General features: G+C 36.8%; 4 protein-coding genes and 1 long non-coding RNA gene across 5 annotated transcripts; 2 read left to right on the plus strand and 3 right to left on the minus strand.

The window, feature by feature from the left end:
- The first annotated feature begins 13,303 nt into the window (after positions 1-13,303).
- On the plus strand, positions 13,304-24,881 carry LOC109215478 (protein arginine N-methyltransferase 2). Its single transcript, XM_019379551.1, has 3 exons — positions 13,304-13,664; positions 22,001-22,396; positions 24,383-24,881. The coding sequence occupies exons 1-3, from the start codon at positions 13,391-13,393 to the stop codon at positions 24,694-24,696; spliced, it is 984 nt and encodes a 327-aa protein (XP_019235096.1). The 5' UTR covers positions 13,304-13,390; the 3' UTR covers positions 24,697-24,881.
- A 118-nt stretch (positions 24,882-24,999) lies between these two features.
- Positions 25,000-27,967, minus strand: LOC109215477 (subtilisin-like protease SBT1.7). Its single transcript, XM_019379549.1, has one exon. The coding sequence runs from the start codon at positions 27,568-27,570 to the stop codon at positions 25,270-25,272; it is 2,301 nt and encodes a 766-aa protein (XP_019235094.1). The 5' UTR covers positions 27,571-27,967; the 3' UTR covers positions 25,000-25,269.
- Positions 27,968-32,849: 4,882 nt separating this feature from the next.
- On the minus strand, positions 32,850-33,990 carry LOC109215476. Its single transcript, XR_002066356.1, has 2 exons — positions 33,644-33,990; positions 32,850-32,946 (listed from the first exon to the last, which is right to left on the minus strand). It is a non-coding gene; the product is annotated as an uncharacterized LOC109215476 (long non-coding RNA).
- Positions 33,991-36,851: 2,861 nt separating this feature from the next.
- On the plus strand, positions 36,852-37,379 carry LOC109215475 (glycine-rich cell wall structural protein-like). The gene has a single exon (XM_019379548.1). It carries the CDS (start codon positions 36,852-36,854, stop codon positions 37,377-37,379), a length of 528 nt encoding a protein of 175 aa, XP_019235093.1.
- A 129-nt stretch (positions 37,380-37,508) lies between these two features.
- LOC109215479 (acyl-CoA-binding domain-containing protein 3-like) lies at positions 37,509-41,865 on the minus strand. Its single transcript, XM_019379552.1, has 5 exons — positions 41,037-41,865; positions 40,314-40,416; positions 40,115-40,206; positions 39,936-39,990; positions 37,509-37,764 (listed from the first exon to the last, which is right to left on the minus strand). Exons 1-5 carry the CDS (start codon positions 41,651-41,653, stop codon positions 37,753-37,755), a joined length of 879 nt encoding a protein of 292 aa, XP_019235097.1. The 5' UTR covers positions 41,654-41,865; the 3' UTR covers positions 37,509-37,752.
- Between the last annotated feature and the right edge of the window lie 27,857 nt (positions 41,866-69,722).

Consider the following 69,722-nt stretch of genomic DNA (forward strand, 5'->3'; position numbering starts at 1 on the left):
TGAAAGTATATATACCATTTGACAAAATATGAGGGCAAAATTGGGTATCAACAAGGGCTTTATTAGACCTATTGTCTCTCCCTGGGGTGCGCCCGTGTTGTTCGTGAAGAAGAAAGATGGATCGATGAGGGTGTGTATAGACTATCGACAGTTGAACAAAGTCACTATCAAGAACAAGTATCCGTTGCCGATGATTGATGACTTATTTGATAAGCTTCAGGGTGCCAAAGTGTTTTCGAAGATTGATTTGAGGTCTGGCTGCCATCAGTTGAAGATTAGGGCATCTGATGTCCCTAAGACGGCTTTTCAGACTCAGTATGGGCATTATGAGTTCCTAGTGATGTCATTTGGGTTGACAAATGCCTCGACGTCATTTATGGATATGATGAATGTGGTGTTTAAGCCCTACTTGGATTCTTTTGTGATTGTATTCATTGATGAATCTTGATTTACTCCCGCAATTGAGAGGAGCGTGAGCAACATCTCCGGATTGTACTTTAGACTTTGGGAGATAGCCGGTTATACGCCAAGTTTTCAAAGTGAGAGTTTTGGTTGAACTCAGTCGCCTTTTTGGGGCATGTTGTATCGACAGAGGGCATAAAAGTGGATCCTAAGAAGATTGAGGCAGTTCAGAACTGGCCTAGACCTACTTCAGCTATAGAGATCTGGAGTTTCTTGGGGTTGGCAGGTTATTATCGCCGGTTCGTGGATGGGTTTTTCTCCATAGCAGCCCCATTAACTAGATTGACCCAAAAGGGTGCCCCATTCAGATGGTCGGATGAGTGTGAGTTAAGCTGTCAGAAGCTCAAGACTGCTTTGACTACGGAGCCACTATTGGTGTTGCCCACAGGTTCAGGATCCTACACGGTGTATTGTGATGCATCTCGTATTGGGCTCGGTACAGTATTGATACAGGATGGCAGGGTGATCGCATACGCGTTGCGATAGTTGAAGGTTCACGAGAAGGATTACCATGTTTATGACTTAGAGTTGGCAGCCATTGTTCATGCACTGAAGATTTGGAGGCACTATCTTTATGGCGTGTCGTGAGGTATTCACAGATCATCAGAGTCTACAGTATTTGTTCAAGTAGAAGGATCTCAACTTGAGGTAGAGGAGGTGGTTGGATCTTTTGAAAGAGTATGATAATACCATTTTGTATTATCCTGGAAAGGCCAACGTGGTGGCCGATGCCTTGAGTAGAAAGGCAATGAGTATGGGTAGCCTTATGTTTATCCCAGTTGGTAAGAGACCGCTTGTAGCAGATATTCAGGCTTTGGCCAATCAGTTCGTGAGGTTAGATGTTTCAAAGCCCAGTCATGTGCTAGCTTGCATAGTTGCTCGGTCTTCCTTGTATGAGCGCATCAGAGAACGTCAGTATGATGATACCCATTTGCTTGTCCTTAAGGACACGGTGCAACACAGTGGTGCCAGGCAAGTTACTGTTGGAAATGATGGGGTTTTGCGGATGCAGGACCGTATTTGTGTACCCAATGTGGATGGGCTTCGTGAGCTGATTCTTGAAGAGGCTCGCACTTCCCGGTATTCTATTCATCTGGGTGCTGCCAAGATGTATCAGGACTTACGATAGCATTATTGGTGGAGGAGGATGAAGAAGGATATATTGCATATGTAGCTCGGTGTCTAAACTGTCAGCAAGTAAAGTACGAGCATCAGAGACCTGGTGGTTTGCTTTAGAAGTTAGAGATTCCTGAGTGGAAGTGGGGGCATATCACTATGAATTTTATTGTTGGACTCCCACCGACTCAGAAGAAGTTCGACCCGGTATGGGTCATTGTGGATAGGTTGACCAAGTAAGTACATTTCATTCCATTGGCAGTTACCTATTCTTTAGAGCGATTAGCTAAGATCTACATTCGCGATATTGTCTGTCTTCACGGTGTGCCCGTATCTATTATTTTTTATCAAGGTACACAATTCACCTCTCACTTCTGGAGGGCCGTACAACGTGGGTTGGGCATGGGGGTTGAGTTGAGCACATCATTTCATCCCTAGACGGACAAACAGTTCGAGCTCACTATTCAGATATTGGAGTATATGCTTCGCGCTTGTGTTATGGATTTCGGGGGTTCCTTGGATCAGTTCTTGCCGCTTGCGGAGTTTTCCTACAACAACAACTTCCAGTCAAGCATTTAGATGGCTCCCTATGAGGCATTATACGGGAGGGGTGTCGTTCGCCAGTTGGATGGTTCGAGCCGGGGGAGGCTCGATTGTTGGGTACAGATTTAGTACAATATGCCTTGGATAAGGTCAAGATTAATCAGAATAGACTTCGCACCGCTCAGTCTATGCAGAAGAGTTATGCCGATCATAGAGTTTGTGATGTTGCATTGATGGTTGGAGAGAGGGTATTGCTCCGGGTTTTGCCCATGAAGGGTGTGATGAGGTTCAAAAAGAAGGGCAAGTTGAGCCCTAGGTATATCGGACCTTTGATATTCTTGAGAGAGTAAGTGAGGTGGCCTACAACCTCGCGTTGCCACCTAGTTTATCAGCAGTCCATCCGGTGTTCCATGTTGTCCGTGCTCTGGAAGTATCACGGTGATCCGTCCCATGTCTTAAATTTCAGCTCAGTCCAATTGGACAAGGATTTGACTTATGAGGAGGAGCCGGTGGCTATTCTAGTCCTGCAGGTTCGTCAGTCGTGGTCTAAGAGTTATCCTTCAGTTTGAGTGCAGTGGAGAGGTCAGCTGATAAAGGCAGCTACGTGGAAGTCCGAGTCGGACAAGCGGAGTAGATATCCACACCTTTTCACCAGTCCATGTACTTTTCCATGTCCGTTCGAGGACAAACATTTGTTTTAGAGGTGGAGAATGTGATGACCCAATAGGTCATTTATGGTTTTACCCTTCATTTTTGTGTTCTGAGACCTCGTATAGCTCCGTTTAACATTCCTCGATTTGCATGTGCAGTCAGTGTCCTTTTTCTGGGGTTTTTATGAGAAAATTGATGAAAAAGTGAAATAGTGCCTTAAAACTCATTTGAGTTAATATTGGTCAACATTCTGAGCAAACAGACTTGGATAGGTACTTTGACGATCCCAGTGGGTCCGTATCGTGATTTGGGACTCGGACGTATGTCCGGAATCGAATTCGGAAGTCCCTAGCTTGAATTGATGCAATTTGTTGAAAACTAGAAATCTAAAGGTTTAAACAATACGTAAGTTTGACCACAGTTTGACTTTGTTGCTATCGGGTTCAGATTTTGGTTCCGGAACTTGGTAATCTATCCTTCTGAGGAGGAGTTTGGTTTCAAACCCCGGTTCGAACAGGAGGAGTACGCCATGCTAATGTGCCTTGGATGATCCATATTTCAAGGTCAGGCGCCAATGAGCACATTGAACTATCCATGTGGCTGAGAGCCCTCACAGCCCAGGAACAATAGGTTCATTTCAGTATTTATGACTTGTCTGCAAAATTTGGTGCGAAACGGATTTGATTTGACGTGATTCGGACGTTCGGTTGGAAATTGAAAGTTCTTTAGTTTCTTTGAAAATTCTATTTGTTTTGGTGTCCAATTCGTAGTTCTAGCTATTATTTTAGTGTTTTGATCATGCGAGCAAGTTCGTATGATATTTTTACACTTGTGTGCATGATTGGTTTGGAGCCTCGAGGGCTCGAGTGAGTTTCGAATAGGCTACGGAGTGATTTTAGACTTAGAAGAACAACCGATGCATTTTGTTTTTGGTGCAGGCCTCAGACCTCGCAATTGCGAGGTCAGTGTTTGCATTTGCGAAAGCCTAGGGCCTCTGTCAGGTTCGCATTTGCGAACAAGTAGTTCCTATTTTCAATGAAGTGCTGGGGGAAATGGTTCGCATTGGCGATCAAAGTGGTCGTAATTGCGGAAGTCCAAGTTCGCATTTGCGAACAAAACTGTCGCATTTGTGATGGTGGCAGAGAAGTGGAATCTTCGCATTTGTGAGGACTTTTTCGCATTTGCTACGACATCTGCGCCTGGACAAAAGAGGGGAAAATTGGAATTTAGCTCATTTCTTTCAAATTCTCAACCCTAAATACCCTAGAGGCGATTTTCCCAAGAGATCTTCTTCCAAAATTCAATGGTAAGTGACTTGAATCTACTTCTTCCGTTACCCGTTATATTTCATAAGTTTTCAACATTAGATCTAGGATTTTCATGGTAAAAATTATGGATATGGGTAGAATTAGTGTCACGACCCAAACTGGAGGATCATGACTAGCACCCGGGCCATGCTTGCCGAGCACCAACGTACATTTTATCTAACCTTTTTTATTATCTTTAAGGGCCGACGAGATCAACATAAATGGTAGACATGAATCATGAATAACCAACAATGACAGATAATGGCATGAACATATATAACATAGGCCGACAAGGCTGTCATGAAGCTATATATAAGGTACAAGCTGACAAGCTGCCATGAGAGACTATACAACAAAAATCAGTTGACAAGGCAATCCAAGCTATACATGAGTCGACACCTGTCTATGAACCTCTAAAGGAACATAAGTGCTGCAGCACTGCCAGAACAGGGCCCCGACATACCCATAATGTCCATAACAAAAATGCTTACCAAGACCACAGCAAGTCCAGAGAAGGGATCTCACCAATAACCGTTGAACTAGGTAGCCTGCTGTGGTGAGGGAGCTACGTTTACCTGTTTATCCGAACCTGCAGCACAACATGTAGCGTCCACAAATAAAAAGGACGTCAGTACGAATAAAGTACTGAGTATGTAAAGTAGGAAAGCATAAGTAAGAATAGTAATGTAAATAGAGAGAATATACAACCTGTAACATCTGGGTACCTCTGAGGGCTACTGACATGAAATGCATGATATACACACACACACACAAAATTTTAAAACATACGCCTCTGTGGGCATCATCATCATCATATCACACCCGGCCGTAATAGGCTCGGTAAAAACGTACCCGGCCATCATAAGGCTCGGTAGAATCGTACTCGGCCACGTGGAGCTTGGTAAAATCTAACTGATCACTGGTTGCACAATAGGTTCTATACCTGATCGACTATAGCGCGGTTCGGTAGAGTAAAATAGATATATATATATATATATATATATATATATATATATATATATATATATAATGTATGTTGGACTCATTGGAATCATATTCTAAACATTTTGGAGTGACGTAAGGTCGGCATCCTCCATACATGTTATTAGGACTAACTCTTCATCATGAATCCTATAAGAATCAGGAAGTACCAACAACATTGATAACATAAGAATAAGAGAAGCAACATCAACATCAATTGTTCCATAAGAAGGAACCAATGTAAGTACTGCTAGCTTCTAAGAGTGGAGTATCTTTGAAAGCTCGTTCATTACATTATGTACAACCGGAGTCGTGCAAAAGAAGGAAAGTGATAGCCTCACATACCTTTTATATACCGCCCAACCTCAAGCTATGCAAATGTCAGGACTCCTTAGTCTACAATAAGAGAAATGACACTATCGTTATCGTTTAAGCGTCGTAATTATTATGTGTCGACCGCAACCTATTTTACGATGAAATGGACAGAACAACCCCTATTTATATGAGTTCACACAAGTTAAAAAAATTACAAAACATCCCAAACAACATCAATAATAATCATATTGATCCTCCCAAAATAGTTCACCAACCAACAACATTACTAACAAGCCTTTCGATATATATCTCACAAGTTCTAGCTTCAACGACTTAGCCGTAACTTGGATAATCTTAAATACATGTAGGGTAAGAGGTTCCTTACCTTTAAACATAAAGAAAAACTCCAATTTAACCTTAATTGACCCCGAAATATCCCTAACATGTGCCACAAGAACAAGGAAGCGAAACTAGCAATCAATTAGGGTTTTTCGGCACTAGAATCACTTTAGAATACTTGAAATCACCTAGGGTTGATATTAAAAACTTAGGGAGTATTTTACAGAACATAAACCACTTAAAATAACCTTCCACACGAGCTGGAACAACACAAAAATCAGCAACAAAAAGAAGAACAAGAAACTTACTAGCGCCACGGGATTCCCGACACTTGATTTGTGTTGTTTGCCCTTTGTTTGTGTCTTGGTTCATGAGAGAACCTTGAGAGAGTATTTTTAGAGTTCTAAGGTCTGAATATACTGAAAAAGAATGACTTAAAACGGGGTTGAGGCGTCTTATATATATCCATATGTCTCAACCGCCTATGTGGGCCCCATAAAGAGCTGCTTGGCGCAATCTTGCGAAAACGAGAATATCTCTCTACTCCAAGATCATATCGACGAACAGTTTAATGAGTTGGAAACTAGACCCATAAATATTGGTGGGTAGATAACCCCGTAAATCCAAGTAACATGGGATAAAAGCTTAGTAACATTTGACCTATTGTTTAAGTAAAATTATGAACGTAAGTTGCGACACCTTTTGTCGACTTTTGTTTCATAATTCATTTGACTTCAAGACTTATGATACAGATATTATATGATTCAAATACCTTAAAACACTACCTCATATTAAGCACATGTAATTTTATCCGAACATACGGGTTACAACATCCTTGATTCGTTTAACTTATAATACTTGTTAACCAGTCTTATAAACCCTTGTATCGTTTAATACCAATAGGATTAACTTCTTATCATCTCAAAGATAATCTCTTCTCGGATTTACCTTGACTAACTTACAGCATGAACTAACGTACGCGAATATGGGTTGTAACAACTAGGGATTTTTGTAATTTTGGAATTTAGACTTCGAATTGAGGTCGGATTTCGAAACAAATTATATAACTGGGCTCAGGGGTGAATGCGTATTCATTTTGATTTTGACCTAGCGGGCCCGGGGGTTGACTTTTTCAATAATGATCTAAATTGAACCTCTTTCACTCATGGATAGTTTCTAAAGCTTATTTTGGATTGTTTGGACGATAGTTGGTTAGATTCGATTGGTTTGGAGGCGGATTTTAAAGGAAAGGCCCTGCTGGAGCCTTGATTTGATTGTGGAGCGAGGTTAGTGTCGTGGTTAACCTTGACTTAAGGGATTAGGACTTATTTGCCTATTTGCTACGTGATTAATATGTGGGTACAACGTATATGTGAGGTGACGAGCATTTATGCGTTATTTTGGGATAAAGCATGTGGGTGGAACTTGTTTCCTTGTGATTTGTTGCCTCTTTATTTATGATATCCATTCTTAGATTAGATTATTACTTATTTGGTCATTTCTTCCGTTATTATTGCTTTGTTGGTAATGGTTGAGTATTTTTGGAAGTTGAGATTTGTATCTTGGAATCATATTGGACGTAAAGCACATTCTCCTCACTATTTATCTCCCGAATATATATTGTCTTTACAACATGGTAAGCGAGAGTGTTAAAGCACGAAGGGTGATGCCGTGCCATTTTATTATCTCAATATTGATTGATACATAGTGAGGAAGAGAATTAAAGCACGAAGGGTGATGCCGTGCCATCTATATCATCTATTCATTGTTACATGATGAGATTGAGAGTAAAAGCACGAAGGGTGATGTCGTGCCATCTATATCAATTATTCATTGTTACATGGTCAAGTCGAGAGTAAAGCAAGAAGAGTGATGCTGTGCCGTTTCATTTTTACTTATGCCATTATTTCATGGATGAAAGTAAAACCATGAAGGGTGATGTCGTGCCATCTTCGTACCGTATGTTTATCTATCCTCATTCGTTTATAAATTATTTGGCTATCTTGTGTTGTCATACCTGTTGTAGTTATCGTACCTTTTCCCCCTTTCGCGTGTCACCTCCCAATTGTACATTGTTAAATCTCTATTTTGTTACTGCTGTACATATATACATGTTTGTACAGGTTTAATTACGTGAGTGTCCGGTCATAACCTCGTCACTACCTCGTCGAGGTTAGGCTCGACACTTATGGAGTAAATTGGATCGGTTGTACTCATATTACACTTCTGCATTTCTTGTGTGGATTTTGGTATTAGTACCAGTGGTGTGTGAGATTCGTGAACTTGGATCATTGCATACGGAGACTTGAGGTAGATCTACTGGTGTCCGCAGACCTTGGAGTCCCTTCCTCTTCCGTCTTTTACTGTTTATTTCATTCGAAACAATTGTATTTATTTTAGACTCTGTTTGTAACACTTCTAGTAGCTTGTGTATTCGTAACTCCGGATCCTTGGGAGTAGATCTTATTACATGAATTATGTTGGTGTTGTATTAGTTTGAATTCCTATCTCTCACTATTTATCATCACCTTGGTTTAAACTGTTAAAATTTGGCTAATTAACTATCTCACATCGGCTTGCCTAGCAAGTGGATGTTAGGCGCCATCACGATCCTGAGATTGGGATTCCCCGTCGTGACATGGACATAAGGATGTGGATTGTCGTGTAGCGAAGAAGGACAAGAAGAAGAGTCAAGCAAACATGGTTGTAAATAATGATAAAACAGAGGACTTATATGCCATGCTATCTGAATGCAGCTTGGTAGGAAATCACAAGGAGTGGTGGATTGATTGTGGAGCCACTCGCTATGTTTGTGCTAACAAAGAGTTATTTGCCTCTTATATTCCTGTAGGGCCCGACGAGACTATCTTTATGGGAAACTCCGCAACAACCAAAATTGAAGGAGTTGGGAAGATATCTTTGAAGATGACTTCAGGCAAAGTTGTGACTCTAAACAATGTTCTCCATGTTTTTGAAATTCGCAAGAATTTGGTCTCTGATGGACTTCTTATCAATAATGGATTTAAGTGTGTGTTTGTTTCTGAAAAAGTTGTAATAAGTAAGAATAATGTGTATGTAGGGAAAGGTTACCAAACTGAGGGCCTTTTCAAGTTGAATGTAATAGCTATTGATATCAATAAAGTTCAAGCTTCTTCTTACTTACTTGAGTCAAATAATTTATGGCATGCACGTTCAGGTCACGTCAACTTCAAAACTATACGAAAAATGGTTAACTTGGAAGTATTGCCTAAATTTGAATGCCATAATTTAAAATGTCAAATATATGTGGAATCTAAGTATGTTAAACATCCTTATAAGTCGGTTGAAAGGAATTCAAATCCTTTAGACTTAATTCACACAGATATTTGCGACATGAAGTCAATACTATTTCGCGGTGGAAAAAAGTATTTCATAACTTTTATGATGACAATACTAGCTATTGCTATATTTACTTACTTAATAGTAAAGATGAAGCAATTGAGGCATTCAAGCAATGCAAAAATGAATTTGAAACGCAACTAAACAAAAAGATCAAAATGATAAGAAGTGATAGGAGTGGCGAATATGAATCTCCTTTTGAAGAAATATGTTTGGAATATGGCATTATTCACCAAACAACTACCCCATAATCACCGCAATCTAATGGAATTGAGGAAAGAAAGAATAGAACGTTAAAGGAGATGATGAATAGCTTGTTGATAAGATCAGGTGTACCCCATAACTTGTGGGGGGAGGGGGGGGGGGGAAGCTATTCTTACAGCTAATCAAATACTCAATCGAGTTCCCCATAGCAAAACGCAATCCATTCCATATGAAAAATAAAAAGGTAGGAAACCTAACTTAAAATATTTTAAAGTAGTGGAGTGTTTGGCTAAAGTTCTAGTTCCTAAACCCAAAAGGGTGAAGATTGGACCGAAAATGGTTGATTGCGTTTTCATAGGATATGCAAGAAATAGTAAGGCATATCATTTTCTGGTTCATATATCAGAAAATTCCGACATTCATATTGATACGGTAATCAAATATAATAATGCTAAATTCTTTGAGAATATTTATCCGTATAAAAAGGAATATGAATCGTCAAGTGAAAAATCTAAGCGACCTCGAGAAGAAGCAAAGGAATGTACATTTATTGAGGAAAATCCAAGACGTAGTAAACGTCAAAGGACAACTACTTCCTTTGGACCAGACTTTCTGACATTTTTTAGGAAAATAAGCCTTAAACGTTTAAATAAGCAATGTCTTCCTCGGAAGCACAATATTGGAAAGAGGCAGTCAATAGTGAGATAGAATCCATATTAAGTAATCATACTTGGGAATTGGTTAATTTCCTCCAGGAAATAAACCTTTGGGTTCTAAGTGGATTTTCAAGATGAAAATGAAAGCTGATGGTACTATTGACAAATATAAGGCAAGATTAGTAGTCAAAGGGTTTAGACAACGATAAGGTCTTGATTATTTTGATACATACTCACCGGTAACGAGGATTACATCTACTCGGGTGTTAATAGCGTTAGCGCCGTGTATGGTCTTGAAATCCATCAAATGGATTTGAAGGCAACCTTTTTAAATGGAGATTTGGAGGAAGAAATTTATATGGAACAACTTGAAGGGTTCATGGTTCCCGAAAAAGAAAAGAAGGTGTGCTGACTTGTTAAGTCACTTTACGGATTGAAACCCAGACAATGGCATGGGAAATTTGAACAAACAATGTTGGCAAATGGATTTAAGATTAATGAGTGTGATAAATGTGTTTACATTTAAAAACACTCCAAATCACAAAGACATTGCATGTTTATATGTTGATGACATGTTAATAATGAGCAAAGACATTACGGATATAAATGCTACTAAGCGTATGCTTGCTAGCAAGTTTGATATGAAAGACTTAGGAGTTGCTGATTTAATTCTAGGAATTAAAATTCATAGGACTCCTCAAGGACTGACATTGTCTCAATCTCATTACGTTAAAATGGTACTTGAAATTCAAATATTTAGATTTCAAAGTCGCAAAGACCCCGATTGATGTGAATGTGGCTTTTAAAAAGAATCTAAGGTCAAAATAGATCTCAATTGGATTATGCTCGTGTGTTGGGAAGTTAATGTACATCATGAATTGTACACGTCCTGATATAACTTGTGCAGTAAGTAACTTGAGTCGTTACACAAGTAATCCAGACCAAACTCATTGGATGGCAATAAAATGAGTTTTGGGGTATTTATGGCATACCTAAGATTATGCTTTGCATTACAGTAAGTATCATGCTGTAATTGAAGGATATAGTGATGCAAATTGGATCATTAGAAATAAAGTTCACAAGTGGATATATTTTTACCATTCGTGGAGGAGCAGTCTCTTGGAAATCATCCAAACAAACATGCATTGCTCGCTCTACAATGGAGTTTGAATTTATAGCTTTAGATAAGGCTGGAAAAGAAGCTGAATGGTTCCGGAATTTCTTGAAAGATATTCAGTTCTGGCCCAAACCAGCGGCTCTTATATGAAAACATTGCGATAGTCAATGACAATAGGAAGGGCTAGAAGCGTTATGTATAACGGAAAATCTCGTCACATACGACGAAGAAATAATATCGTTAGACAACTACTCTCTAGTAGAATTATCACAATTGACTACGTAGAGTCAAAAGATAATGTGTCGGATCCACTTACAAAAGGCCTAAATATAGAGGCGGTTGATAAATCATCGAAGGGAATGGAACTATGGCCGAGGACAAGTCAATGTGGCGGTAACTCTATCTAGAAGACTGGAGATCCCAAGATCTAGGTTCAAGGAGATCAAACAAAGTTATTAGTGACGGTTCAACATTGTCAAATAAAATTTTGGTCTATTCTCGTGATGAGACAATGTTCAGTACTAAGGATAAAGCGTTAAGGCTTTTTAATGGTTTCTAAGTTTGATACGGAGGATATCAAATAGTGTATCTATGGGATAACATGTTATATAAGTGAAATGCACGCCGCTTCAAGGAGGATTTTGTGCGGCCAGTTCTCTACGCACTTATGAACCAAGCGGTGTTCATGGCTGAAACGAACACAACAATAAACCAAAAATGGTTAAAGGTTTGATTGTCTGACTTATGGCTGTCTAGGTATACACCAAAGTTCGACGGTTCAAAAATATCCAATTTACCAATTGATCGAGAATATCCGACATAAGTTCACTAGGAAAAGTTCAAACGGGAACCTACTTATCCATATGCGATTAATCCTTGCTTGTAAATCACACAGTTTTTCATGCATGCATATTTTTAGATAGCCGTTCTCCATTCATGTGGGGGATTGTTGGGGTTTTTATCAAATTAGATAAGAGGTGCGAATGAGAAATGGAGGAAAAAGATTTGGAGGGAAACAAAAAGTTTGAAGTTGTTTCCTTTACTAATACATTTTGTTCCTCGTCGAAAAAATAAAAGAAAATCTTTGTGCTTATATAGAGAAACACATCTTCCAGCTCTTAAAGAGTTAAGAAGAAGTGGTGCCTCGCGCTGCCGTCGTCGCTCGCTCGCTCTGCTTGGCTTTGGATTTGGGTTTGGTCAACTGATATGATTGATTGATAATTAGACCAAATTTTTTTTCGTTTTCCGTTATATAATTTCTTTTCTAATATTTTTTCGCGAAATTTTAATTTAAAATTCACGGTTCCCAACGGTCAATTTCGCGACCAACAGAATTTTAATTCTAGCGAACAGACGTCATTTCAAACGAACAGATATCTTGGCACCTGTTGAAATCCAAATCGTTGGCTATAAATACAGAGGAGTAGCTTCATTTTTCACTACCGAAAATGTGCAAACTCTCCCCTCATCTTCTGCATTCTGCATTACTATTTTCAAAACAAAAAAACGTAAGCATAAGTGTAGTTTACTGCCATTTGTTGAGTTTGTCAAAGTTTTGTAATTTTCATTGCCGGTAAGAATAGTTGTTCCGTTCTATCATGGGAGGAATTAATCCAATAACCTTAGGCAACAGTGAGGGGATTAAATTCCTTAAGGAAACACAGTTTTTTGTTGGGCTCGAAATTTTTTCTTCTTCTGTTTATGTTTCTGTTATTGTTTTTTTTGCATAACTTAATTATTTTTTGAATACAGATACTAACAGGGATAATTGAGTGGAATTGGATAAACAGGAGCTTAGATAAGACTATCTTTTCCTATCTAGTATCAATTGATCCTTCAACGTCTGCACCAATTAAATTAGAAGTTTACGAAAGATGAGAGTAGGCTCAAGGGGGATCAAAAGTCTGATTTTCGGTTCCCTAAAATTAGAAAGTTAATTAGACTTCAATTTATGCCTACAAAAGAAAAATCAACAAAAATAATCCATATGATCCTAAAGAAAAACTTGCCTATACATCTTTCTATCATACGCTTGTGAATTAAAGGGCGGTATCGAGTCAGAAGAATGTTGCAGATCTTCACTTCCCTTTTACGATTCAACAAACCCTTTCGGATAAGACTAACGGAACTCGGAAGCACAAACTTATTCATTTCAAACAAAGTTAAGGATTAAATATACTAATACATATAATTCAACGATCAAAATTAGAATTAACATATAATTCGAGGACCAAGAGTGCAATCTGCCCAAAAACCCTCACACTCCAAAGTCCAAACTAAAGAAAATCACCGCCAAATATTCTCAGAGTTTTTGCTCAGACATGGCGGACGAAGAAGCACTCTGTGAAGCAGCTGGGAATGGAAACATCAACAAAATCAAATCTCTAATTGAGTCCGGCGCCGATGTCACCTACTTCGACAAAGGCGGACTTACTCCGCTGATGCACGCCGCCAAGCATGGCCACGCCGAGGTGGTAAAAGCTCTTCTCGATGCTGGTGCCCCATGGAATGCGTTATCTCCTTCAAATGACTCTGCCGGTGACTTCGCCATGGACGCTGGTCATCAAGACGCCTTTGGCGTTCTTCTCAATTCCGGTGCTTACTTTTAATCCCTGTACTCTCTTTCTTATATAACACCATAATTTATAAGAAAATTTATGTATTATTCTAAGTGAGATGGAATTTGAAGTAGTAATATGTGTATTAGCAATACCTACACAAGACGACTTAAATCACTAAAATACTCTTGAAGTAACGGGACTAGTTTTGACATCACATTTCCTGCATAAAAAACCCTGTTTTGTTATCCAATGCATAATACTTCATGTATTCATGAACCAATATACCTGTTATTCTATCTTATGTAGCTGACAGCTTTAAACTTCCTATTTTTTAGGCATAGGTAAATTATGTAGTCCCTCCATCTAATTTTATGTGACGTTTTCTGACTAGGCACTAGTTTGAGATGTAGATTGATGTCTATATTATATTAGTGGTAGTGAAAGAATATATCTGAGTAATGGTTGCAAAATTTAGTCTGATAAAAAATGTTATCAGTGGGGTGGTGTCGAACATATTGGAACATCACAAAATGGAAAGAGTGTCAGATTTTTAGGGACGGAAGGAATAGTTAGTAGTAAAGAATTGACACAAAAACTAACTTATAGAAGTAAATAACTTATTATGTCAAATCAGCTCAAGGTCGAGCATCCATGGCGGTTTACAAGCGAGAGAAAGGGGAATATTCTAGAACAGTAGAGAGAGGAAAAATAGAGAAAGTGAAATCTGAAAATGATCACTAGAATCAGAATTATGACAAGTACTGTAGCATACATATATACATCAAAATGAATTTCTAATCTATGTCTAATCTAACCACTTTACAGATATAGCCACTATACAATTTACATAATTAACCACTAATAATCTCAATACCCCCCCTCAAGTTGGTGGTGTGGAAAACACTGCCAACTTGTGTAGAGCAGCTGAATGTCGAACTCCTGTCAGTGCCTTTGTTAGAACATCAGCTAGTTGATTTGTTGTTCCCACATGATGTAATGAGATCAGCCCTTCCTGTAGCTTATGTCGTACAAAGTGACAGTCAACTTCTATACGTTTAGTTCTCTCATGAAATACAGGGTTCCTGGCTATGTGCATAGCTGATTGGCTGTCACAAAACACAGCAATTGGCTTGGGAGATGGTACTGAAAGTTCTTCAAACAATCGACTAAGCCATACCAATTCTCCCACTACCTTTCTTAAGGCTCTATACTCTGCTTCTGCTGAGGAGAGGGAGANAATTTTTTTCAATGTAGATTTTTTCCCCGTAAAGTCTAATTCTAATATAGAGACATGGCAATAGATATAAATATAAGTCTTTTTTTTTTCTTTCAGAAAAATATTACGTACTACGTCTTTAGATTTAGTGTTAAATTTTAATTTGGACTCCAAAATGACTTAGCCATTGTTTTGAACTAAAAAAAATATAAATAAATCACAAATAAATATACACATATTAACCAAACCAAACCTAAAATCATCCGTCGTAATAAGTATTATATCAATTTTTAGAACTTCAATGACTACTGCATTTTCACTTCGGTTGCTATATAATAATATTGCATATAGAGAATTGATTAAATATCAACGCGCAAAGCACGTACATAGAGACTAGTACTTACTATATTAAAAGCACGAAGACCCTTAGCGAAATGTTGTTCGCCTTTTTTACCTTTTAAAAATAGAATTAATATTGGACAAAATTGTAATTTAGGTTACCTTCCTACTATTTAAGATTTTAAAATTAATTCTCATTAATATACTTGGCCTAATATTTAGGACCTTCCTTAAATTGAAATTTCTCTTTGTTAGGCAGTATAATAAAACCTTTAAATATAAGATGTTCATAAACAAAAAAACTAATGATTTTTTATTAGATGCGTTTTTTCTTTTGTTACTTATGTTAAGAACTCTAGGAATGTTTTCTTTTTTACCTTTTCTTATCTTGTAAGAAATTTTACGAATACTTTTTTTTTTTAATTTAGATTAGAAAACAATACCAAACATAGAATTAAAAATAGATTACATTACGCTCCTCTAATTCCATGCCATCGAAGGTAAACTTTATTTAAAACAAGTCACTAAACATAGAATAAAAAGTAAGTACAATTCTTTGTTTAGTTAGTTAAATATCATTAACCTTCTTCATATTGAGAGATTTAGGTTTTTGTTTAATCTTTATTTTACATCTTTATATCTCATAGACATAACTTAATAATATTTATGCAATTTTAAGAAAATATAAACTCATTGCACACGCGCAACGCGCGTAACCTTAGACTAGTATATTATAAATTTGAGATCGTTGTAGGAACTTATAAACTTTAAATTCTGAATTCGCCTCTGATCCTAGGCAGTGGTGCACACATGATTTTGTGCAAGTGACATCAATCTATTCTCTCAACTCAACTTGTATGTATGTTTTTGGTTTTGGGGTTTTAGAGATTATAAAGCTTTATTTCTTGTTCCAAATTAATGTATACTTTGTGTTATTTTCAAGTGATATTTGTCTATTTTATATATACATATTATTTTTTTAAAAGAAAATATAGAGTGATGTATGTGCGAGCGCACGCATGTGTGCTTTCATGCCTCTGTGTGAGTTTTTTCAACGGAGCTTGTCGATGACATCTTTTGTGTGGCAAACTTTGCAGGCCAACTTAATTGTTCCAACTTCCAAATGAAATTGGAACTTAATAGTTGAAACTAAGGGTGGCAAATAGGCGGGTTGGATTGAATTTGGGCGGGTAAAGATGGGTTAGGTCAATAAATGGGTCATCGCCCAATCCAGTCTAAAGTATACTTGTGATAAGATGGGCTTGGTCAAGATGGGCTAAACAATAGGTCATAGCCCAACCCGCCCAACTTGACCCATATTTTAGAACCATGCTCATCTTGTATAAACAAAGTCTTTTACCTTTTATACACCTACTAGTAAACTTGTTCGCGCGATTATCAAAGACAATAGTTTAGAAAAAATATTTTTATATTTTCAATCGCGATAGAAAAATTAATACTTAACTTGTATGTGTATATGAAATTAATTTATATATAGTTGAAATCACAAATATGATTTTTCTCTTAGAATAAGAGATTAGATGAACCTCATTTTATCAGTTTTTTTTAAATAAAGGAAAAGGAAAAAGAGATAGTTGGAAAACTTTTCACACACATGTATATATACACACATAAATTACGTGTCTTGTGTGTATGGATGATTCTCTTAGTCAAATTATATATTAGAGATACATGTTTATAAGCACCTGATAGTTTTGTTTATTAGATAGTAAAACTTTTTAAATTATAGAATTTTCTTCTAGTCAAATAAATGAAACGATACAATAAAAAGAAAATATCATGAAAAATTAAAAAGTAAGGAAACTACAAACAGAAAGAGAGAAAAAAACAAATAAATAAATGGCAACGCAAGTTGCTCTCTCTATCCATATCATTTCTTATTTCTTTTCTACCAAAGTAGTATTATTTTTTCTTGTATGATCTTTTTCATTATTCTTCTTTTCTTGCATTTTCAATTGTTTTTCCTTTCAATTCTTCGTGCCTTAAAATAGCTCAATTTTCAAATCACATTACTTCCCCTCTCCACAAATTTTAATACCATCTCTGCCGTACCTTTCTCTCTTCGTGTGCGAATTCTGATGCTTCTTCTTCATCTTTCAGAAAGATTTTGATTTCCTGCATACTTTGTTCGTTGTTACATGTAATATTTTATTTATAATTTTATATCTGCCTTGTAAGTGCCGGTTCTTTCCACATTCCCTATTCCAAGCACAAACCGAAAATATGATTATGCCAAGTTATTATATGTTGAAAAGTTTTAATTCTGAGATCATTAAGCTATTTGAGTAAATTAGATTACCGTGGATCGTGAGAAACTCCCGACAGTACCAAGCTCGTGTTAGTTCCTTGGAATGCTTCTTTCACAAAAATAAACGGGATAAAACACAATAAAAAAATATTCCCATAGTTTAAGTAATCATACCTTGATTAACACTAAGGTTGATGGTGTTGATATATTGTAAAAGTCGAAAACGTTTCTATTGGAGCATGAGTGTTCCTTGAAATTAATTTTTGCAGCCAGCGAACTATACGCCTCACTATTGAAACTCAATGCAGTAATACAAGCACAAGCTGTTCGGCCACAATAAAATAATTAAATGAAACATATTTTTATGCTGGACATATCAAATCAATGATTTATGAAAAAAAAAGGTAAAAGAAGAAAAATTTGAGAAATAATCCATGACTTTGTGATCAAAATCTTCATCATATTTTGCTCTTCTTGTGGACTTGATTGGATCACTGGTAGAAAGTAAAAATAGTCGGAGTATGCAAATATGCAATTTAATGGGACACATTAATTATTTGGAGGTTATAGAGTTAAAAAGTCACAACCCTAATGATGAGGTGTGAGTTATAGATGTTGACTTTTTAAAATTAGAGAAATGTTTTACATTCCTAATTAATTGCAATGATTGATTTGAATTGAATAAATTAGAACGGTTAAATTGAATTGAATGGAAAGTTGTGACTTTTGGATTTCTAATCAAAAGAACTAAATTGAATAGAACAGAAAAATGAAAGACAGGCCAAAAAAAAAGAGAAAAAAGATAAATGGCAATCCTAATCTTATAGAGGTGCCACATCATCTTTACTATTCCCAACTTTAGATATATATATATATAGATGTATAAAAGGTAAATAAATACTATTAGTATTTTGAGAATCAAAATATAACAAATTAGTATTTAAAATGTGTAAGTTAAAAAATATTTTGCAGGTGGAGGGGGGGGGGGGTTGGGGTGGGTGGGTGGTGCAAAAATGAAAAAATTAAAATTGAAAATACAGNCATCACAAGCTTTACCAATCTCCAGAGGCCTCTTCATTGAAGGGGCCTGCAGAACACATAGTTATTAGTGAAAGCTACTAGGCTTCTAGGATTTACATTAGTTAGACCATGAATGGAAATAAGATTGTATCTGAAAGAAGGTACAAACATTACTTTATGTAAAGTGATGTCAGGCACAAGGGCTACACTACCAATCTCAGTTACTTTTACTTTGTATCCATTTGGTAAAACAACTAGGAGAGGATAGGGTAATGTTATGATATTAGTCAGTAGGTTTTTGTTGAAAGTCATATGGTTTGATGCCCCTGAATCTAGGATCCAAGATTCACTCTTGTTTTTGAGACACTGACATGACAATTTACCAAAATCTATTGAGGAAGTGCAGACTATTATACCTGCGAAGTTTACAGCTCCATTGATAGAATTGCTGGTATTTGCATTGTCTCCTCCATTGCTGGCTTGAAAATGCTGAAGCAAATTCAGAATTTGTCCATAGTGCTCCTTTGACAGGCTGATAGTTTGGTCTGTGTTTAAGTCACATTGTGCTTCTCCTTTGTTAGATGGATTTTTGAAGAGTGATCACCATGTACATTAGCTACTATTCTTTTCCCTTTGCTGAAGTTCTGATTGCGATTGAAACTCTGAAAATTCTGGTTGAACTGTTGATTTGGATTGTAATTTTAATTGCGAGACTGTCCAAAACTCTCAGGATAGCCATGTAATTTGAAGCATTTGTCTTTGGTATGCCCTGGCTTCTTACAATAGTCACACATAGGTCTCCCCCTTCCTTGCCCAGTATGATTGTTGTTGTTCGATGAGTAGTTGGTTCTATAACCATTAGGTCTGGAGTTAGTAACATTCATGGAGGTAGATTCAACAAACAGCTGAGTATGTGGTTTGATTTCCCTCTGCTTTTCATCTTGTATTAGGAGAGAAAACACTTGAGCAAGATTAGGGAGTGGGTTCATCATGAGGATGCTACCTCGGATTATAGTGTAGGTTTCATTTAGGCCCATGAGAAACTGTATTAGACGTCTATCCTGTTCAGCCTTGTAAAAATTTTCCTTTGCTCCACAGATACAAGTACATGTACATTGTGATTTTTTGCTCAAAGTGCTCAACTCTTCCCAAAGTTTCTTCAATTTTGTATAATAACTAGTGATATCGAGAGTCCCTTGAGATGTATCATTTATTTCCTTCTGTATTTGATATAATCTGGCTCCATTCGTCTGCTCATACCTATCTTCCAATTCAATCCATAGCTCCATGGCATCATTTGCGTATTCGACGCTGTCTGCTATTTCTTTGGACAGTGAATTAAGTATCCACGAAGTTACCATATCATCACAACATTCCCACTGACAAAATGTAGGTGATTGAGGATCTGGACGCTTGCATTCAGCGTTGATGAACCCTAATTTGTTCTTCACTGATAGTCCTCGCAATACACTGCGTCTCCATGAGCGATAGCCAATTCCACTGAATGCGACAGAGACAAGCATAGCTCCGGGGTTATCCGATGGATGCAGATACAAAGGATCACCGGGATCAATTCCGGAATTTCCTGGAACTGGGACATGCACAGCGGTGCCAGTCAGATTGTTCGAATCGTCTGAATCGCCGATAGCCATTAGTGATTAAGGCTAGATATGTGATTTTCGTACCTTTAAAAGTGAAATCCCCCTATTTCCGATGTGAAATTAGGGCAAAAATTGAAAAACTTTCGGTAAGCAATCAAATTGGAACAAAACTCAGAGATAACAAATATGAAGATGAGAAGAAGCGACAGAGATGTGGTAGATCGAAGCGGTAGGCTCTGACACCATGTCAAATCAGCTCAAGGTCGAGCATCCATGGCGGTTTACAAGTGAGAGAAAGGGGAATATTCTAGAACAGTAGAGAGAGGAAAAATAGAGAAAGTGAAATCTGAAAATGATGACTAGAATCAGAATTATGACAAATACTGTAGCATACATATATACATCAAAATGAATTTCTAATCTATGTCTAATCTAACCACTTTACAAATATAGCCACTATACAATTTACATAATTAACCACTAATAATCTCAATAATATTGTTTACAATCAAAAATATAATTGATTATATTGCTATTGTTGCTTTCTTTAATAAGTACTAGTTGTATATTATTATCATTAATGTTTGTCTATGTTCCCCAATACGTCTGAGAGTCAACCTGATATTATCAGATAGAAATCTATTGAAAAGTACGTTTGAAGCCATTACTTGAAGCAATATCATTCTTGTTATCATCAATATCATCGATATCTTCCCAAAGTTTCTTCAATTTTGTATAATAACTAGTGATATCGAGAGTCCCTTGAGATGTATCATTTATTTCCTTCTGTATTTGATATAATCTGGCTCCATTCGTCTGCTCATACCTATCTTCCAATTCAATCCATAGCTCCATGGCATCATTTGCGTATTCGACGCTGTCTGCCATTTCTTTGGACAGTGAATTAAGTATCCACGAAGTTACCATATCATCACAACGTTCCCACTGACGAAATGTAGGTGATTGAGGATCTGGACGCTTGCATTCAGCGTTGATGAACCCTAATTTGTTCTTCACTGATAGTCCTCGCAATACACTGCGTCTCCATGAGCGATAGCCAATTTCACTGAATGCGACAGAGACAAGCATAGCTCCGGGGTTATCCGATGGATGCAGATACAAAGGATCACCGGGATCAATTCCGGAATTTCCTGGAACTGGGACATGCACAGCGGTGCCAGTCAGATTGTTCGAATCGTCTGAATCGCCGATAGCCATTAGTGATTAAGGCTAGATATGTGATTTTCGTACCTTTAAAAGTGAAATCCCCCTATTTCCGATGTGAAATTAGGGCAAAAATTGAAAAACTTTCGGTAAGCAATCAAATTGGAACAAAACTCAGAGATAACAAATATGAAGATGAGAAGAAGCGATAGAGATGTGGTAGATCGAAGCGGTAGGCTCTGACACCATGTCAAATCAGCTCAAGGTCGAGCATCCATGGCGGTTTACAAGTGAGAGAAAGGGGAATATTCTAGAACAGTAGAGAGAGGAAAAATAGAGAAAGTGAAATCTGAAAATGATCACTAGAATCAGAATTATGACAAGTACTGTAGCATACATATATACATCAAAATGAATTTCTAATCTATGTCTAATCTAACCACTTTACAAATATAGCCACTATACAATTTACATAATTAACCACTAATAATCTCAATAATATTGTTTACAATCAAAAATATAATTGATTATATTGCTATTGTTGCTTTCTTTAATAAGTACTAGTTGTATATTATTATCATTAATGTTTGTCTATGTTCCCCAATACGTCTGAGAGTCAACCTGATATTATCAGATAGAAATCTATTGAAAAGTACGTTTGAAGCCATTACTTGTTTTAATATCGTGTGTAGTTCAACTAAAATTCTGAAGCTGCTTAGCTTAATATTACTGATCAAACATGTTTACTCTTCATTATATAGCAATCCAGGCAGAGTTAATCCTTGGAACAATCGCAAGGAAAGAAAATGCAAAGGGGAACTCAGATGGGGACTATTTAGAAGATAGAGTTAGTTTCAGTGAAGATAAGATTATGGACGCTGATAGCAAGGCTGTTATGATGGCTTGGGAGAAGCCATTGATGGAAGCTCACGCGAAGGCTGTCTGCTCAAATGGTGGCCACATACTGAACATTGGATTTGGGATGGGCCTCGTAGATACTGCCATACAGCAATATGCGCCTTTGTCGCACACTATCATTGAAGCTCATCCAGAGGTCTATGATCGTATGATACGCGCTGGGTGGGGTGAGAAGGAGAATGTGAAAATCATATTTGGTCGGTGGCAAGATGTCATTTCAGTACTTGAATCTTATGATGGTAAACTCCTACTTCTAGCCTTCCCAGCTTCAAAAGAAGAAAGAAACTGTTTACTCAACATATGCTAATAATATACTTGCTTTGATTTTACTGCTGTGTTAGCTGTGTTGCTTGTGTTAGCTGTGTTGCTTGTGTTGTGAATTTGTTCCTTATAGATTTTCAGTTATTTAAATAACTAAATCACTTTCTCTTATCATACCTATAAGCTACAAAGGGAACATGAGGATATCCTACTTCAATGTTTCACTGCACTTAGTTTAGCGTGGAAAACTCGAAAACCTTGAAGCAAACATCCCATCAATGTAACAACAACAACAATAAACCCAGTGTAATCCCACAAGTAGGTCGGGAAGGGCAGGTGTGTACGCAACCTTACACTACCTTGTGAAGGTAGAGATGCAATTTCCTATAGATACTCGGCTCAAGCAAAGCAGAGTCATACAGTTTTTAAAGGAAATACAATAGTGGAAAAGCCATGAAAGAAGCAATATCATTCTTGTTATCATCACACCCCCCCCCCACCCCCGCGCGCGCGCGCGCGGTTTTACTACTAAGTATCCCATATTGATAGTTTGTGCATCATTCTTGTTATCATGAATACTTGATACATGTTCTTCAGGCTATGTATGCACTTGCAAAAATTTTATTATTGGGGGTATGAACTTAGAGACACAGTTCTACATAAAATCAATTTCCTCTGTAAAAAACTTTGTAGGAGGTTGGGAGGCTGTCCTCTTAAATGTTTATCTTCATGGGGGAGTAATGTTCTTTCGAGCTAATAACTGTTGATTTGATATGTTGATTCTTGTCGTTCCAATGATGTTAATGCCTCCCAACCAACAATATACTATAGACGGTAAAATCTATTATCAATCAGGGAAGGAAGGGGGCATTGGCAGCAAAAGTAATCTAGATCGTAATAATAAAACGAAAGCACATAGTAAACAAAGAGAGACGGAGGGCGATGGTTTTTATTGATAGTGCCTGTCCACAATGTTACAGGGCTTCGTTGAAGCAGAAAGGTACAAAGTATTCTATCTAGTAAGAAAATTAAAGGTTGCAGCAGTAGAAGTTGTAAAATGAGCAGTGTGATTGTTTCGTGACTAAGAGGGTGTTTGGATTGGCTTATTTTAAGTGTTTATTGTCTTTTAAGCACTTTTCTAGTTTTTTTGGTGTTTGGCAATGATAAAAAGTGCTTAAAAGCACTTACTTTTAGGCATGAGAAGTGCAAAAATAAGCCAGAAGCCAAAAGTTAGGTATTACCGACTTGTGGCTTTTGGCTTTTAGCTTATAAACTACTTTTTAAAAGTCAATCCAAACACCCTCTAAGCTGATAGTAGTATTTTTGGATGTTCGATTGTGGAAGGTCTGACTACCCATTTGTAGAACGGGAGATTTGGTTATCTCAGAGTCCAAGTACCGTTGGAGTCTCTAAAGACAAAGATCTGAGCTAGTTGGGTAAGACCGTGGCCAAATATCTCAGGGTTGGTTGAGGAATCCAGTGGACTCTCAGCCTTATTCCTTTGGGCTTGAGCGGAGACAGTAACGTCATTGAGCTGTGGGCCAGGCATGTGGAGGTCGTGATTCATGGCCAAAGATCCACGTATTGAAGTTCCTGAGCATAGCACTTTGATGTGATTGGGGTCGTGTAATCAATCATGGAATTCTGTCATACAATGAAATAGATTCGGTGGCTCTTATCATATAGGAGTTGGTTCAGGACTGTCTAGCTAAGTACGTAGCTGGCACGATTTATTTTTGATCACTACACATATAATGCTCTATAACTTGCAAAAACAATAACACAACTAATAGAAGAGATGCCGGCAAAAAAGTTATAGATCTCCGACGTTGCAAACTTGATCATGTGAGTTAATTATTCAAGATCAGATCTCTTTTGCTAGGTTAAAGTTCAGCTTCTATCTGTTGCCTTCTTTTTCTCAGCTTTGTGATTTTATCTTAATGTGAGTCTGCTTTGTTCTGCAGGCATATTTTTTGATACTTATGGGGAATATTACGAAGATATGCAGGAATTTCATCAACATCTTCCTAGATTGTTGAAGCCTGGTGGTATCTATTCATTTTTTAATGGTCTATGTGGAGGTAACCCTTTCTTTCATATCGTCTACTGCCAGATAGTCTCCTTAGAGCTTGAGAGTTTGGGATATTCTACGCAGCTGATACCATTACCAGTGAAGGATTGTTTAAGTGAAACAGTTTGGGAGGGTGTTAAACAGAAGTACTGGCAGTTAGATACATATTACCTCCCTGTTTGTCAGTCTATGAGCGAATCAGAATGATATTCTCTTCTAGCAGCACTGATAATGTGGTGTCAGATGAATGTCTCCTACGCTTCATTTCTTTGCTTGTTGTGTATGCATTTTGTATCGAATTTAATAGTGGTAGTAACTTTCATTTGCCGTTTATTCTTTTAATGGTATCCTTTTCTCAATTTAGCTTCGTACGAGAAAAAAAAATTATGTTACCTTCTTGATTATGTTTGTCGGATGGCATGTTTCTTAAAATTTTTTAGGCCATGAATGTGCCGTTACTCCGAGGGGATTATTTAGGTGCAAATTGAGTCACAAGATATAGTCAATGACTGAGATTAGACCGAAAGCCAATTGTATTTATCCATATTGCGTGGCGTGGTACATAATAATCAGGCAAGTAAAGCACCAGTCTTTTGCTGGACAAATTAACCAACATTTTCCTTGTCTAGATGCTGGAATTGCCTACGCCTCTTAATTATAGGTCAGGGCTGTTTGTTTAGTTGGTGCAATATTGGAGGAGTAGCTGCTGCACACTAGTAATTATTTTATAGGAATATTTGCACTTGTACATTTGCAGTGAATGACTTAGAATTAGCATAATCATGTCCAACTGAAAGCAATTGGGCTAGCAACAACATGTTGTCCATCTGACCATTCCAGTCGAGCAAAGCTAGTTGTGCCTGATGGCTTGGAACTAGCAGTGAATGTCACAGTGTAGGTTTTCTTTTCGTTCATTCGACTGAAAGTAAGTGTTTGTGGTTCAACCAGAATCTTCACTTCCTGCATTTCAGAAGAGACTGAGGCCTTGTATGTAGCTGGATTTCCCACGTTTGTTAGAGTCCTCGTATATCTGGTCACTGTGGGTGCACTACTATTTGCATGTTCGCCCCAGGCCGTTTCCAAAGGAATGGCAAAAGATGGGTAATTAAGGTCAGCAACTCTATATTCCTTATTGTTTTCACAGGAAATGTCTCGCTTCGCGATGACCTTGATCATTCTTGGACTGTAGTCCAGGGCACAAAGGAAGTTTATATAGTCATCGACCGTGAGATCATACACTAAACCAGGATTCAGAGCTGCTGTTGGATTCACATGTCCAGCGCCATGATCAAATGGTGTAGATGACATTCCTGTTGCAACATCCTCTATCATTTTTCCGTTCTTGTATGTGCTGTAACCTGTAGTCATCAGTGCTGACCTTATAGCTGCTGGACTCCATTCTGGACGGGCGGCTTTGAGTAGTGCTGCAAGCCCACTTACATGGGGACATGACATGGAAGTTCCAGAGATGATGTTGAAACCCACATTCCTGGTGTCTTCTGGCAAACCTGTTGGTCCAACTTTTCCTGTCCAACCAGCGAGAATATTGACACCTGGTGCTATCAAATCAGGTTTAAGTATCTCCGGTGTGATTGGGTTTGGCCCTCTGGAACTAAAAGCTGCGACGACCGGTGATGGTTGAACACCCAACTTGGTACCTCCAAATGCAATTGTGGTAGTTGGATTTCTGTCAGAAGCAATGTACCTTTTGATCAAGTCACCAGCAGTTTGACCAACTGCAGCTGTTGGTATGAGATGTGCATCAGCAACCAACTCATCTCCGTAAGAGTCTGTGTTTGCCAAAATCATCCCTATTCCACCAGCATCTTTGACAACCAAACCCTTCTGTGCCCTTGCATTCATCCCTCGGTCACATACCACAATTTTCCCAGCAACTTTTTCTGGAATCAGACTACCACTTGTGCATAAATTGCCATTTGATGCTTGGCTGGCATTTGCAGCATACACCAGTGGCATCACAGAACTAGGTAATACCTTTCCACTGTAAAGTGATACTCCATTGTATTTTTCCCCATTTCCAATGCTAATATATGCTGGGAATTCACGGTCCATGGTCCCTGCACCTACAGTAGTTATCCATGGTGCAACGTTGGAGAGGGATCCAGAGCCTGGCCCGCCATTCCCAGCCGAGCACGAGACGAAGATTCCTTGAGAAGCTGCAGAAAATGCTCCAATTGCTACTATATCCCTGTAATAATCAGAAATTGTGCCACCAAGGGACAGTGAGAGTACATTTACACCATCTATGACGGCCTGGTCCATCCCTGCTAGTATGTCGCTGCTAAAACATCCTCCAGACCAACATACTTTATATGCAGCCACTCTTGCGTGTGAAGCCATCCCACGTGCTGTACCAGCAGCATAACCAAAGAGGCTAGCTCCAGTTACAACCGAGCCAGCTGCTGTAGTTGCAGTGTGTGTCCCATGGCCATCATCGTCCCTTGGTGACTTGGATTCTGTGGTCTCATCAATTGCCCCAAAAGCTGCTTCATAACCTTGTGAGAAAAACCTTGCACCAATGAGTTTCCGGTTACAGCTTGATGCTTTGAAGTTCTTGCCAATTTGGCACTCACCCTTCCAGCTCGTAGGGACTGGACCTAGTCCAGTGTCATCAAAACTTTTTGATTCAGGCCAAACACCAGTGTCCAGCACACCAATAATGACCTCACTCCTTGTTTCAGCTTGAAGAAAGAATGATTTACTTTCACGTCCTTCAAGTCCCAGAAATGTAGGGGATCGAGTGGTATGAAGCTCGTATCTCATTTCCTCATGGACCGAGAGAATTCCAGGTTGCTGTTCAAGTGATTTGGCTTCATCAGCTGTTAGCTGTGTTGAGTAGCCATGGATGACATTGTTGTAGGTGTAAAGCATGTTGGCGCCTTTGGATACTGACTTCAAAGATGAGTCATACCACAGAGTATGATCATCAAAATCAGCAGGCATGTTGGACTTGTCCATGTGAATTATGTAAGTCTTTTTCTGGTTCTGGCCTGCATGAACAAACACATGAAACAACACTAGGACTAGTGTTGAAAGAACCATGACCCCGGGTCTTGCCATCTTTTCGCGGTTCGTAGTGTCAGGTAACCAGAAGAGGGAAGTTCTCTACTGAAAGGGAAGAGTTTCTTTCCTTTGGTAGAGAAGGGTTGGGTGCTAACTGGCTATTATATGAATGCTGATAATGGTTCATTGAGGGGAAATCATGGGGGCTTATTTATAGAGTAGCCAAGGAGTGTTCGAATACAATTCCTTGGCGTCAAGATTTTTATGTTGATCTATGACCCACTTAGTTGAAATATTTGAATCATGTCAGAGATTCAACTATTTAATTTCCCAATCAAATGATGCAGCCTTTAGGAGAATCTTTTTTCTATCAATTTGGGGTGAGTGGTGACAATATTGTTTTGTACTGTCTGATGCAGATCAAGTGGAAGGTAAGATTGTACGCTGTCTATCAACTCGTGTGTGTAGCTTTTTACCTTTATACTAACAGAGCAACATGGGCCTCCCAATATATAGTATAGTTCCTCTGTTACATAGAAAATTATTACTGAAAGGTTATAGAGAAAAAAACAACGGCCTAAAGTAAAGCAGTATTTCAAGTGTTCTCAGAATTGAAAGGTGCAGTTTTAAAGCAGGACTTGTACGAAGATGTTGCCATCTCTATTTACGGTCAGACTTCTCTATAACAGTTATTCACTGTAAAAGTCAAGTTTTTTATGGAACCAGTTTTTATACTATGTTATAATATATGTTTTCTATAATGGCACTATGTTATAATAACCAAAAAATCTTGGAACAAATGAGGCTGTAATAGGAATGCAGTATGAGAGAGAGGTGTTCTTGATTAGGATAAGAAACCTGTGAACTACATGCTTTGAATGGAGAAATTTTTCTTAGCAATGCTGAAATTAAGGCAGTTTTTTTGAACAGTTTATTTGGAATATTTTTGAAGTTGTAAGTGAATTTATTTCCTTCTTATGGCGAGCTATTGTTTAAATATTTCACCCGAAATTAAGAGAAAAGAGTCGTCCTTCCAACGATATCAATAAAACTGCAACTTTTTTTTTTACAAGAGAGAATATTAGCATGACCCCTGAGCAAGGAAGATAGTACTAAACATAACCCTCAGCAAGGATAATGCGCGTAAATTGAAAAATATTCCAATTTGAAATAAGAAAGATAAATTGAAAGTGTTATGGCCTTGCATTGCTAGTAAGACGACCAATTCAATTCTACAACTGATATTGCTATACCGGTAGATGCTCAAGGAGATGTTCTTTGTAGTAAACCTCAAGATCAAAGTAGCTTTTGTTCAACAACAACAACGACTCGGTGAAATTTTACTAGTGGGGTCTGGAAAGGGTAGTCTATACGCAGACCTGACCCCTACTCCGAACGAGTAGAAATTCTATTTTCGATAGACTCTCGACTTAAAAAGACGAATAAAGTAGTTTTTGTTAGTTTCTAGAATATGATAATTATGTGCGTGTGGATTTGTACACAAAAACAATTGAGTATACGCAGCATATATAAGATCTTTACACATCATTTTCCATATGAGTGGTTTTTTTAAATATATCTTTTTCTCTTTTTGGGATCAAATATAGGAATGGACCGAACGGTAAGTCTATGAAATTGTTGTTCGAGTTGATTTAAAAGAAGGCTTGCGTTATTTAAATTTCTAATTGTGATTTTTTAGAAGAAAGAAGAGAAGGAATTAGGTCATTTCGAAAGAGAAACGAAAAGTGAAATGGATAATATATGTTATAATGCTACTTCACAAAATCCCAATTAATTAAGAAAAAAGACGTAAATATTGGCTGTCACATTAAATTAAAAATTCAGTTGGGAATTTGGGATAAGAAGATCGGATGGTCCAAGCTAGATTTTGTCTAGTGGCGATTTATAGACAACATAATCATTTTCGTACCATAAGGCCAATGACATAATATACCATATTCCACTAAATAAAACTATCATAATTAATTATTATCAGTATCCTGCAGCTTTTTTGCTCAAAGATTTGCTCTATTTATACTTGTTTTCGCATATACATATAGGATCTGAGTTGAGGAAGTGAATTCTGTCGAACTTGCGAGCCCATACTACTAAAATTACTAGAAGAAAAACCAAATTTAACCTTCTTTTCCTAAGCTAAATTATGTAATGTACTTGGGATGTTGGATGAAATTACTAATTTAAGTCGGCGTTTGGACATAAGAATTGTAAAATTCCGAGAAAAAGTGAATTTTTTTAAAAGTGAAAATGGTATTTGAAAATTATAGTTGTGTTTACAACATGAATATAATTTTGGGTTGTTTTTGAATTTTTATGAGTGATCCGACTGAAAATTTTGAAAAATAGACTTTCGAAGTTTTTCAAATTTTCGAAAAGTACCAAAATTCATCTTCAAGTGAAAATTAAAAATTTTATGACTAAACACTGATTTCGAAAAAAAATTAAAAAAAATTTCATGGCCAAACGGGAAAGTCACTAATAATCGAAATAGTTTAGGCGCCTAAAAGAAAAAGCACTAAGATTTTGAGCTAATTTCTGCAATTATTGGTTCATGGAATCCTGCGATCACCTTAATAGTAATTCGGCGCACAAATTGACTCTAAATTCCATGCTATTCTTAGTGAAAGTGAGTTGACAGGAAAACCACTTAATTTTAGTTTATATCTTTATGGCAATTAGCTGGAATGGGCCTACCACTAATAATTGCTGCTGTTATGACAAAATATATTTATTAGTATTTCTTTTTATAGTGTTTTCAAGATGACTAATGGACTATTAATGGCCATTTGTTTTATAATTAGCTAGATGATTGATTGGTCTTTTGACCAAACAGCCAATGGGGATTTTGTCTCATGTTTTACAAAAGTAAAATCTGTCAAATAATTGTAGATTGATTTTGTCCCCGTTCGGCCATAGATTTTGCCAAGTTTTTTCCATTTTTTTTTTAAAAAATATGTTTGTTTATAAATTTTATCCATGTTTTGGCAAATTTGAAAATAAAATTCAAATCTCAAAACTAGCTCTAAACCTGTTTTTGGCCAAAAGTATTTTTGTTTGTTTTTTTAACAATTTTAAAAATTACCCCAAATTATATTTTATGAAAAAACTCACCATCTATTATGAACCAACTAATCCACCAACTAATTACTATCATTTTCTTTTGACTGATGGACCTTGTAATATTATTGTAATTTGACGAACTATAATGGCTAGTAATTGTGTTATTATTAAAATATCAAGTTATGATTTTAGGATAATGTATTACGTAGTTCATTATAAAAATGATAATTTTGTGCCAAACTTACCTATGTTTAGGACTATGGTTTGTGATAATGATAATGAGGGGCATCGATAAAGGTTCTGCATATACAGGATTAACAAGTTTATTTGTTTGGTATTGTTGGGTATTTTTGATAGTTTTTAGAACTTATGTGTATAAGGCACATTTCATATTTTTTTCAAAAGAAAAAAGTGAAATATGGTTTGAAAAATTATATCCAAACAAATTTTCATCTTCAAACTAAACTTTATCCAAATAAAGTTTTTTTAAACAAATTTAAAAATCTATGGCCAAACTCTAATTTAGTATATGCAGTTTCTTCGTGTGGTTTCGAGTGGAAATCATCATCTTGTATGTTCGTTTTGGAGTAATTCTATCAACTTGGTTCATTGAACTTATGGTTAGTGTTGCGGCTATAATAACTAATGAGGAGTCAGTTTATCTGCATGGGAATTATATTATATTATATATATGCTGACAGAGTGATTTTAATTTAACCTGTTACTAGCAAGTTATCTACTTTATATTTTGGATTATCAAATTATGTTTGTTATAAACGGAACGGTTATGATAACTTAACTAGTAAATTAATCCGCGCTTCGCGCGATTTTCTGGAAGGACACAAATGACATTACAAAAATAATTTTTTTTGTGTGAATTTTGTTGAAAAAATGAAGAATCATGAGAAATGGTGAATTACATTCTTATTTGTATAAATCAGGCTACTAATACCAGAATTACATTCTTATTTATATAAATCAGGCTACTAATAGCATACCGATAATAATTTAGCCAAGTAGAACAATGAAAGAAAAGGCACAAATATATTTGCTTCTAAAGCTTGTTGAATGAGAATTTACTATATAATTCGAATAAAACTATTTCATGTCACACTATATCACCATTCAGTACTTCAAAGTTACCATCAAATGCGCTTGACAGTGACGTCTCTTCGGAAGTCTTAAGTTTACATTGAGTCCTTGAATATAACAACAACGAAAAAAGTAAAAAATTTATTGATTGAAAAGAAAATAAAAAAAAAGGGTTAGTTACCCCAAAAATGGTTATCACGTATTAGGGGAAAATCAAAAGTTTAGTGAGCGGAAAGAAAAGTAGAGTTTCTAGTAATATTACATCTCATTTAATAGTGAATTTATTTTGAATATTTTCCTCATAATTTGTTCTAAGAAATGTTCTCAAGTAAAAGGGATTAGGTTTCAATTAATATTTACTTTAGTTCTTCTAGGACAATAGAAGGCAAAGTTAATTATTTTCCACTAGTTTTAGAACTGCATTAACCATTTCTAGTAACTTTATAAATAGTATAATAATATTTTTATTATATTACATTGTAGCAGATATATTTGGTTAAATTTTCTCAAATAGTAATTCCGATGTATAAATTAATTTATATGCTTTTGAGTAAATGAATTTTTAATGGACATCTTGTTATTTGATTTTCTTCTTTTTATTTGAAATCCAATTTTTATACATACAATATAAGATGTATAAAAGAAAAACGAAACTAATCGAAGTAGAAAAACGAATTAATCAAAGTAGGAAAAAAATATAAGAACAAACAATGCCAACTTTTCGTGTTTAAAGACAGAATTGAACTAAAAAAATTCATGTTGTACTTTCAAATTTCTTTTTTTTATTTGAAATCTAATTTTTATAAGCGTAATATAAGATGTGATTTCGTTATCTCAAGTTTTCAATTTTTTAAAGGAAAACAAAATTCAAAGTAAAAAAGAATAAAAGAACAAACAATGCCAAGTTTCTATGTTAAGACTGAATCAAATTAAAAAAAAAAGTTCATGTTGTAGTTTTTAATTTCACCTTTGTGCTATTCTTTATTTCCATTTTTTCAGCTCCCCACCCCCTAGTTGTTATACACTCCTCATACGCCTTAATCACGTTTTGGATCCTTCCAGACCAATCTTTCATCAATTTGCCACCTCTTGGCAAAGTAGGCTGATGGGCAAGCCCCCTCCTGTAGCAATGGTGTGGGGCGTCAGAGGCTCTTCTTCAACCCCAGGATGTGATGAGTCGACATCGAGGTGCCAAACGACTCCGTCGATAAGAGCTCTTGGGAGTCATGTGAAAAACACGATCGCCTGCCAGTGGAAGGTTTTCTGCGTTCAGTCAATCAAAAAGTTAAAATTTTACCACTTTATTATGATAATAACTAAACTTTTTCTGCCTTGTAGCTAGTACTAATAGAAGTGTATGATAAATATATTTTAAATTCTTCACATTCTATTCATTCATCATAATATTACTGCATGAACCCGCCAAGGTATTACTATAAACTATGCATTACTCGAATTTATTTTGTAGAGACAAAAACTTCGTTTACTAACTGAAAAATCAAGCAAGAAAAGAGATGGGAAAGGGAGAAAACTAATAAACTACTTAATATTCTTTTCTATTTCTTGTGGAATTAGACTTGTATGTGAAGCGTGTTTTTATTTTCTCACAAGCAAATTCAGCATAACCAAAACTCCGCTCAAAAATCCCAAATTTCAAAAACAGCTACTAACAATATACTTCAAAAATCAAAAATAATCCAAAATGCCAACAAAATTAACCTTCAAAGACAACCAAACATAAAATTTAAGCAATGAAATTACAATAAGTATAACACCAGAGACTAACATGCTAAGCACAATAAATATTTCAATTTTCAACAATTCGAGGAGAAAAAGGCCTCAAACACAAAGGGCAATACTTCCAACTAACATCAATGAAAATAGAAAAAGAAAAATGTTAAAAGCAAAAAAAAAAAAAAAGGTAAAATGAGGGGAGAAGGCAAAAAGCTGATGGCAGCACCAAAAAATAATCTTTGAGATGCATCTTCAAGCCTTTGGCTTTTTCTCCGCCATAGTTTTATCATCGGAGGGTTTCCCAACACTGGTTTCTTCTCAGTCTTATGCCTGCCCTTAGGGCTTTGGATTTTATAAAGCCAAATAAAAAAATATTCTAAGAAAATGGATACAGGGATTTGAGGAAAAGAAATAAATGCAGTAATAATGAGGGGGAGAAAACGGAAGAGAAGTAAGGAAAAGATGAATTTGAAGAAAGGGAGTAAATAGAGTAATAATGAGCATAAAGAAAACGGAAGAAAGAGAGATGAAATAGATTTGATGAATAGCAATAAAAGGAGTAAGAATGACAAAGAGATTTTTTGCATTTTTTTTGACAGAAAATAAGAAAAAAGTTCAAAATCTGAGAAAAAGATAAGCTATCATATTGGTTAAAGAAGTATGCCACGTTACCTTTTCTATTCCCCAACTTTATATTTATATATAGATTTGATGGTGTAAGAGAATATTATGTATTGTTAGTACACAAAACTTAGCTCATCATTTTATGAAAAAGTTACACGAGACAACAAACATATAGACTATATTTACCATTCGTAACTATAATTTCAGATAATTATTATTTGTAGTTATATTTATAACAAATCCACCTGTAGTACTGAAACAAGAGATCAATTGTTTTCAACTGAAATATGAGAGCAACTAGCTCTCGTAGCTTTAAAACATTTTATTTTTCTGTATTTTTGTATTTCGGCTTGGTTATATTCGTTGCGCAGATGAATACAGTTGAAACATACTGTATTCGTTGCTTGTCTGAATATAAGTGATACAAGAGGGTAAGAATTAAACAGTAGCTACGAATGATAATTAGGAAAACTATAATTAGGTATGGTAATTTGGCTCGAAACGGTAGTACTTTATGAAAATTCCTCCAATTTTATAAAGTTTCAGTCTTGTAACGTTATTAGTAAATTTTTCTCTTTTTTTTTTTTAAACTTCTAAAGATGGCCGACCATTTTTAGAAATTATGAGAATTAAGTTGCTTTACAATAAATCGTGATACTAATTGCCAGCAATAATGAGATTGATAACAATTGGTGAACTGCTGAGCCCAGCTTCAATTCGTTGGATTATTATAACCATATGCTATATATATTACATATATCATTTTCATGTTGTAATCACTCTCGTTTTCAACTTTAACAGTGACAACTGCCAAACAAAAATATGTTTCTGAATCTGATTGGTCATACGTTTGGAATTTGATTAATCTACTCTCAGCCTCAAGTGCATATAACTTTGTTTACCTCAAAAATACGAATAACAATTAAATTTAATTTGTGGTTTTAAAGATATGCCATTTAGTTCAATACCAATATAGTTAAGGAATATGAAGTAGAAATGAAAAAGATAAGTGAATCAAACCAATGTTACTTGACAGTAATGACCTCGAGATGGGCTAAGAGCAATAAAGTAAGAAAAGTAAAGCAAGACAACAAAGCTAAAGGACAATGCAGATGAACAATAAACAAAAAGTAGAGAGTATATTCTTTTTTCAGTGATTGTGTATTACAAATGATTGGGGCCCCCCTTTATATAATAGGGGAATCCTAAATATGGAATATTTCTATTTACAGTAGGGAATATTCCTGATACAGCTGTCTAACCGCCTAGTACGGAATCGTAGTATCATATTCCGGGATTTGCGCCATGATTTTGGGGACGTGGCAGGAAACTAGCTCATTCTGTTACAAATCCATAACGGTACTATTTCGGGGTCGAGCACACTTGGCCTCGGTATTCCTCGAACTCCTATCCGGGCATTGCACTCTGTCTTCGAGCTCGAGTCTGGTCCGCCGGGCTCGAACTCGACTTTGCCCGGACTCGGGCTTAAGACGGACCCTCGAGTTTATAAATCGGAGGCATATGATTTTGACCGTATATAAACTTTAAAAGCTTTAAAATAGTAGTACACTTTTTTCTCGCTGATCGAGCAAAAAACAAACCTATGTAAATAGTTCAGTCTGATAAAAGCCTATTATCTTGGACTTGATCGTGCCCTTTGGGTCGGTCAGGCTCATGTGACATTCGACGTCAATGACGAATGCTGCCCCCCCCAAACCCAAACCACACACACAAAAAAACCCAAAAGGTTGTACATTTTATGTAGAATTTATGGGGTTTAAGCACTGTTAATAAGTATTTTCACTTGAATTAATAGGCTGAGTCGCTGAGACATCAAAATGGTCCACGTAATTAAATGGAATGTGGTTGAGTTTGGTAGGGAAGTTCATTGGTCATTTCTTTGTCCAATTTGTAGGTCATAATTAATTGCTGAAAAAGCGTGTTGTGAACATCTTATGATGTGAGCTGAGCACTACATGCTGGGTCTCAAATTTCTTTCTGTCAACTATCTCAACTAACATAGAAATCCAGTATTAATACGTACTTTGGAATATCTTCCGTGTACACATTGTGATTAGCTCAACTCAGAGATAGTACTATACACATTCTTTTTTTGACTTTTAAATGCAACAATTCGATGTTTACTAAGGTGATGTAATAGATAAAAAGTAGGGACCTACCCAAAACAGTGTATGTTCAACAGTTCTTGGTAAGTCAATATGTTGACTTATGGGCTAGCTCATTGAGCCAACTTTTTTGAAGCCTAGAGTGATGATCATCAGAGGCAGATTCAAGATTTTAAACCGATTGAGTTCGAAATGCTATGTACTCACCGGCCACCGCTCCTTTGCAATATTTGATATGATGTTAATATAAGTATTTACTTTTTGAATGATTTTTAACTTGATACAGGGGAAGGAGCTGATAGAGATTCATGTTTCCCCCACTTTCTTCCACGTAAAATTTGCAGTCTTGAACTGCATCATGCAATTATCAATGATCATAAATCATGCAAATTGGCTTGATTACCTATTCTCCATCATACTCAAATGCTTGCACAGATTTCTCATACTTATCTGCATATTTATATCTTAGTGAAGAGAGCAGCCACCAACAAAAGCCAACAATATCTACTTTCTTTTCTATCCTCACCCTAAGTTCTTTGCATAACTAATGCACTGTATTCTTTATGTTTTTCTATTTCTCCAAAAGGCCTTTTTAATATAGCTTCCTCATACTTCAATTTTTTCTTGTTAAGTGACCTTATTCACAATCAAAATTGTTGTGCAAATAAACATAAGAGAAGCAATATGGGAGAGGGCAAAGTCTTCGTATGGAGTCTCAGTTTCTTGAGTTTGCTATGTGTTGGGCTTTATGGGTGTGTTCAGGTTGAATCAATCCGAGAAGGGAAGTTTTTAACTTCTCAGACTAATAGAATGGATAAGGCTGCCAATGTAGTACTTACAACAGGTGGTTATGGGAAAGGTATTGGAGGTGGCATTGGTGGAGGCGGAGGTGGTAGGGGAGGGTTAGGATATGGTTTTGGAGGCAATAATGGGGGCGGATGTGGAGGTGTTGGTGAAGGGATAGGAGGAGGTGGTGGTTTAGGCTATGGCGCTGGTGGTGGAAATGGTAACTGTGGGATGGGTGGAGGATCAGGCAATGGCCAAGGTAGTCCTTATGGTGGAGGTAGCGGTAATGAAGGTGGATTTGGCGGTGGTTTTGGTGGCGGAAATGGTAATGGTGGTGGCTTTGGTGGAGGAAATGGTGGCGGATATCCAGGTTATGGTGGTGGCGGGCAGTCTAAGTTTCCGCTAGTGGCTGCAGGTAGGAACTAATGTAGTAGTATGCTAGTGTTAATTAACTACATTAGAGATTTCTTAAGTAAAAATAAGGACAATGTTGTACAACTAGTTTACCTTTTAAGCTATGTAAGCAGCAAAGCAGGTCCAGAACCAAAAAGGGTATAATAATAAAAACCAAAGAGATTCTTATTTACTTCATATAATAAAAAGCCACTGAAACAAAGAGATCATTGTTTATCTAAATACAGTGTCATTTTTATTCAGTGGAAATAGCTATTTACATATGCAATGTAGATGCATAATCCAATAAGGAAACATTAGGGAGCGAACCAAGTTGTGTTATGAACTGCAAAGACCTCAAAATCTTGAAGCAGTAATTGCAGTACACCTGCTGTTTGAGTTCTTCTCATTCTTTATCCTGAAAGGAACATATGACAACAGCTATAAAGCAGTTTTAACTGCTGCAACTAGCTACCAATTTCTTCAAACAGAACATATTCTACATGCCTAATAATATCGAAAGACGACATCTGAGTTACTAAAGAACTAACTTTTAAAAGCATTAGGATACATACAAAATAACATTAGCTCACATATTTTATAATTGTGAAAAGAACCGATGTCCAATCTTAGAGAAAGAGCAGATCGATATATATCTTCTGCACGAAACAAAGCTTTTAATTTCTTTTAATAAAGTCTGCATGCATCATAGTCCCCACGACATTTACACCCCCGACACTTCCTTGATCAGATTTTGAAGCCACCTTTAAAACTTTGAGAACATTAGCATCATTGTCCTATCACTAGCCGTCGCAGCTATCAGTTGTGTTAAGTATTAACCACATTCTCCCGTTCATCAGCTTCACATTTAAGATTTAACTCGAGCATTCAGGGGAAGTCCTATATACACCAGTTTGGATCAAAGTTCTATCCCTACCCTTTGTATAGGCATTATCTTGCAAAGCATATATGTCTGTTTCAGAGGAAAACTGAATTTTGCTGGACAAAAATTTTGTTCTCATACTTTAGAGCTACTTAGTTTTCTAATGAACTTATCTTTCGAATCATGGTGGATAGTAAATTGGCTTTCTAGATTCTGGTCTTTCTCTCTATTTCCCTTTTTCCCAAATCTATTACCACTTTTCCGTTACAGACTGATTTTGATGGAGATTATGAAACACTAAAAATTGAAAAAAAAAATGGTATAAAAGATGGAAGTCGCGAAAATATTCATCCAGAAAGATAACGAGAGACATTGCGATCACATAGTCAAGCATTCTCCTTCCTCAGCCAACCAAGATACAAAAGCAAAAACAGGATTTCATGTTTTCTCTCAGGTACTTGTATGAGTTTCTTATCAGCAATTCAAGATATAAACGGATGGATTTTTGATCTGACAGTAAAGATGAATAATTTACATAGTCGGTTCCTACAGTTACCAGTAATTTAACAGATGAAGCCATTATAGATGAAAAGGAGCCAATTTATAAAGTTATTTAATTTTCAAACAACTCCATGTACCGGGCCTGAATGAAAATGAAAAATGAAGCAACTCTTTTGAGCTGTCATATATTCCAAAAAGCTTCGAATATCAGGCCAGAGTTGAAGATGGACAACATTCAAGTGTAAATAACCACTCAAGGAGAGGAAGCATAGACCATGGTTGAAAATGGATACCAGTCTACTGTACACTGGCTTAAGCACTGATTTAACGGCGCGAAGTGATACGATTTGTGAGATAAGGCATATTGTTGCAAGAATCCAACAACAGTCTACACTAATGTAATTTTTCGTGATGAGCTTAAGACAACACAGCCTCAAGTAGACAGAATGTTCTGGATTGATATTCTTTGAGATGCAATTAAAGCCCCAAACATTGAATAAAGTATGACTGATTAAAGTTCCTCATAAACAAGAGGACAAATCTCAAAAACTTGGACTAGGTTTCTCTGTAACATCCCAGACTTTAGACAGAGTCCCACATCGACAAAAACACAAGAGGGATGCTGGGTATATAAGTTAACAAGCCTTAGACTCTAGTGACGCGTTTTAAACCCGTAAGGGCCTAGGCCAGAGCGGACAATATCACTAGCAGGCTGGGCTATTACATTGTCCTAACAGGATATTTGAGTGAAGACTGCAAATTGGAAGTCTGCAGCCTTCTAGCATTTGAAAATTCAATAATAAAGGCTAACAAGGCAATTTAACTTTTAACTACTGAAAGAAAACTGTGAGAAGGACAAGAAGAAACTTCACAGAATCCGGCATTTAACAACAGCAAATATTTTTTAAACCCAGACTAGTCAGTATCCTAGAAGTGACAATTTACATAGTAAAACTTGCAATAATCCAAGAAAAGTTTGGTCATGTAGAGTGATTTTTCTTTTTTAAATATTTTCACTAGTTTTTTAAGTTTAAATATTCAATCTACAGCAGGGTTGAGGGCCAAGTTTCAACAGCATGGAACATAGCTCCTTTGGATTCCTTAAACAAGTGAACACCACAGCTAGAAAGCTTCAGAATTTAATCGCTTTAACAAATTATGCAGCACTACAGAATAAAAATGAGTTATAAAAGAATATCAATCACCTTTTCACCTCCAGCAAAATCAACTCCCTCTGCAGCATGGTTCATTTCCTGTGTCCTGTAAATACATGCAAAAGCTAGTGAAGAAGGCAAGATGAGCAAAAATAATCAAGAGTCGACAGAAACAAAATGAACTATTGAAAATCACGGAGGACATAATGAGGAAAGGGTTTTAGAACTACCTTTCATCTTTGCTTATATCATTAAAAGAATCTTGAGCGGAATCTTGATCTCCAGGCACTTTAGTTTCCGAAGACCCTACTTCACTAGCCTCCTGCATAGCAAACCATTAGGAGTGAGCATTTCACTTCTGCAGTGACAGTTCATGAAAATCTATGAGTAATATATCCAAAAGAAAGAACTTAAGGGAAAATTTACAACCTTATTATGATGCGTCCATCCGGGAACATGGTCTGACAAAAGCTTAATATACTGCTCCATAGCCACCTCCGGATTCATGCTTCCCGTTCTTTGCCATGCATTCCTTGCACAATGGAATTATTGTCCTCCATCACTTACAGATAGCAGCTTTCATTCCTGTTGTATAACTAGCTATCAAACTACACCCTGAAAGTAGTTTGAAGGTCTGTCCTTTACTTCTTATTCTATTTACTCTAGGTATCTTATTCTAACACAATTTTCTTATGATATAACCGTGTTACTTATCATCCTCAGTTTCCTGCCTCCTTCCTCTAAATCTCACTATGAAATTCAGGCTATACAAATCTACTAGTTTTAAGTCAAACTATCTTAGACACAAGAGATTCATTAAAAAAAAGCAAAGAAGAAATGCTACTATGCAAGGGAAAAACTACATTAGGTAATAGATTCAAGGAATCGAATTGTGATTGATTACACTTTCTGTCTATAGAACTATATGTGAGTTGATGATTTATCATCCCCATTTTTAGCAGCATTCCTTTGGTTCTATTCATCCAATGATCTCTAAAGTCGAAACCTCACTCGACCAATGCAAGCACTTGCTACACAAACTTTACTTTTTTCATTCAAGCAAATCAACAAACAATTGAAAAACTTATGCAACTGAACTAGAGTTCCAACAATTTGCTAAAGCTCATATTGTTCAGAGTAAAAGATCAATACCATTTGGCGCGAGCAAAGACTTTCAATGCCATTGGTTGAGGCTCATAACAAGGTCCTTCCATTGCAATTTTCTGAAGTCCAAACAACTGCATCATCAATTCACTCCCTAAATTCTCCTTCCCTTTTCCCATATCCACAAAGTTTACAGCTTTAACAAATTCTTCCTCTAATTCACTTCTCTCAATTCCCTCCCAATCATCATCACCATCTCTCTTCTCATTTTCAATCACTCCAACATTTTCAACAATCTTTTCTCCCTTAAATTCATCACTTTTCTTTAAAATATCCTCATTTTTTTCCTCAACAAACACTTCCTCTGAATCTACTTTCTTTTCTCCACCATTTTCAGACTGATCAACTACACCTCCAACTTTACATGCCATTAATTCAATATGATCAACATTTTTAACAACTTCTTTTTCAACAAATTTGACTCTTTTCTTGCTTTTTCTACTCTTGACAACCAACCCTTTTGTAATCTTGGCTTCTTCAACAACAGTTTTCTCTTTGTCAATCTTTTCATTGTTTAACACTGCAAGTGAAATAAATTTCACAATTATGCAAGAAAATACAAGAGCTGCCATAGCAGTTACAAAGAATTCTTGAAAAAGATCCATTTTTTTTCTTTCCCAAATGATCAAAGATTGTTGAGATAATAATAAGAAGAAGAGTTCAACTTAGAAATGAATTTTGAAAGGATATGAATGGTTAGGAAAATGTGGGAAAGAATTAATGATGTGGAATATTACTATGCTTAAGTAATTTTCATACTATAATATGGGGAAGTTATTAATCAGAAACGGATATTTGAAACTTAGAGTAAAGTATATTCGGTTTTTCTGTTTCTATGATTAGAATTAATTAGGAGTATTACTTTTTTGTTTCTTATCTAAAAATTGCGTACACTAATTTTTTTGGTGGGTCCCAAAACATTGGCATCTTTATTTGGGGATTGGTTATGTTGAGAAAAAGCGTTAAGGTAGGGCCCATCCTACACGTTTGTTCATGTGTTTCCGCCTATCTTATCGTCTCCTCCCATTTCTGACGTGCCCTCTTCAAGTCAAACTTTTATCCTTTTTTTTTTGAATAATATTTTTTGGTATTTAATTGGAGAGGTCCAAAATATTTTTTTTGAAGAATGTTTAATATGAAATGATACAAATTTCATCACATGTATATTGAAAATTTGATCAAATTTTTTAGTGTTTTAAAGATTTCTCATAATGCCTAATATTAGTCGGAGCAAATAATTTGGAGTATGAATTAATGTACCAAAAGGGAAACGTTTTCAATCTATAAGCGATGGAAGAAACTTCAAATATATTTCTGTAATAGAATAATAAAAGTAGAAGAATAATACTGCAGAGAAAGAGAGAGTAATTCTTATTGAATTTTGGGATGATTTACAATGGGCTAAGATCCCTCTATTTATAGGGGAGAAATGACTTTGCCACAAAGTAAAACTCTCAAAAAAAAAAAAATTCACTATAATTACGATTTTATTTATAACACTACCCCTTGAATGTCTACTCAATAAGTAATGTGCCTCGTTAAAACCTTAACTAAAATAAAATCCAATGGAAAAAAAATCTAGTAAAGGAAAAAGAGTACACATATCTAACAATACGCCTTTTGGTTGCCTCATTAAAAACCTTGCAAGGAAAACCCAGTGGGACAAAATCTTATAAGGAAAAAAGAATACAACACGTATTAAACTCTCCCTAATGAGAGCATCAATTCACATCCTTGAGCCTTTGCATCCCAATCTTGTGCACTAGCTTCTTGAAGGTTGATGTCGGTAGAGATTTTGTGAACAAATCAGCCATATTATCACTTGAACGAATTTATTGCACATTGATATCAGCATTCTTTTGAAGATGATGTGTGCAAAATAACTTTGGTGAAATGTGCTTTGTCCTATCTCCTTTTATGAATCCTCTCTTCAATTGGGCTATGCATGCTGCATTGTCTTCATACAAAATCGTGGGTAATTTGTCACATTTCAAACCACATTTGTCTCGAATAAGATGTATTATAGACCTCAACCACACACATTCTCGATTTGCTTCATGAATAGCAATTATCTCAGCATGATTAGATGAAGTAGCCACAATTGATTGCTTAGTCGATCGCCAAGATATGGCAGTGCCTCCACATGTAAACATATAGCCTGTTTGAGATCGAGCCTTGTGTGGGTCATATAAATAACCAACATCGGCATAACCAACAAGATCGGAACTACAATTATTGCCGTAAAATAAGCCCGTATCGGTAGTCCCTTTTAGATACCGGAATATGTGTTTGATTCCATTCCAATGTCTCCTCGTGGGAGCAGAGCTATATCTTGCTAAGACATTAACTAAAAAAGTTATGTCAGGCCTTGTAGTATTAGCAAGATACATTAGTGCACCAATTGCACTAAGATATGGTACTTCAGGACCAAGTAGCTCTTCATTCTCTTCTTGAGGTCGGAATGGATCCTTATTCACATCAAGTGATCGAACAACCATCGGATTACTTAATGGATGTGCTCCATCCATGTAAAACTGTTTCAATACCTTTTCTATGTAGGTAGATTGATGAACAAAAATTCCGTTCGCCATATGTTCAATTTGCAAACCGAGACATAATTTTGTCTTTCCGAGATCTTTCATCTCGAATTCTTTCTTTAAATAATCAATTGCCTTTTGGAGTTCTATAGGAGTTCCAATAAGGTTTATGTCATTAACATATACGGCAAGTACAACAAATTCCGATGTTGTTTTCTTTATAAAAACACATGGACAAATGGCATCATTTATATAACCTTCCATTAATAAATACTCACTAAGACGATTATACCACATACGTCCTGATTTCTTTAGACCATACAAAGATCTTTGCAATTTGATTGAAAACATTTTCCGAGACTTTGAATTATGTACGTTAGGCATTTTAAATCCACCGGGAATTTTCATGTATATCTCATAATCAAGTGAGCCATAAAGGTAGGCAGTAACCACATCCATTAAATGCATGTCAAGCTTTTCATGAACAATAAAACTAATGAGATAACAGAACGTTATAGCATCCTAACGGGTGAATATGTCTCTTCATAATCGACACCAGGCTTTTGTGAAAATCCTTGTGCAACAAGGTGTGCCTTATATCTTTGTACCTTATTTTTCTCATTCCTCTTGTGTATAAAGATCCATTTATAGCCAACAGGCTTAACACCATTAGGTGTTTGGACTACAGGCACAAAAGCTTCACATTTTGCAAGTGAATTCAACTCTGATTGGATTGTTTCTTGCCATTTTGGCCAATCACGTCTTTGTCTACATTCTCCAACGGATTGAGGTTCAAGATCCTCACTATCTTGCATAATGCTAGATGCAACATTATATGCAAAGACATAATCCACCGCTATATCCAATCAATTCAAATTTGTCTCAATATCGATTGGATTTATTGATAGTTCCTATCTTTCTTGAGTCTCAGGCTCAGTGATTTCCTCATGAATCTCAGGATTGGTTAAATCGTGGATTTCTTCATGAGACTCTTTCGTAGTGTCATCTTGATCATTTATTTTCTTTTTTCTAGGATTTCGATCCTTAGAACCTAATGGTCTGCCACGTTTTAGGCCTGCTTTTGACTCATTAGCTATGACACTAGGAGATTGTCCAATAGGGACATAAATACGGATTGGAACATTCTCTGCAGGGATATGTGATTTTGTTATCCTTTTCAGATCCGTAAATTCATCTGGCATTTGATTTGCTATTTTTTGCAAATGAATAATCTTTTGCACCTCTTTTTCACAAATAGAGGCACGTGGATCAAGATGAGACAATGATGGATTTTTCCACAAAATTTTCCGTTTGGTTTCACCATTTTCTTCACCTAATTTTGGGATACGTGTCTCATCGAATCGATAGTCTGCAAATCGTGCAGTGAACAAATCCCCCGTTAATGTTTCGAGGTAGCGAATAATTGAGGGCGATTCAAACCCAATATATATTCCTAACCTTCTTAGGGGACCCATTTATGTGCGATATGGCGGTGCTACAGGCACATATACTGCGCATCCAAAAATTCTTTAAATGGGATATATTAGGTTCATGACCCAAAACTAATTGTAACGGGGAATATTTATGATAATTTGTCGGTCTGAGACGAACTAGCATTGCTGCATGCAAAATGGCATGACCCCAAACAGAAGTGGGCAGCCTCGTTTTCATGAGTAACGGTCTTGCTATCAATTGCAGACGTTTAATTAAAGACTCTGCAAGGCCATTTTGAGTGTGAACATGAGCTACAGGATGTTCCACTTTTATCACAATTGATAAGCAATAATCATTAAATGCTTGGGATGAAAACTCAGCAGCATTATCAAGTCTAATAGACCTAATTAGATTATCGGGCAATTGCGCCTGTAATCGAATTATTTGTGCCATTAATTTTGCAAACGCGAGTTTGCGAGATGATAATATGCACACATGATACCATCTAGATGATGCATCTATTAAGACCATAAAATATCTAAACGACCCACTAGGTGGGTGGATAGGTCCACAAACGTCCCTTTGTATACGTTCCAAAAATGCAGGGGACTCAATTCCAACCTTTGTTGATGATGGTCTAATAATTAACTTGCCTTGATAACAATAAGTGCAAGGAAATTCATTATTTAAAAGAATCTTTAAATTCTTTAATGGATGCCCATTTGAGTTTTCTATAATCCGTCTCATAATAATTGATCCAGGGTGTCCCAATCGATTATGCCAAAGTACAAAAGTATTGAAATCGGTTACCTTTTGGTTTACAATAGAATGTGCCTCAATTGCACTAATTCTTGTCCAATACAGGCCACAAGATAAAGATAGGAATTTCTTAATTACCCTTTTCTGGCTAGAGACATTCTTGGTAATGATGAGATAATTATTCTCATCTATTGTCTCAATATGATATCCATTTCGGCGGATATCTTTAAAACTCAACAAGTTCCTCTTGGACTTGGAGGAGAACATTTCATTCTCTATGATAGGTATTGTTCCCTTAGGCAGAGTTGTAGTAGCTCTTCCAGAGCCTTCAATTAATTTACTACTACCAGAAATTGTAGTAACATCTGCCTTACACATACTTAAATGAGAAATATTTCTTTTCTTTGAATATTGTATATGTCGTACATGAATCAACTACACAAATATTTTTACAATTGAACTTTGATCCAAATTTTCTTTGAGAGATATCCATATTTTCTTCACATGGTTTGACATACAAACGAAATATACAAATAAACATTAATATTTTCAGAGAAAAAGGAGAAGAAACAAAGTTAAGTCTATAATTGCTCGCGAATGAACAAAAGAAATATACATGCATGACATGCGATCAATGTATGATCTTAGATTCATAAATCAGAGCTTAAATAAAATGGTAATCCTAACGTAAGGAGCAATTTATGATTTCTCTGTATCACACAAAGGTAATGGTATTCTCATTCTTCTAATGTAGAATAACAATTATTTACAGAAAATACAAAAAGAAGGTTTCAGTACTATATATTCCAGTAACAAAGGCATATTGAAAGTCGTTCCCCGCTCTAATGTTCAGGAAAAAAATCAATCTCACTTAGTTCAACTCCAGTAACTATATTTTATTTTCATATCACAAAGTTACTTTAATAAAGAATACGTTAATCTTTGAAAACTAAGAAAACTAAAACATTGTTTAAAACGAATACTAGAACTATATTTAATCAAAACGAACAAACACTATTTCATCAAACAACTAATACTAATTGATACTAATGACTACCACTCATGTAAAGAACTATAATTACATGATGTTTATTCACTAGCTACTACGAATAGAAAAAATAAAAATCAAACTACTCAATCATTTTTAACCACATATCCATCACCAATCAAGTGATCTATTTTTCCATCAGGGTGCTCAAAGAAGTCTGCCACATCTAAGTGGGTGATGTCAAATTCATTGTCATAGACAAAGTTAGCTTCAGGGCCTTTATTCTTTAGAGATGCTTGATAAAGGTCAACCAAATATCTTGGTACACAACAAATATTTGCCCAATGCCTTTTTTCATCGCAACGATAACATTCAGTTTCTGAACCATTTGCCTTTGGCTTCTCATCTTTCCCTTTCCACTTTTGGTGGTTATTTTTCGTTGGGGGTGATTAACACCAGGAGAATTTCTTCCTTGTCTACGGCCACGGCCACGACCACGACCACGACCGCGGATAGGGCCACGACCTTTTCCACGCTTAGCATAATGGGAATACACCTCATCCACTTCAGGCAATGGTGTAGACCCAGTGGGTCGATTTTTGTGATTTCTCATGAGCAAGTCGTTGTTTCGTTTAGCCACAAGGAGAAGAGAAATCAACTCAGAGTACTTCTTGAAACCTTTCTCTCTGTACTGCTGTTGCAGGATCATATTGGAGGCATGAAACGTTGTAAATATTTTTTCAAGCATATCATAGTCAGTGATAGTATCTCCACAGAGTTTCAATTTAGAAGTAATTCTGAACATCGCAGAATTATATTCAGAAACAGACTTAAAGTCATGGAGCCTCAGATGAGCCCAATCATATCGTGCTTGTGGAAGAGTGACCAACTTTAAGTTGTCATATCTTTCCTTTAAGCCATTCCACAAAACAAGTGGATCTTTGACTGTGAGATATTCTATTTTAACCCTTCATCAAGGTGATGGCGCAAGAAAATCAAGGTCTTAGCACAGTATTGGGTGGATGCTTTATTTTTGTCTTTAATGGCGTCTCCAAGACCCATTGCATCTAAAAGGATTTCAGCATCCAACACCCATGTCATATAGTTCTTGACCGAAATATCAAGGGCAACTGATCACGCCCAACTCTAGTCCTAAAAAGGATAAGCGGTGCTGCAAATATAATCCGGTCTAAAAGTCTGGAGTCGAATCCCACAGAGAACTAAGGTTTCGCTGTAATTGTTCAATATCGCAAAGAAGACAAGTTTGAACAATTTCTAAATTATAATATTAAGATTTTTATATCTAACTAATTAACCAACAAATACTATAAAACGGTAAAATTATCAACTAACGAGACAAAGGTTTGGAGACTAAATTAAGGAGGTCTAGAGTTATGATTTCCCCAATTGTTGATTTCATTAGTTGTATGTTTCTTATAGATTTGACTTAGTTGCCTCTATCAATCATGAACTCTCCAGCTATCATAAATCTCTCTCAAGCAATTATGATAATTTACTAGACGCACTCTCTCAAGCTACGCTAGCTAGATTCACATTACAGTTCACTTAGATTGCACCCGAGGTATCGTTATCTCTAATCCAACCTCTAAACCCTCGGTTATGACTCTCGCCTATACTCCGGGAGTGATGTTGTTCAAACAACTACCTAAATATGCACTCTCTCTCAAGAAGATACATAATAAATAGGAACGGCTAATTGAGGATCCTTTCAATTAACCAAAATCAAAACGTAGTTGAACAAATAGAGATTAACAACTAACTCAAAACTATATTAATATAACAACCAATTCATCCCCAAAAGGTTCCATCAAAACCCTAGAAAACGAATTAGCTTTTCATAAAAGTATGTGAAAACACAATACTCCAATTCATAACTAACAATAAAATACGAAGAAGAAGGGGAAAAACTCGTAGTTGAATCTTCCTCCTTGCTCCTAGCATGTTCTTGCCTCCAAGGGTGTTGTCTAACCCTAAAGTAGTGTCTCCCCTTCAAAGTGGTGTTTTAGGATGTATTTATATGACCTAGGGTTGATGAGGTGCGGAATTCTTCAATCCAACTTCGGATGGGAGAGCTGGAATCCGCGTCTGCCTTCGCGTCTAGACGCGGACTTTGACGCGGATCCAGCTTTTGAAATTCTTCCATTTCGCGAAGCGCTCCGTGCCTTTGCTTCGCTTCGCTATTTTGTGCCTTAACTTTTCTCCTTTTTCACGTCCGACTTCGTGCCACGCACGAGAATAGACGAGCTCCCACTCCTTTAATTTCTTCTTTTTGTGTCGAATTGTCATCTTTTGATCATTTATCATCCAAACTCGTTCCTACACATAACAAACACATAATGAGTATATTTCACTTTGAAAATCATGTAATCTCCCGCGACACACACAAGAATTAATATGCAAATATACTCAAAAATATGCACTTTTCATCATTTATCAGCAACGAACTTTCTTTTCATAATATCAGTCATAATTAAAAGAGGAGAAAAGTTAAACCTTAGTCTTCTCAAAGAGCTTCTTGATACGATAGAGTCTCGTGCTGATAATGTGTAATAAAACAATAAAAGTAGAAGAACAATATTGCAGAGAAAGAGAGAGTAATTCTTATTGAATTTTGGGATGATTTACAATGGGGTAAGACCCCTCTATTTATAGGGGAAAAATGACTTAGCCACAAAGTAAAACTCTCTAAAAAAAATAGACATTCACTCTAATTACAATTCTATTCATAACAATTCCAAACTTTTCACTCTCATCGGCCGGCTAATGGAAATAGACTGCGATTATATCTCTATCTTTAAGAAACATTTTTTTGTTGAAATTTTTTTTTTGCGGTCAAAAGCTAAAATTGACTTCATTTTGAAAAATATTTTCTTTCATAAGCACAATTTAAAATTTTCATTTATTTTTCTTTTCAAATTAAAGCACGGAATATAAATCTATTTCGTTAGTTTCTACATTTATAAGTTACACAAGTTTTTCTCTCTCTGATGGAGTAATATTTTCCCAAGTATGGATTCTGTTTCGCCTCAGTTCTGCTTATCATTGCCAAGTTACGTTTTTATTAAGGGTTTAAGCAGATCTTGATAAGGTATAAAGTGTTGCTCATAAAAGTATGATTTACTTTCGGAAAAAACTATTTTTTAGATCAAATGTATTTACTTGAATGTTTAGGTAAGTAACTTTCAATAATAGCAGAATATTGAAGAAGCGCATATTAAAATGAATCTTTTATGTGAGCTTAATGGGTTATTTGTAGAAAAAGAATGGCACTACTTTTATCGTATTGGCATAATATTTAAGTAAACACTTTCAGGATTAAGGCAACAAATTGAAACCATAAAATTTTATTTAACCAAATACGCTAAATTAACAACTGCTGCAAGAGCTAGAAGGGGAGCTCGTTTTCTCACGGCGCATGATAGCTTAATGTGCCACATCCATAGGGAAGAGATTCAAAATTCTTGGATGAAGGCAGTAATGGCACAGGAATCGAATGCGTATCGTCTCGCGCAACAAAAGAAGAAGGGATACTAATAAAATGAAGAGAAGCAGAGCAGTGAAGAGTAATTAGCAAAGCAGTTAGTGTGATTAGTCATTAGCACTAACTGTAATTAATTAGCAGTTACACATTTGTTAAAGATTGTTAAGAGCTAGTTAATGGCTCACGTGAAGTGCACGTGTGTGAGCTGTGAGGAGTGTGTATATAAGCTGTGTATAAGCTCGTTTTTACATAGTTGAATAAAAAGCCTCTTCTCTTCTTCTCCCCACACGATTTCTTCCTCACTAAGAAATGTGCAGCAATTCTGATTACATGGCTCAATTTCACATGGTATTAGAGCGGGTAGATTGAAGACAATACATGCACTGAAAAGGATCGAGATTTGCAGAAGAACACAAAGCACAATTTGTGTGATTTCCTAGCGAGTTGTAGAGGATCGCGAAGCTCTATTTTCAGTAAAAATGGCAGGAAATGAGGTTACTTCACTCGATCACAATCATCCTTTATATCTTCAACCTGGAGATGCACCTGGACTTACCCTAATTCAGCTGAAGTTCACAGGACCAGACAATTATGCTTTGTGAAGTAGAGCGATAAAATTAGCTCTTTGAGGCAAAGGAAAACTAGGTTTTGTGGATGGAACCTGTGTTAAAAGCATGTATAGAGGAGAGTTAGCAGAGCAATGGGAGAAGTGCAATGCTATTGTTCTGTCATCGATAGGAAACACTATTGCGACAGAATTGATGGCCAGTATTGTGTATGCATCTAATGCTAAGAAGGTATGTAGTGAATGGGAAGAGAGATTTGATAGATCGAATTTAACTAGAATATTTCATTTGTGGACTGAAATTGCTACTCTAAGGAAAGGGACTGAATCTGTTACTTCGTATTACTCTAAAATGGAGGATTGTTGGGATGAATTAGATGTCTTAGCTCCACTCCCTTCCTATGATTGTGAGGAATCCCTGCCTTATGTAGTTCATTTGAGATCACAGAGATTACTGCAGTTCCTTATGGGACTTAATGAATCCTACAGTAATCTAAGAAGTAATCTACTGGCAAGGAGACCTATAGTGTCTGTAAATGAAGCATATGCAACTGTATCTCAGGAAGAGAGCCAAAGATTGCTAGGTGTAGTAGATGTTAACAAGGAGCCATTGAAAATGCTAGCAGGAAGAACTTACCAAGGTTTAAGCCTAAGAAACCTGGTATAATCTGTGAGCATTGCGGTTATAAAGGACATTTGAAGGAAAATTGCTACAAAATTGTTGGTTACCCACAGGATTTTACGAGCAAAAAGAAGGGATCGCAAACCAGTGGATTCAGACCTTTTGCCACTTCTGCAATTGTAAGAGAAAACATGAAGTCATCAGAGGCACATGGACACTTCTTCATTGAACAACAATACAAGCAGATACTGGATATGCTAAACAAGCCAACATCTAGTGACAATGCTGATAACATAACAGGTAACATCGCAAGTATGACCTCACTATTATCCAATAACTTTACTTGTGAATGGATAATAGATGCATGGGCATCTCACCACATTACACCATATAAAGAGTTGCTGCCCACCTTTAGAACATTAAGAGATTAAAATAACAGTAGAGTACAGGTTCCCACAGGTGGTAGAGCAGAAATCACAAGTATAGGAGATGCAGTGATTTTGGGAAGCTACAAGCTTGAGAATGTACTGCATGTGCCAGATTTTAAGTTTAATCTGCTTTCAGTGTCCAAGATAACCAAACAAATTTGTTGTGTGGCTTTGTTCTTTCCTGATTTTTGTGTGTTCCAGGGAATCTTCAATGGGAAGGTTATGGGAATTGGTAAAGAAAAGGAAGGATCGTACATACTACAAGAAGCAATAAAACCTGCAATGGGAGCAGCATTGCATAAGGATGATGATTGTGGGAGGTTGTGGCATTGGAGACTTGGGCATCCTTCTATTGGAGCAATGCAACATATTGCAGATGTCAAAAATAAAATAGATGTTGAACTGTTAAGCTGCTGTGAAATTTTCCCTTTGGCAAAGAGAAGTAGACTAAAGTTTCCTGTTAGTGACAGTAGATCAAATTGTGTTTTTCAATTGATGCATCTAGATGTATGGGGTCCTTATAGAAGACCTACATATGATAAAAGGCAGTATTTTGTTACCATAGTAGATGATTACTGTAGATACACTTGGATATGTCTGATTCGATCTAAATGTGAAGTGGTTGTAGTATTGAAGAACTTCTTTGCCTTAATAAAGAATCGGTTTGATAAAACTGTTAAGATCCTTAAATCAGATAATGGTAGTGAGTTCTTTAACTCAAAGTGTAATGAACTATTGTCCTCTTATGGTATGATTCACCAAAGCAGCTGTCCATACACTCCACAACAAAATGGAGTTGCGGAGAGAAAGCACAGACATATACTAGAGGTAGCTAGAGCTTTGGCATTTCAGAGTTCAGTACCTTTAAAATTTTGGGGAGATTGTGTTAGGACTGTTGTATATCTGATCAACAGATTACCATCCAAGGTGTTGCAAGGAAAAACACCATTTGAGCTAGTGCATGGCAAGCTGCTACAACTATCTCATCTAAGAGTTTTTGGATGTCTTTGCTATGCTAGCAGGTTGCCTAGAGGTGATAAATTCACATCAAGGGCTAGGAAGACAATCTTTGTGGGCTATTCAGAAACACAAAAAGGTTACAAGTTATATGATCTTGAAGATCATCAAGTGTTCATTAGCAGGGATGTTCAGTTTAAGGAATCCCTATTTCCTTTTAAAACTGAAACTGCAGAAGATTTAAGTGACCTTTTCTTATTTAAAGACACTACAAATGCATGTGTCATTCAGCTACCTATAGGAGATGCGCATGATCAACATCCACAAAGTGTAGAACCACCACTAGAACCTGTAGAATCACTTCCTGGATCAGAAGACACTGCACCTGCAGTGGACAGTTCACCAGTTGATTTACTTAATCCTCCTAGAGCAGCATTGGACACAGATGATGGAATAGATCACCAGCAAGAACTTGAAGCTCCTGTGACCCCTGGATCAGATCAAGCTGAGACACAACCAATGGAGTTAACAACTGAAGCAGCTCAACAACATGAAGAACATGGTCCTGCTCATGGAAGGCCAAGCAGAACAATCAGACCACCAATTTGGCTTAGTGATTACATCACTACTGGAAAATCAAAGGCACATTGCTCCTATCCTATATCCAACTATGTGAACTATACTCATCTTAATCCCAACTATCAAGCTTATTTGGGATCTTTCTCTATATCAACCGAGCCTAAATCATTCAAGGAAGCTTCTCAAGATCACAATTGGATTCTAGCTATGCAACAGGAGAATGATGCACTGGAAGGAAACAAAACTTGGGAGTTAGTTCCATTACTTGATGGAAAGAAGACTATAGGCTCAAAGTGGATCTATAAGATTAAGTACAAAGCAAATGGTGAGATAGACAAGTACAAGGCATGCCTAGTAGCAAAGGGGTATACACAAAGAGAGGGATTATATTATCATGAAACCTTCTCTCCCGTTGCTAAAATGGTCACAGTCAGAACAATCATCAGCGTGGCAGCTTCAAAGAACTGGTGCTTATACCAAATGGATGTCAATAATGCCTTTCTTCAGGGTGATTTATATGAAGAAGTCTATATGGATTTGCCTCAAGGCTTTCACATGCAGGGGGAGTATAGGGTGTGCAAGCTCTTGAAATCTTTGTATGGTCTCAAACAAGCATCGAGATAATGGAATATCAAGCTTACTTCTGTTTTGGTGCAAGCAGGATACTGTCAAAGCCCCCATGATCACTCATTATTCACTAGAAGGAAAGAAGACAATATAGTGATATTTTAATCTATGTTGATGATCTTCTTATTACTGGGAACAGTAAGCACCTCATTTAAGAAGCGAAATAGAATCTGCACAACAATTTCAAAGTCAAGGATCTTGGAGAACTCAAGTATTTCTTAGGAATTAAACTATTGAGATCAAAACAAGGCATACTTCTCAATCAGAGAAAGTATGCTTTAGAACTGATCTCAGATGTGGGACTTAGTGGTGCGAAACCAGCTTTAACACCAATTGAAGCAAACACAAGACTCACAACTGTTGAGTTTGACAGATTGACTGGAACAGCTAATGATCCTATGCTTGAAGATATGTCAAGTAATCAAAAATTGGTTGGTAAGCTGATTTATCTTACTATCACACACCCAGACATTTGCTTCCCTGTTCAGGTCCTTAGCCAATTCATGCAGCAGCCCAAGAGATCACACTGGGAAGCAACCTTGAGGGTGGTGAGATACATTAAAGGTAGCCCTGGTTTAGGGATCTTTCTCAGTCAAAAGCCAGCCACTCAATTGACTGCCTATTGCGACTCTGATTGGGCAGCTTGCCCCAATACTAGACGATCAGTCACAGGGTATGTCATTAAGCTGGGTGATTCTCTAATCTCATGGAAGACGAAGAAGCAACACACAGTTAGTCGAAGCTCAGCTGAAGCTGAATATCGAAGTATGACATCTAGTGTGGCAGAGATTGTTTGGCTGGTTGGGTTACCGCAAGACTTAGGTGTGACCATCTTTAAACCAATTCAACTTCACTGTGACAGCAAAGCAACCATCTAGATTGCAGCAAATCCGACTTTTCATGAGCGTACCAAGCATATAGATATTGATTGTCATTTCGTTCGAGAAAAAGTGAAGGAAGGGCTCATTGAGACCAACTACATTGCCACATAGTCTCAACTTGCAGATCTTCTCACAAAAGGATCGGGAGTTAGTCAACATCATCTTCTTCTGTCCAAGCTAGGAGTGCTCGATGTCTTTCGTCCTCCAGTTTGAGGGGGAGTAATGAAATGAAGAGAAGCAGAGCAGTGCAGAGTAATTAGCAAAGCAGTTAGTGTGATTAGTCATTAGCACTAACTGTAATTAGTTAGCAGTTACAAGTTTGTTAAAGATTGTTAATAGTTAGTTAATGGCTCACGTGAAGTGCACGTATGTGAGCCGTGAGGAGTGTGTATATAAGCTATGTATCACCTCATTTTTACATAGTTGAATAAAAAGCCTCTTCTCTTCTTCTCCCCACACGATTTCTTCCTCACTAAGAAATGTGCAACAAAAGGCACTACCAACTGAAATTGATGAAATAGTAGAAACTAACATTGATGAAATAGTAGAAACTCCACCACAATTGGACTGGAAGGAGATGATACAAGCATCGAGTAGCAAAGGCAGGATGTCGTGGGCTGATGAAGTAGAAGCAGAAGCTAAAAAGGAAACAAGGGCATCGATTTGAGAAAATTTTGACATCTCGAAGGTATCTAGTGCTGGTTTCAAACAGGAATTTGTTTCACCAACAGTAATTGGTGAATCACCTGTTTGTGAAATTGCCATAGAAGACAATAGTTCTGAATTAGAGTATTGGAAGAATGCTATTGTTTGTTATGTGCTGGGGGCTCATCCTCCCTTCTCTGTTCTGAATGGGTACATACAATGATTATGCGGAAAACTTGGAATTAATAAGGTATCAATGATTAGGAATAGAATTGTTTTAGTGCGATTTGATTCTGTGAATGGGAAGAATGAAACAATACAAGGGGGATTTACCATTTTGATAATAAGCCCTTCATTGTGAAGGGTTGGAATCTGGATATGGAATTCACAAGGAAGGAACTCTACACTGTTCCAATTTGGGTAAAACTACCAGGTTTGGACTTTAAGTATTGGAGTCCAAAAGGACTTAGTAAGATCAGTAGTTTGATTGGAAAACCATTAATGATAGACCAAAATACCGAGAAGAAGGTAGATATTGAATTTTGCAAGGTTACTGATTGAAGTTGAGGTATAGGGGTGTCACTGGATATTCAAAAACCGACCAAACCGTACCGCACCGAACCGATTTTTAGGTTTCTTTTTAAGAAACGGTAGGTTTTTATATAAATCTATAACCGCACCGATAATTAGGGTAGGTTTTTTATTTTATAAAAATAAACCGAAAATACCGAACCGTACCGAATAAATTTTATATGTGGAAATATATTTATCTAACAAGTTTAAACATAATAATGCACTAATTTTTTTTTGGGCCTTAGAATTATGAAACTATTACAAGACAACAATTAATTAAACTCAAAATACTAATTCCTAAAACCTATTATGCTACTTCTACTTAAATTAAGTTATTTCAAGTATCTTTATTAGCAAGAGCACTAAGTTAACTCACTTAACTTTTGCTGATGATTTGATGATATTTTGCAAAGGAATTAATTTCTAGAGTTATGTAAGCACTACAACATTTCAGTAAAGTATCAAGCCTAATTGCCAATTTATATAAGTCTAGTATCTTTATTGCTGGTATAGATGAGGAGGTCAAGCAGAGTATATTGAACAAAGCAAGGTTCTCTCTATGAAGTCTGCCTATGAGGTATCTAAGATTGCCACTATCTTAAAAAAAATGGAGCAAGATGGAATGTCACCAGTTGGTGGATAAAATCACTGACATGATAAAAAATGCATACTCTAGACAGTTGTCATATGATGCTAAAAGAGGTAGATAGGAAATGCAGTACTACCTGTGGGGGAGCTCTGGGGAGAAGAGGAAGTTAGCTCATGTATCCTGGGAGAAAGTATGTAATCCAAAAAAGTATGGTGGCCTTAACATAAAGAGTTGTAGGGAGTGGAACATTGCATTACTAGGCAAATTGTTATGACGCACAGTTAGCTGATAAACAGGAACTGTTATGGGTAAAATGGGTACATGAAGTTTATATAAAAGACGGAGGCAATATATGGGAGCACAGGCCACCTACAGACTGCAGCTTATATTGAAAGAAGTTGAATGCTTTGAAAACACAACTGATGAACTGGTATCACAGAGGAGTGTACCAATTGACTGATAATGGAGTGTACTCGGTATCCAGAAGTTATAATGCTTTAAAGGGGATCGGAGATTAGAAAGAGTTAAAGAAGCTGACCTTATTTGGAGCTCAAGAATGCTGCCAAGACAGAGAGTTATTGTATGGATTGCAGTCCAGGAGAAGCTACTTACAAAGGAAAGATCACAGACTCAATATACAAGTAGCAAATGATAGCTGCTGCTTATGTGAGGAAGGAATTAGGGAAACTCAACACCATCTGTTGGTTGAATGTAGATGGATGACAGAAGTAAGAAATGCACTGTCGACTTGGATAGGAATACTAATAAAGAAGAAATGAGTGATGCAGTGTATGCAATGGATAAAAAGGAGACATTGGAGGCAATTCAAGAAAGAGGTGCTGGCAACAATATAGGGTGCGATGATTTACCATACATGGCAAGCGCGAAATTGAAAGATTTTTAGAAATACAAATGCAAATACAAGTTTTGTAGTAGCACAGATTCAGAAGGACATAAGAGAAAGGATAGGATTAGTGCAACACTCGAAAAAAGCTAGTAGATTATAGTTTGATTCAAAAGCGATGTAATTAGTTTGAGGTTTTCTTGATAGTTTGAGGTCTGGATGCTCATAGAACCCTTCCTAGAAGGTGGCTATGCCACTAGATGCTCCTGAGATGTAGTTAATGGTATTTCACAAGTTATTACCAAAACCAAATACGCTAAATTTTTAATTCTTAGGGTTCTGTTTTGCAAAATTATTCTCCATTTAAGGATTTTCATCTCCTTTTTATTACAATTCCTGTCCTTATTTCACATCTAAGAATTTCTAAAGAGTCCTCTCCGCTGTTTAATTTTTCTGATATATTTTAATTTTTTTCTTCTCTGTCATACATGCACGCTTGCAGTTATTCCATCATATCTTATCTATATAATAATTAGTGGTTAATAAAGGTTAGATATTATCTTATTTAAACCAAATAACCAATGGTGCTGAATAAAAAGTGACACATGTTAATCATAACTTGACCATATAAAAAAAGAAAAGTAAAGTGCAATGTTCCTGCCAAATAATTGTCTCGTACATGCTACTGACTATTCATTTTGTTATGTCATGAATTTATTCCTTTATTGGTTTCCCGTTTTCTTGTAGAATTGGAGACACACCTATAAGAAGAGTAACTAAAATATACATTATCTACTTTTAAACATCTCAAGTTATGAATCTCTTTTCTTTTACCGTGGTATATTAGAACACAACTAGTCGAAACTCTTTTGGAAAGTCACTTATCTTTATTTGTAGGAGAATTTGGGTAGGTTAAACAAATGTAACCTAGGAAAAGTTGTTGACAGTAAGTATCATCATAAGATAAGATATATAAACAAGAAAGAAACAAATTCTGAAGTATATGACAAGTTCAATCTAATAATATTTGCTTTGTGTATGTTGTGTACTAATTAAACCAAAATATTTCGCCCGTTTCATTCTAGTTTAAAACAATGGTTTAAGTATATCTCAACTTTATTTAAACCCATGGAAAAGGTACAATTCTTTAATGAAGAGTTTTGACTGGATTTGAAACCTTTAACACAAAGCTAAATGGTACAATTAAAGAGCGAACAAGTAGATTATCTTTTTTTCATCAATTAAGTAAATTGTAATCATGGCTTCCTTAATTCTTTGGTTTAGCATATTAACTTTTGCGAGCAACACAGACATTATAGAGCAAGCAACATAAGCAAAACAAGGCAGATTATGATACTTGGTCAAATAATCGAGTTATTCCGCTAATTATTGACATTTTATATTATTCTTAGGAAAGCAAACGAGCTGTTCTGGAACTTTACTCGGACAAAGGGACCCGACCATTCCTAATGTAAAATAGTTTGTATTTTGTAATATAGTATATATAAGAAAATATTTGTGTTATTATCTTTTTGTTTTCTCCCTTAATCCTGTTCTTTTTTCCACCTCAAGTTTGGCCCTCAAGATTTTTTATTTAATTATGTTTATACACTTTAGCTGCCAAAGATAGCATGATTACCAAAACGAATTAGTAGTAACAAACTAAACACCTACGTTGATCATTATTTTTTTTTTTTGTTTTTTTTTTTCTGCCCGTCTCTCTTTCCTTTGCCTGCAAAAAAGTATGAGCATTGTTAAATCTGTGTTAGCAATTAATCATTAACTTGTGACTCGCGTAAAACCAGTGACATAAGTAAGTGTTTTTTCCTCCATTTCATTTTTAGGTGCTATAATTAGACAGGTAAGAAAATAATGTGAGAAGAAAAATATTAGTACTACTTTATACTTAACAAAATTTGCCAATGATCTTCAGGAAAAAGTCTCTTTATTTTTATAAGGCATGAAGTCTATGTACATATTAGTCTCCATAGACCTCACTTACGAGATTATACTGGATATATTAATAGTTGTTATTATTGTTGTTTATAGTTAACAAAATTTGATACTAATACATTGCTTGAACGAACAAAATTGTTAAGAGGATGGATGAGACGTATAAAGCATCGAACAACATGGTACTAATGCCGAATTGCCGATACTAATTTGACTTTAACATGTCTTTTTTTAATTAAAAAGAAAAGGCTTAGCCTAGTCATTGGTGCTTCCAATCATTTCATTTTGGACTTTCTCCTCCACCCCACATTAACCCTTTTGGCAAAGAGGTCTTCAAAAGCAACTAGACAAACCTTTTACAGTAGGGGCACGACCTTCTCTTTTCTTTTCCTTTCCCTTTCTTTTTCTTCCTTTTATAAGTAGTTATTATCAAAACTTTTATAAAAAAGAAGGTGTATGTTTCATTTAGTACATTAAAAGAAAAACCTTTCTCTAGCTTACCATTTCTCACTCCAAAGTTGCATATTTTGTTTTAAAATGACAATGACTTCCTTGAAGTTCGGCAAGTCATTACACTGATATTTGTTTGCCCTTAAAATGAGTAACAATTAAATTTGTATTTAATTTAACACGAACGATCAATGAACATAAAATAATTAAAGTAAAGAGAAGCAAAACGATCAAACTAAACGTGATGAAAAAAAGCCCGGCTTTTAGATGAACACTGAAAATTGACCTCGGTCAAGCCCTTGAGACGGGCTCTGTTGCAACCTAATAAATAAGAGAATACTATGAACAGTAGCTAGAGAGTAAAAATAAACTTTTATTGTTTTGATATGTGTGCCAACAATGATTTTTAAATGAAAAGGTTCTCCCCTTTATATATTAAGGGAGTTTCAATCCTAGTATAAGTCTAAATAAGGTAAAAATCTTCCCCTGCCAATACATGTTCCCTGCTTATCTTGCCTATCCATTTTTTCCCTTAAGCTTGACCCTTCACTCTGCTTGGACCTGATGCTCAGCAGTGTCCGGTCCCGGGTGCATCATTCGCCCTCCCAAGGCTCTGAGACGTGGAACCCCTCAGCTTTACTCGAGGACATGCCAGATCGTGCTTTCCTCTCATATCTTTACCGGGAAATCGAGGATAATTTTTATTCCCGATTTTTCCCATACACAGATAGTCCCCTCACTTTTCGGAGAGCGGATTTATCGAAATGACGAGAAGTTATTAATTGACTCCGGTTCCTTCCTCCGTACGCTACAATCGGGTCGATAGGTTAGTGAAACGTCTCATCAGTCGCGTCGTTATGACTTCAGACACGTTGTTTGACCAAAAATATCGATCTTGGTTCAACCAATTATATTTAAATGAAGGAGAGTTAATCTTAGTTAAAAATAATATCCCAAAGATAAAGTTGTCGGGACTGTGGCAAATTTCTATTATATTTATCCGAATGGCAATGAGTATAAGCAATAATAACGATATTCAATGATCCAAAAAGGTAAAGTATGGCATTCAATAGCAATAAATAATAATAAATGGCATTTATGTAAATAAAACGTGTGAGTCACCCGAAAAGGGATGACATCAGTGAATATTCTTTCTGACAATGATGAATGATTGATAAGCCTTTGAACATTTTAGTTGTTCTTGGACCCGGTGGGAATGCTATGCAAGAATATTGGCAAAATGGTTGTTTTTGTATATATGCGATAGGACCGGATTATCTCTCACAAAGCCAATGTGTTCTTTACAAATGAATATCTCATGTCCCCTGTCATTGTGTCTCTTGCTATCTATAGGGAACATTTTCCTAGAAAACCCCAATAGTACATGTGCAGAGAATATCTATTAGAATATTCTCCTTTATGTCTTATCTTAGAACTAGTCGTTATAACTCTGTCTAAGATGCTCGACCTCGACCTCGACCTTGATCCACGGTGGCTTCGCAGACTTGATTTATGCTGACTCTTCGACCACACCCTTCATTGCTTTGAGGCTACTTCACTTCGAGGCCGGTCTTTGCGGGGACCTTACTAATATCACGTAGCAGCTGACGAGGGATATAGTAATGCTGCATGGCTTACCCATATCAAAGATATTTTTTTGGCCCATACAGTTAGTCCCTCCGCTTATCGAGGTCGTCCTCACGGGCGAGGTCGATGAGTGGATAATGTTGTTTGTGGCCGAGTTTTGCCGAGCTGGCTATACAGGTCATGGTCGTGACAATTGGGCAACATGGCTTCTTAAGGGCGCACATTTTGAATTCTTTGAATTTTCCTAGGAAGTTAGTTGGAACGATATGGTCCAAGAGAAAAAGTGACATCATGACGTCATGCATCATGATGATGCCGTTTCCCGGTGCGTTTGTTGATTCTCGAGTGACCCTTGATTTGTTCTGCCGGTTCGGTCTTCATGCTAATCATGGCTTGTCGTTTCGATTATGGTGTCCCCAAGTCTTATAAATAGTGTTTTGTTGATTTTGAAACTTTTCCAAACTCCTTCTACGTCATAAGCAGAGCTTCTTCTTCACCTTCTTCGCAGAACCTTTGCACTTCTCTACTATTTTCTTCACTTCCCTATCTTTTTTCACAACAATGTCGTACTTACCATCAGATGTCCATATGGAAGACCACTCTATTCCTCTAGACGTCGTTTTTCCCGACCATGGGGAAGATGGTGGAACTGTCGCTGAGGAAGAAAACCTAACTACTATAGAGGAAATCGTACCCTGGTGTCCCGATGCTAAACCCGACTTCCAAAAGGCACCAGAAGTGGTGACAGAGAGGTTTAAAACCACAATGACGGTTGAGCGATTAACCAAACTCAAGGCTAGACTCGGCTTTCCTGGTCACGTAAATTTGATTCCTGCGGGCGACTACGAGGTTCGGGTTCACCGTCCCAGCTTCTGCGCCCTTACACATATCCGTTCTTAATTAGATATTCGCTCCCTCTGCCGTTGATTGAAGAGTTATGCCACTACTACAGCATGTGCCCGATGTAGCTTGCCCCTTTTATATTTTTAAGATGGTCATGATGTTGACGAAGTTCGCCGAACTGGCCGATGTCGACATAACAATAAGCCACCTTATCCACCTCTTTGCCCCTCATTTCTATCGAGGGACTTCTCCGACTCTTGCCACCGCGGGGGAAAATGTGTGGTGGTGAGGATGGATGACAAAGCTAGTCAGCATTTCTGGCTTGACTATTTCTTTGTTCGGACCGAAGACGTAGTGTCCACTGCCGCAGGCTTCCCTGAGGCTTGGAACCCTACTCGTAAGTGCTCGTATTAGTTTTCATACCTTTTTGTTTCTAATGATTTCCTTACTGCGGGTCGATTAATCGGCTTTCTCCTTTGTGCAGCTACTGCTCGACCTCTCCAGATGGTGACCCACATTGCCGATTAGGTTAGAAAGATTCTTCCTCATACGGCGGGGATACATGATTGGTCGATATTTTCCCAGAGATTTAGGCCGTCTCTTCCCTCGGCAGGTAACTTGCTCCCTATTGTTAATACGGTGATTTCTTCGCCCATGTCTGTTACCTTTGCTGAATATTCCCTTTCCCGTTTTTCTTTAGCTTCGGCTAGGGGGTCTACAAGGAGGTCGAGGGCTCATAAGCCTTCATTTTGGAAGAGGAAGGCCACTACACCTTCGGTCTTCGCCCCGGCTTCGGCTATGGCCGATCCTGTCTCTGCTCCTATTCCACCCGTTGCTTCTTCCGTCTTCGCCTCCGCTTTGGCCGCTACAATTTTTTCTCCTCCTCTATACTCTCTCATTGATGAGGACAATGAGCCTTCGGTGGTGCAGCGGAAGAGGACTTCTCGTTGCACGAGATAGCGATAATTTTTCTGGGAGACGATGTTGAACCGAGTCTCGAGGCTTTGAGGCCGGTGGAAGCTTATGTAGACGTATCTCTTCATTCCGAGGGGGTGGATATTGAGGGGGCGACTATCAACGTTCTTGAAGCTTCGCTGCGAGAGGAGGCTTCACCCTCTCGGACAACCGGTGATACCTCTTTTCCTGCCAACGAAAGGGGAAAAAACATCGCAGAAGAGGGCGATGAGTTAGGTTCCGATGTTGATGCGGATGACCTCAAAATGATTGAAGAGGGGCTTACTCAACTCGAGGTAAGGTGTCACGACCCAAACCGATGGGCCACGGCGGGCACCCGGTACCTTACTCAATCGAGTACCGACATAACGCATCTTTTCGTATCATGCTCTCACAGGTAAATGAGACGGAAAGGCTGCCGTATGATAACTAGAATAAAACATGTAATATCAACTTATACATAACACATATGGGCCTATAAGACCAAAATGATCACTCATATACTAAACATAGGCCGACAAGTCCATACAAACTCTCACGTACATGACATCTGTCTACAAGCCTCTAAGAATACATAATATCATAAAGGTTGGGATAGGGTCCCGCCATTCCAATCAATACATGTACTAATCATACTGACCCAAGAAGCAACTCCGGAGCAAATGGAGCGCACTAGCACCTTCCGCTGAGCTGATAGCCTACTTGGAGGGCTCTCATCCTGTCTATCGGAACCTGCGGGCATGAAACGCAGCGTCCCCAGACAAAACGGACGTCAGTACGAATAATGTACCGAGTATGTAAGGCACATAAATAACTATATAAAAGACATGGAAGAAACATGGAGTAAATGACTCAACCTGTAAGTTTGGATAACTCTGTAAATCATGAAATACTTATAGTGTCATGCATATGCGTATGAATGTCATATCGTGCATAGGTACATGTGTTCATAACATCATTAAGCCTCTGAGGGCATCCCATCATATCATCTCGGCCACAGTGGGCAAAATCATCAACGTATACCAGCTGATCAGGTGGTGGTGTATATATAATGCCATAACCTTTCCCATATCCCATATACATGTACATACACACACACACACACATATATATATATATATATATATAATGCCATCTGGTCATGGGTCAATGTGCATGTATAAATGCATGTAATGCATATAAATACGTTAATAAATTTCTACGGATACCATAAANGCGCGACACAGGCGCTGCAGAAGACGAGCGACTGCACCCGGCCGACGAAAAGCCAACTGAGGGGCCCTGACGCGGCGTGCCCTACCCTGATCACAGGAAACAAAGTTGATGATAAGTGAACAAGCGACAGAGAGAATCATTCTACCTGCCACGGGCCTACGGCCATGCCTCTCCCAAAAAGACGCCCATGTGCGTATCCCCACCGTATGGGAGTACGGCCTCGACCCACTCGCGTATCCAAGACAATGGGGCCGGTGGCGACCTGTCGGCTACAAAAAATGACACGAGTTAACGCTCATGATCACAAGTCATAAAGAGGGGAAGAAAAGGGAATTCAACCACTAAAGAACTGACGTGCATGGTTCCAAGCCTCTGGGAACCCAGTAGCATCCGCCACCAAATGCTTGGTCCTGATATAAAAGAAGTGCTCGAAAGGGCGAGGGTCGACCTCGTCATCCAATCTCATGACCAGGCCCCTCGACCCACGAGGGCACGCCTGAATCATGGTGCCACAGACTCTCTGGGGAGCGTAGAGACTAAGCACATGCTGCAGCGTGACCTCCCTACGGGCCAATTCCGCATACTTGATAAACATTGCCAACAATTTGTAGAGGGAAGGAGTGAGCTGACCCTGGCACACCCCGTAATAACGGCAGAAATCCACTACCAACATTGGGAGCGGGATGTTGAACCCCAACCTGAAAGGATAGGCGTAAAAAACGCAGTATCCCCTGCGGTCGGTGTGGACCCTCTCCTCGCTTCTAGCGAGAACGATGTCTGCATGGGTGGGAATGACCCCCTGTTCCCGTAATCGGGCCATCCCAATCTCCCCCATTAACGGGGCTTCATCCACCGGTTCCTCTCCACCGTCGACAGTGAAATCAATCACCAGACCTCCGGGCCGAGGAACTACCTCGTCAATCGACGGAACTTCTCCGGTCTCTATCTGTTCTGCACCTCCCATTGCCGGAGGTGGCCCTTCAACTACCGGAAAATCTATCGGAAGAGCATCGTGGGAAGAACTACCTTCCATTGTTGATCTACTAAAGAGAAAGGGATAGACTTCGGTGGGCAAGACAAAGGTTATCACAATCAAAGGAAAGAAAGGAGAAGATGAATTAGCAGAACGAAAAAGTTTCCTCAGGCTCTCAGATGAACAATGAAGATATGAGAAATGAATGCCTCAACCCACCTTTATAGGCAACATAAATGGCTTTCGCGAAACCCAATAGCCATCATTAATTGCACGACCAACCGTAAAACGGTTCGGTTCTGCCGAAGCATGCGTCATTATGACAAGCTCCGCGAAGCGGCTTCTCAGCCATCCGCCAACGTCCCGCCGTCAGAATAATCGCAAAGGCCTGCGAACGCTGAAAGAATGCGCCGTACGCCTTCAAAATTCTGGACGTGACCAAATATGTACCCGGCGCGTACTCATTCTCTACGGCCATCTCCAACATATGAAAGGCAACGGCCACCCCCAATATATGAAAGGCTACGGCCATCTCTAATGTATGAAAGGCTACGGCCACCTCCAATATATGAAAGGCTACGGCCACCTCCAATATATGAAAGGCTACGACCATCTCCAACGTGTAAACGACTAAGGCCGCCGCCGTCAATAAGTCGACCCCCTTATTCGAGTTTTTCAAATCACAATCGATGAAATCCGCTCATCGAGCTCGGCCGAAACACGACCTCAATAAGCGGAGGGACTAACTGTATGGGTCAGAATCTGACCTCACGGTAATTAACGGAGTTAATCTCGTCTTGAGCTAATCCATAATTAATAAGTGGTATGGCCACTCATTTATAAGAGGATTCGACTCTTGTCCGATTGAATCTACGAGGGCACGGCCCATTCATTCCCCCATGGGGACGGAACCTCAGCGTGGCCACGACCATTTATTGCAATCTCACGAAGCTCACATCTATAAATACTAAGAGTGGAAGCCCTAGAAAGGGGGCTGCTTCTTCACCACTATTGACAAGAAAGAGAGAGAGAGAAAAAAAAATACCTATCTTATGGGAAGTGAAAACACCATTGTAAGGCTCTGAACCTCTTCATGGAGAGGCAGACCAAACCAATATTATCAATAAAGGCTTTTAATGTTTCTCCCCCTAACCTTGAGTACTTATTTTCATGTTCTTCGCTTGGTCCAATGGATTATTACGATTTGCTATGATTTTTCCGTGATTTATATATATTGTTTTATACTCATAAGATGTGTGACAACTTTTGAGCAAACAATTGGTAAATTGTATATCAACTTGTAATTAAGTTAAAACTTCAATTTTGAGGATAAATAAGTTTCAAAAGTAGTATAAATATGTAAAAATCTCAAAAAAGATATAGTCATATTTTAAATTGAATCTGTTAAATTAAGATAAGTAAAGTCCGTAAAAGTTAAAGATTTGCAAGGAGAAATCACTATTTCACTTGACATACACCTTCGAATCAAGATGTCAATATTTTACTTGAAACTAAAATACTATTTACAAATACTTATAGCTTAACTAATATTTGTAAATATTAAAACTCAGTGTTTAACCATACTAAAATAATATTACATGGCCAAAGACGCCAATATGTTTAATTTTGCAAGTTTCGGACTATGTTTTGTCTTAAATTTATGATTTTTATGCTATCTAATTAATTTTTCGATCTAAAAATAAAAATTTAAAAAATGTATAAATATTTTTGAGAACAAAGTGACTCAAAGTTTTCTAAAAAAGAATTGGTCAGCAGATCGATTAAGGACTACCCGCCTTTGGGTTTAGAGACAAAGGATCTATTGCGAGATTGGCGAATAGCTTGTCAATCAATCAGTCAATCAGACAACTAAAAACTCAATCCAAATATGTCTAGGACAGAAGATTGCGAGAATCTTGTCACCTTTTTTATAAAATTTTCCCTTAATTTGAAATAGAGTTATTTCACATTTATGCAGATTTATTGTACAAACAAACCAAGCGACTAGATGTATTTGATTTGTCAGTGGGTGAAACAACTCATGCTTTTTGTTACGCATTCTAATTTGTGATAAATAAAAAAGGAAATTTTAGGGAAATATCGCAAATAAGTCATAACTTACCAATCTCTAATAATTAATTATAGACTTTTCAAAACTAGTCAAGCACATACAAAAATTAAAAATCCAAATCATTAAGTATTTTTTCGCTCCAAAAATCACACGCAAAGATCTCCTTTCATATTTTTAAGTGTGATCAGTAGCATTAGATGCAAGACGGAAAGGAATTTTCATGGATGAGATAGCAAACAAGGTGATGATATATATATATATATATATAAGATTCCAAAAATCTAAGCAAAAATGAATAATTTTTCAATAAGTATGGTTGAAATTCATTGAAAATGTNATAGCAAACAAGGTGATGATATATATATATATATATATATATATATATATATATATATATATATATTAGTTTTAGGGTACGCGCTTTGCGCGTGTATTCCATATTCATAAATATAAAAATTAAAATATAACTTAAATATAATATAGATCTCGTTTATCATGAAGTCATTTTCTTTATTTATCCATAACATGGTTTTGCGTTGTGATGGATTGACTGGAACCATAGGCTTCATAATCCTTTGGATATTTGTAAGAGGTAGCTAAAAGTGTTCTTATTCATGTTGAATTGATATCTCTTCCAAATGTCAACAGTAGATGGGATACTAATGAATTGGTGTTAGAGTTACCATATAAATTTATGTTATAAGGAGGTTTTAATGTTAGCAACAATTTTATCCAACAATTATTTTTTTGAAGAACAATTATTAATTGATGCCAAACAAAATTAATAGAAAAGAGTTTTGGCGTGCATAAAAAGCAATCTTTTTTAAATAAAATCTCGAATTTATTAGCTTCTTTTTCTTCTTTATTGTTATTTTATTTAAATAGTCAAAATTCTATAATTGTGATGTTAAAGTGCCATATGCATAATTGACTTCGAATAATAAAATATCTTTCATAAATTTAAGCATTAATAATGAGTACAGTTTTATCCATTATGAAATATGACGATACAAATTTTAAAGAGAAAGCAATGGCTAAAAGAAGTGGGAATCGAAGATAAATTTTGAATTTGTTAACTGTTGTAGGCTTGTATCCTTCTAAAAAATCTTTAACGGCTAAAGAGTGTGTAACTTTTCGAATTGTGTAGTTATGCAAATGTGTGTAGTTTCTGTATTCATATTTATAGTGAAATAACAAAAATTAGAGTTTTTCTACCCTAATTTGGTGTTAGAGCCCCGAGTCGGCTCAGACTCTTTGCCCAAACATCGTGGAACAAACTAAGTTATTATAATTAGCAAACAAAAGAGAGCACTATGGGATTGAATCCTAAAGGACACTTGAGCATACTGGAAGATTAAGCTAAATCAAGTCTTGTCGGATTTCACATTCATGGCACAAAGGAGTACTTAGAAACCCTCCAACCCGTGAAAAAATAACCTTCCAACCAAGAACTTGTGGTTTATAACTGATAATTTCTATCAAACGCAAAACTTGAAAGACTTAATAAAGAAAATATTTCAATACAATGTAACCAACAAAAAAATCAATCAAAAAAAATACTCAATTATGCAATTCAAAATTAATAGATTTGGGTTTTTCATCAATCATATTATAGTTACATGCGATTATGAGACTAAAATTACTAACAAAACAAATAAAGATAGCAAGCAAAAAAGAAAGATCACTACGGATAAGGCTTGAATCACAACCAAAACAAAAGACGAAACAAAGTAGAAAGAAACGAAAACAAACCAAATCTATCGGACTAGAGTGAAAAAGAGTGTTTTGATCATTAAAATGTATTACTTAAATACAAGTTTAATGGTGATTAAATTACAAAATAGTTTTCCTTTTCAACGTGATCTTTATGATTTTGTTGTTAGTATAAATGGCAAAATCTTAATTAATTAATTTTAAAGCTTTAAATGTTAGTACTTTTTATGTAGTTCAAATAAGGAAAAATATAGTAAATAAAATTTTAGTTGATTTAAAGTGCTAAATATTAGGAATATTAAATGACTACTTTGTCCAATGTAAACTCTATTTTAAAAGGGTAAAAAAGACGAACAATATTTTGCTAAGGGCCTTCGTACTTTAT

This window comes from Nicotiana attenuata, unplaced genomic scaffold (assembly GCF_001879085.1).
Source record: "Nicotiana attenuata strain UT unplaced genomic scaffold, NIATTr2, whole genome shotgun sequence".
Taxonomy (NCBI): domain Eukaryota; kingdom Viridiplantae; phylum Streptophyta; class Magnoliopsida; order Solanales; family Solanaceae; genus Nicotiana; species Nicotiana attenuata.

Bases quoted from the DNA above. Each gene is read 5' to 3' on its own strand.
- LOC109215478 (XM_019379551.1), top strand. From the start codon at position 13,391: ATGGCGGACGAAGAAGCACTCTGTGAAGCAGCTGGGAATGGAAACATC. The intron at 13,665-22,000 runs GTGCTTACTTTT...TTCATTATATAG, and splicing joins TGGCGTTCTTCTCAATTCCG to CAATCCAGGCAGAGTTAATC. The intron at 22,397-24,382 runs GTAAACTCCTAC...TTTGTTCTGCAG, and splicing joins AGTACTTGAATCTTATGATG to GCATATTTTTTGATACTTAT.
- LOC109215477 (XM_019379549.1), bottom strand. From the start codon at position 27,570: ATGGCAAGACCCGGGGTCATGGTTCTTTCAACACTAGTCCTAGTGTTG.
- LOC109215475 (XM_019379548.1), top strand. From the start codon at position 36,852: ATGGGAGAGGGCAAAGTCTTCGTATGGAGTCTCAGTTTCTTGAGTTTG.
- LOC109215479 (XM_019379552.1), bottom strand. From the start codon at position 41,653: ATGGATCTTTTTCAAGAATTCTTTGTAACTGCTATGGCAGCTCTTGTA. The intron at 40,207-40,313 runs GTTGTAAATTTT...TTTGCTATGCAG, and splicing joins GATGGACGCATCATAATAAG to GAGGCTAGTGAAGTAGGGTC. The intron at 39,991-40,114 runs GTAGTTCTAAAA...ATGTATTTACAG, and splicing joins GATATAAGCAAAGATGAAAG to GACACAGGAAATGAACCATG.